Genomic DNA, 72,089 nt, shown 5'->3' with positions numbered 1-72,089 from the left:
GTTGAGAGCACTAAAGGCCTTTGCGTTAACTGTGGTTAAACCCGTTGATAGAGGTGCAGTTCAACCGGAAATTCTAGCAGATTCAAGATGGTATCCATTCTTCAAGGTATTCAAACAAACAAAATTTGGATTAGTTTTTCCTCATTTGTCTTTTTTGCTTTTTCATTTGTCTTTTATGCTTTTGGGGTCAACTTTAGTTCGCTTAATTTTGGTCATTACAGGTCTCATATGTTGGTCTGGCGGGTCTGGTGGTTTAGTGCACTTGGTGGGTCTGGTGGTTTACTTTGGTTTTGGTTAACAGGTCAGAATGGACCTACATGAATACCTGCTAAGTTATTTGATTTATATTCATAATTATACTTTGAAATGATTGACGGTTCTGTATCTTTGAAGTCAAAAGTTTTGATTTACTTTGGTTGTGGTTGATACACCTTGGGTACCAATAAATTCGAAGGCTTGTTGTTAGGAAACAGCCCAATTGTATTTGGTCCATAACCAAGTTCTCCACTTAAGATCCTATATTAGCTATGTATCCTACTTGCATTTTATATATATATCTGATTTGTATTTAAGTCTGAAGATATGATTTACCTCTTTGATAATGATATATCAAAGTTGCTGGTCATTTTTTTTATATCATTCACGTTTCATTCAATCTTAACCAGAATTGTATTGGCGCCATTGATGGTACTCATGTTGCAGCTTGGGCACCTGCATCAAAACAAAAGTCATTTCGAGGAAGAAAAGCGGTGCTTGTCACTCAAAATGTTATGGCGGTTTGCTCACATGACATGATGTTTACTTTTGTATATACCGGTTGGGAAGGAACGGCTAATGACTCTCGGGTTTTTTATGATGCTATTAATAGACCAGAAAACAAATTTCCTATGCCGAGTGGCGGTAAGATATAGTACATGCTCAAGTTTCATTTATTTAAGCTAACTTTTGATATGTTTATTGACTAATTAATTTTATAACTTCTTTGTGTAGATTATTTTTATGTTGTTCATAGTGGGTATCTAAATTTGAAAGGATTTTTAGTCCCATATCGTGGTGAGCAATATCATCGTTCTGATTGGCAAGGTGATGAGCGTGTAACAGGAAAAGAAGAAATGTTCAACTTCATACACTCATTTGTTCGCAATGTCATAGAACGTGCATTTGGTGTTCTTAAAGCAAGATTTCGTATATTAAAAGCTATACCAAATTACCCTTTGAGACGCCAAATGTTGATTCAACATGCATGTTGTGCGTTGCATAATTACATAAGAATGGAGGATAGGGCCGACAAATTATTCACCGAATATGGTCAAGATTATCTTGAAGTTCCTCGTGAAAGCTCAAACGTGATCCAAGAAGGTTTTTCTTTTGACATGACCGATAATAACGAAATGCTTCAAGTTAGAGCTTCAATCACTAATGCCTTGTGGGATAAGTACATGAGTCGTCGTCAATCTCGTAGGCAACATTGATAATATGTTTTAATGTTTTATGTTGGAGTATTCATTATAATGCTTTTCTTTTGTAATGTATTGTCTTTTGTTTATTATTGTCGTAATAGAGATGATTTGGGACTATTCTTCTATATCGTTTGTAAAAAAAAGTATGATTTTAATGAGAGAGTTTGCCATAAAATGTTTATAAATAATAAGATGGAGAAATAGAAAACAAAAAACAAAAACAAGTGAATTTGAACATGTTTTCTAGTTTTCTAAAATGGAAAATGAAAACTCCATAGTTTATTTTGAACGCGTTTTCAAAATTTTCAAGGGTTTTTATAAATGGAAAACCCTTTTCATTTTCTAGAAAATTGGAAATGGAAAACCAGAAACATTTTCTCGAACTAAACGCACCCTTAGGTATTCTAACTTTTCAGGAGTAACGAGTAAAGTTGCGTTCTAATTTACTTTGAGGTAAGATAATTACTTTTTGTCACACGAGGGGCACAATAAAATGTTGTTTTGGTAATAAACCTTGGTAACTATATCCCGTATGTATGTTGGGCTATGGGGACAACGGAAGGGTTAATTGGGATATATTTATGAATGCTTATATTGTTAATTATAATGATTGAAATATGTGATGTTTGATTGATGTTTGATTGTTGAATGGCCTGTACATGTAGTACACTTGACTCTAGTAGGATTGCCATGTCACGTTGCACGTTAAGGGCCCTAATGTTGAAATAATGTAGATGTTACTCGAGTATAATTGACGTTGGAAGTGTTAAACTTAACCCATGCTAGCTTTGGCTAGTATGTAGATGTTGTCGTTTGGGAATAATCTAGATATTTTTCATCTTCTTTTGATTCTTAAGAACCTTGAATGAAGACTAAGAGGATGGCTTTTTGGATTTTCCTTCTTGTATGAAGGAGTGGTCTGAGCTGCTTCAGATTTGCCCTCAGATTGTTCCTGGGCTACTTCAGTCACTGTTTTTTGTTTGCCAACTTCAGGAAAAATAATTTATGGTTTCATTCCTTTTGGAAAGGCATCTAAATCAGTGATTATAGATGCCAAATGAAGATCACCAGATTCATAAGTTGCCCTTTAGTTTGCAAAAGTATTTTTAATGGCAGCATCTGGGTTTCGTGCTTTCATCCAAGATTTAATTATTTTCTGTTCTTTTTCAAGGATGGTTTTCCATTCCTTCTTTTCCAGTTCTAAAGTGCAATCATAGACTGATAACATTTCAGGGCCAACTGAACATCCTTCAGTTCTTTTAATCTGGCCTAACCGACGTTCAGTGCAAAAGTATTAATTTCAAACATTTTTAAACTTTCTGAACGCATAGTCTCGACAAATGAAATGTCAGCCTCTAAAAGAACCAAACGTCCAGTTTGTGTTCCATTACTTTCAAAACCAAAATCACTAACCTTTTTCATTATTATTTCCACCCAACGACCGGATTCAACATCAGATTTGATCAAGTGACCTTGATCTTCTCGAGCCATGAAACACATGTCCCTTACTTCTTCTTCATCATCAGATGAGTCATCAAAATCTTCCCATTTTTCAATTTTGGCAATCATGCAGCTATTGTTGCTTAAATTCTCTTGTGCCATGAGAGCTATGTGGGCCTTCATCCTCTTGTACTTAGCCATATAACTCTCATTAGATTTTTGAAAAATAGAATTGTTAAGAACAGATTGTGATGAGGAGGGTTGACTAGATCTGCATTCCTTCATGAAATGTCCTTTCTTGCCACACTTAAAGCATTCAAGATTGGAGTTATCAATAGAAGCACTGAAAGCAATGGGTTTGCCAGATCGATTAGATTTAGCCTTAAAACGATTAAACGTTTTAGCCAGCATGGCAACTAGATCACCATTGTCATCCTCATCAAACTCATGTGTTGCATAATCAGAAATACTAGTTTTCATTAAATCAGCCACTATCTTCTTCACTGAGTCAGAATTATCATTTTCAGAAGATAGTAAAGTAGTTCCATGTGGCTCAGAATACTAAACCCCACCAGAACTGGTAGAGGCATGATTTTTGGCATCTTGCTCAGCCACAACTCTCTCAACTTTGTTCTCTTCAGTGTACCTAAAGACTCCATATAAGGAGGCAAGAGTATGACTGTGCAAGGTTTTGCCTTGTCACAAAACTAAGATCAGGTTTTCCCATTTAGAAGGTAAAATATCACAAAACTTTTCCAACAAGATTTCTTTATCCTATTCAACACCCAAAGCTTTTAATTGGTTATCCAAATTTGTAAATCTGATATAAGTCTGAGTTAAAGTTTCATTTGGAAATGCAAAGAAAGCTTCATATTTCTTGTTTAAAAGCAACTTTTCTTGTGACGGCTATCTCTTTTGTTCCTTCAAACTGTGTCATAAGTTCCTCCCACATTAATTTTGAATTTTCAAGTAAAACAAGTGTAGGCATAAGGGTTTCAAGAACTGTATACAAGATCATATTCTGAAGCTTGGTATCAAGATCTACCAGCCAATGATCTTCCTCAGACCAATGATCCTTCTCCTTAGGTGTCATCCTAGGAGTCACATCAGGGTTTCTGACAACAATAGAGGCATTCATAGGAACATGAGGTCCTTCTTTAAAAATGATGGTCAAATATCTTTCAACACCAGCAATATACTTAAGCATACATGCCTTCCATGTAATAAAAGTGTCACTGTTCCCATCAAATTTAGGAACAGGATTATTTGGAAAGTGTACATGGACATTATGCAAAGGTATATTGTTGTTGATTAATGGTGGTGGATTGTTAACATTAACATTAGGGTTAAGATTAGGGTTACTTTCTTCATTAACAGTGCCAGACATCTTGAGAGATCAAAAGGTAGTAAAAATTATGAATTTTAACCTTGAGTCTCTGATACCAAATGTGAGTCCCTACAACAAGATGTAAGTCAAATATAGCAAGTATATCAAGTAGACCAGACTGGCAAGTAATTCTGAACTAGAGAAGTGACTAGTTCAGAATACGATCCAGATTATGGATATGAACAAAGTAAAGTAACTAAAAGTAATTGCAAGAAACTAAATGCTGGAACTATATAAGTAATATATATATATATAATCAAGTATGTGACATTGACACACGATGTACTTTTCAATGTATTTGATTTATCGATATAAACAAATACAAAGGTTGTTGCGGAACAAAGATAATCATGAAGGTGAAAATATCTAAACAACCTTGAAATACAAGTGATCTAACATACTTGGAAATACTCGTAAGAATTACTTAGAGTATATCTCACAAGTTGTAATGTCAAAAGTTCCAACCAACTTGCAATTTGTGAGAAGCCTTGTATTTATAGTCAAAGTCCATGCTGATATGGACTTGGCCGTACAATACTAGATTGGGACACATTTTAAGGAATTTAAATTGATTCCTTAAAAGTATGTGTTAAGATCAAGTGTGAAAGTCATTTGATGTGACATTTAACAATTTATTCCTAACCTTTTACTCAATCTAATACTTTTCCAGGTGTTATGGAAATAACTGGATAAAGAGAGATAAAGTAAAAAGGCTTCTTCGTAATCAGTGTAAAGTGTTGTAGATGATTCTTTTTATTCAGTCTTCAGTCATTGACTTCTGAATAAATGTCTTCAGATTGGGCTGATCTTGATCTAAAGTGACGCTTTAGTGAACTTACTTTGAATGACTTCAGAATTCTGTACAAGTATTTTTCACTGAGCTTCAGCTTTTTCTGAACAAATCATACTTGGTCGAATTTCCAACCTAACATTCTATACAATTAATCTTAAAAAGTAAAGTTGTATACATACCCAAGCTAGTACCTTTATATATTAGAAGGAAAATCATCAATCATCCTACAAAAACTTCTTATAAATCCTCTTAACAATATGATTGTTACATTTGGCAAAGTCAATGAATGAGATTAGAAAAAAAGAATTATTTGAGTACACTTATCTTGTATTTGTGATATTAGGAGAATTATTAGGATGATTTTTGGAAAGATATATCCTTTGCCCTATTAAAAATTGAAAAAAAAAATAACATGGTTGGTTTATTTAGAAGCAATAATCCGCGAAACCTTTGTGTTAACATGTCATACTTATTGTCGCATACGGTCATACGATAACATACCAAACCCCATAATATATATATATATGACTTTATTTAAAAACGTGATAAGAAACCCTAAAAAAAGGGAAAATTGAATAAATCAAAGACACACCTAATATGCTTGGCCAAGATGCAAAGAGGTAGTTTCTTTCCTGCCTGCTTCTGTCACAACCCTTTTCACTTTTCTAAATTTTTTCTTTCTAATAGTACCCCCATCACTCTCTGATCATTCTCCACTATCATATTGATCAAAATCAATTCGCACAACTTCTTCAATAATCTCTAAATTGCCTACATCTCCTTCTACAGATTTCCTAAGCCACTCATCATCTCTTTGAAAATGCTCCTGAAATTTAGACATGTCCACCTCCACCTCATTTACCCTATCACTTGTGTCCATATGCTGGCTAAAATCCCCATCATCTTGCACAATATGGTTTTTATTCTCAATTGGGTCATTATTAACTTGCACAAAAGGGTTTTCATGGTTTGTTGGCTCATTATCTTGCATAACATGGTTTCCATGGTCAGTTGGATCATTCTAAATTGGCTCATTATCGTGGTCAGGATCATTAGGTTCCACAAAAGGTGTTGCATTATCAATTGGCTCAATAGCAGGAATATTTTTTTACAAATTTGAGATACTTCCTAGTCTCTACTGCATGGCTTTTTATCAGACTTTTAATTTGCCGTGGCCATAAAAATGCTTGGCCAAGATGCAAATAGGTAGTTTCTTCCCTGCCTGCTTCTGTCACAGCCCTTTTCACTTTTCTAAATTTCTTCTTTCTAATAGTACCTCCATCACTCCCTGATCCTTCTCCAATTGATCAAAATCAATTCCCACAACTTCTTCATTAATCTCTAAATTGCCCACACCTCCTTCCACAGATTTCCTAAGCCATTCATCATCTCTTTGAAAATGCTCCTAAAATTTAGACACGTCCACCTCCACCTCATTTACCCTATCACTTGTGTCCATATGCTGGCTAAAATCCCCATCAGCTTGCACATTATGGTTTTCATTCTCAATTGGGTTATGATTAACTTGCACAAAAGGGTTTGGATCATTAGGTTCCACCAAAGGTGTTGCATTATCAATTGGCTCAATAGCAGGATCATCATCTGTTATGTCTTCAATAACAATGCTAGGCTTAGGTTTAACTACATTTTGCTATAAATTATCAGTTTCTTGACTTGGGTTCTCAGTATTAAGATTGCCCAAAAATTCATTCTCACAACTTTCTTGACTTGGGCCTTCCAATAAAAGTCTTATAAAACTTTTCCTAGGCTTAAGTTTAATTTTAGGCTTAGGCTTTCGCTTAAATTGAACTACTTGTTTAGGCAAATTGTCATTTTCTTCTGTTAATCTTTAGTAACCACACTACTTTGCCTAGTAAACTCCTAATTTCATATTTTTGATATAGCATGCTCACTGTAAATGTCAATCATTTTATAATCTTAATGTAAGAAACCAATTTTAACATATTACTGTCACAAGCAAATGGTTTTAAACCAACATCTAAATCATTTCTATCTGGTTGTAAATAATGATAAAACATGCATCATAACCTAACTTCTTGAAAGAATAAGTAAAGTCATGGATTGAAAAATTATCACCGTCTTTGAAATCCACGACTGCTTCCTCCTTCCCATTATAATATATCATTCTTTATTATCAAAAATAATAATATTGAAAATAGATAATCATATTGCTCTGAAAGAAAAAACAATAATAAATATATACAAGCTATGGTTCAAGATGATCTAAAGTAACTTCATCCCCTTTTTTGGTTAAACCTTATTCCAAGTAGTGAAGGTTATATGTTATGAAACTAATAAGATTTATCTTGTTTTATGTCTAACAAGTAATGATTTGTATCAAAAGTTAGCCTTGATTGATAAATATCTTCATGGTTTCCACAATAAGTGAAACGTATCAAAATCAAGGATTTCTAAAATTCTTAGATTCAGTAGGAGCGATGTAGCTCTTGTAAAGTTGATATAAGTGATGATTGAAAGCTTGTAAAGTTGCAAAGCATTTGAAGTCAATGAAATTGATATCTGAATCCAACTTAAAGCTTATCTTGAAGTAACAAGATACTATTTGCTATAAACTCATAAGTTAGCTATGAGTTTTAAGCAATAAAAGGTCACCATAAGCGAGGACGATAAATGGTGCAACCTAAAGGTTAACATAAACCGTTATATAGTATCTTTAGATATGATCGGAAACCTTCAAATCATCAACAATCCGAATGTGCTCTTTAGAAGCATAATGGATTAACGCGTCTTTGTTGGTTAATATAAAAACAATTGAGGTATTGTGTAAAGACTTCGAATTTAATCTATGAATATTAGCTTAAATAAGATTACATGATCGTATCTAGAATTATCTCTAGATAAGTGTTCAGTTTAGATGAACCTCGTGACGTTATCTGAGTAGATATTCATAGTGAAACTTCAAATTTTTATGAGATAACTACTCACGAAAAGAAGTTTCTCGACTATGTCATAATTCATGTATATAATTCAAATAAATTGGTTAGCTTAGCTAAACTATATTCGAGATCCAAGAGTCTTGGATTGTCGATAAGCAATAAATTCCATATGGACGAAAGAGATGTATGGATTTTTCGTAATATCTCAATAGTTGTCCACTATTGGAATTATAAAATATATCGCCCCTCTAAAGGCATAGAGAAACATCTTGTGGGATATGTGATATTTTATCATATCATATTTACGAGATGCTTGCGACAGGCTTCAGAGAGAGATTGCATGGATATTCTAAAAGGTTTAATACAAGTGATAAATTAAGCAAGACCCCTAAGGGAAGGCATATTCTTGGTTAATGTAAATTGACTAAGAATTTGGAGTTAGATTTGCTAATTAATCACGTTGTGATAAAATTTTAGTAATTGTATATTGGAACTTATCAGAAGTGTTGGATGAGAATAATAGCATTCTTATTCATACGCTCCAAGCTCTATATATGCATGCTTAAAACCAATCTTTCGATTAGCACCTACTAATGGGCGTGTTGAAATTATGAGAATATTCCAATATATTTATACGGCATCATATTTATAAACCTTTAGGGTCGCATGCTAAAAATGGGAAGGGCTTAGTTGGACTTTATATTAATAACAAATATCCATTGTAAAACATAATAACTAGAAGTTTCTAAAAGAACTTTTAGAAAGTTTCCAAAGGGTTTTGATCATTTGAAAACTAAAATTTTCGTGAAAACCAAAAAACTGAATAAAACACACTGTGATCTTATTTAACACAACGTGTTTTTAATATGTTTTTCAAAAACACATTATGTTAAGTTTATATCACAGTGTGTTTGAACAATTTCTGATTTACAGCGCTATCAAAAACACACTGTGATTTAAAACTTAACATAACGTGTTTTAGATTACACAATAAAAACACATTGTGTTCTATAAAAACACAATTAAAACACATTGGGTTAAACTTAGATCATAGTGTGTTTTGGCAGTTTTCTAGTTTTCACAAAAAATTTAGTTTTCAAATGAACATTTCACAGTTTCCAAAACTAGATTTGAAAATGACGAGCGGGTCAAAATTGGATCGGGCATCTAAGCATCATGGGCCAATCCATTTGACCATGGGCCAAACAAGATTGACCCGTATAGCCCATCGGGTCGGCCACACACAAACAATGGAGAAAAGGAAAAAAGGTTGTTTCCTTGTCCCACATTAATTGGGATAAGAAAACCTAAAGGTTTTCTATTCTTTTAAATAGAGACCTAAAACCCTTTTTCAAATCAATTCTCTCTTCTCTCTTTTTGAGCTAGGGTCGAAATTCTCTAACTATTTTACTTAGGGATTTCGACTAAGCCATTCTAGTTATTTTTAAATATGGTGGATTTTGTTATAACGTAGAGCTATAGCTAGCACTTAGCTAAGTGCCGAAGATTCGTTTGTGTGTACGAGTCTTTAGAGGAGTTCTTACACTTGGGCTCTAGTACGTGACTGAGTTCTCGTCTATGGGTTTCTACAAAGAGGTTAGGTTTCTTTCTGTCTATATATTTATTAGTTGGTTATCTTGCATGCATGATAGATCGTTCTAGATAATTAGTTAGTTAATTGTTTTATTAACTTATTCCGCATATAATTAGTTAGGTTAGTTAATTATTGCATGTATATTAAACTAGATTAATATATTTTCTTAATTAATTAATCGTAACTAATTAGGATGTTCATGTTTTATTAAAAGGTTTTTGATTAAACATTTTTGGTTAAAATTAGGGTTCTTGAATTCGACCTTCCCTTCACAAGGGAGATCGATTTCGATTTCTTTTATTAGTTAGGGTTTCGAAATCAATAACCCTTTTCAAGGGAAGCTGAGTTCGATGAGGAGTAATTAAATTCAACTTTAATTATTTACACTATAAACCCTAAGTTTTGAATAATCTAATTTGGGGTCCTTTCAAATTGTGAACATCCATTTTAGATACAAAGACTAATATAGATAATAAAATCTCAACGTCATCTAGATCTCCTAATACGTGTTCCTCAGATTCTATATTTAGATTCAACTTTTCACGAGCACGTATTGTCCTTGAGGACCTACGAATTGGAATCGCATCAACTTGAGGTCCATCACGTTGAACATATTCCTCCCCAAGTTGATGATCGCTAGTGTTTTCCGAAGGTGAAACATCTTCCTCTTGAGTCTCATCAAGTTCTACAATCCTTCCACTGTTTTCTTGATTGATGAGATTCTTTTCAAAGAACTCAGCATATCTGGCAACTTTAACAGTGTTTTCGGTAGGAAAGTAGAAGTAGTAACCCATCGTTTCCTTAGGGTATCCTACAAATATGCACTTAACTGGTATGGGTTGAAGTTTGTCAGACATATCTCTCTTCACAAGTGGCTCACATCCCCAGACTCTTAACTAAGACAAATTACGAACACTTCCATGCCACAATTCATGCGGTGTCTTGTCAACCTTCTTGGTTGGAACCATATTGAGAATGTGTACAGTAGTCTCTAGAGCATAATCCCAAAAGGAAAATGGGAGAGCCGTAAGGTTCATCATCGATCTCACCATGTTCAACAAGGTTCGATTTCTCCTCTCAAATATACCATTTTGTTGTGGAGTATATGGAGGAGTAGGCTGTTGAATAATTGTGCAAGCTTTTAGATAATCCTTAAACTCTTGGCTTAAGTATTCTCCATCTCGGATCCGAACGGAGACTCTTGATGGTTTTACCGAGTTGATTTTCTACTTCATTTTTAAACTCTTTGAATGTTTCAAAGACTTTATGTTTATGTTTAAGCAAGTAAACATAACCATAACGACTGAAAATAATCCGTAAAAGTTATGAAGTAACAAGCACCTTTCCTTGACACATGTGTAAATGGGCCACAAACATCAGTATGTATGAGTCCAAGTATCTCTATAGCCCTATCCGGTTTATGCGGAAAAGGATTTCTTGTCATCTTGCCAAAAACACAAGACACACATTTTCAAATGATTCTTCATCATTTGATTGTAAGATCCCTTCATGTTGAAGTCTTTCATTGTGTTTCTTGCCAACGTGAGTAAGATGACAATGCCAAAGATAGGCAGAGTCCAAGTTAGGTTTGACTCTTTTGCTAACATTATACATTGAATTATCATTTGAATCACAACCACATATATCAATTTCAAAAATACTGTTACATGGAATAGTATTAAAATAATAACATAATTTCTAAAAACTGAAATACCATAATCATTAAAAACATTAATGAAAAACCTTTGTCTTTTAACAAAGAAACTGGAAGTAGACCTTTAGAAATAGAAGGTGCATAATGATAATTGTCTAACACAATAACTAATCTAGTACGTAAAACTAAATGAAAGTCTCTTATAGCTTCCACTACTGCCGGTAGAACATTATTCATGGACAGTTGCAAAGCTCCTGGCTTCAGTTTCTCCCTTCCTTTAATCCCCTGTAATGTATTATAGATATAAGTACCACATCTAGTATCATATACCCATGAATTATGCTTACAAAAGAAATATAATTCAATGGTGGAGATACTTGAAGAACTGGCTAAACCAGCTTGCTTTTTCTTCTCGTTCAACTCAGCTAGATACTTAGGGGTTGTTTGGTACATGAGAATGGAAAGAAGAGAAAAGGAAAGAGAATAATATCCTTTGTTTGTTTTACTAAGAGAATGGAAAGACATTGTCAGATTTTCATTCTCTTTCTTTACTTTTGATTCTTTATTAAATGTGGAGAAAACATTTCCATTCTATCATGGAAAAGGGACGGAGATTATAAAATTTGGGGATTATAAAAGTTAATACATGTGCCTTGCACATTTTATCACAATCAAATAATATCATCAACAATACTCTCTCTAGAGTAAAAAACCCTAGCCAGATCTTATCCTCTTCATCCTTAACCAAGGTATTTCTTCTCTATCTAATTCTTTCTTTTTATTATTATCAGTCAAAAATATGTGATTGATATATAACTGGATCTTGGGGAAAAAAAGTTTCACCCCTTTTTGTAACCTTATACGAATGATCTTATTTTCAAATCTTAAAAAAAATATTTTGTTTTATTCCAATAAAAAGATCGGCCAATTATATATTGATCTAAGTAGCTTTGTAAAAGATACATATGATTTGTTTCCAATAAACACCCACACTTTGATTTGTAGAAAGAAAAGTATTATTCTTATTAGTTGTAATATTTTGTCCATGATTTTTTGAGTTTTGTCAAAGTTGATTACTCAAATCGATAAAAATTTATTGAACATTTAAAAATTTATTGTATTTTTTGATTATTTTGTAATCTTTTAATTCATGATATTCTTTTTCGACGATATATGCATTTAAAGACGTTACCATAACATTAACTTAAAGCTAACTTAACATGACTTTTGCTAAATATATACTTCATAGATGACTAGAACAAGGTTGTCTCGACATAGCATCCAAACTAGACAAGCTTCAATGTTATCCGCGTTAGGAGTATCTCACACTATACATTTTGTGGCCTGATGGTTTTTATTGTGTGGTGCTGCAATGAATAACATAATCGAGTCTAGAGCATTGCGTCAAAATTATTTTGTAAGTTATTATGAAAGACGCCAAAATATGGTAAGAATGGTATATGCAAGTGATACTACAAGTATCGTAAATGTAAGAATGAATATATATGCTTTTGAAACACTTTGTGAGATTCTTGAGACTAGAGGGGGGTTATGTAGCACGAAAAACATGGAAATGGATGAACAAGTTGCAATGTTCTTACATATACTTGGACATAATCAGAATATTCGAATAATAGTCAACAGATTTCAAAGGTCCACTTAAACGATAAGTCGGTATTTCAAGCTAGTCTTAAATGCGATATGTCAACTACACAAAGATTTTTACAAGACACCAGTCCCTGTGCCAGATAATGAATTAGATGAGAGATGGAAGTGGTTTAAGGTTAGTTAAGGTAAAAATTGGTACCTACAGTGAATATATAATCATATATATTATTTGTCTAAGTTTATTTTTTTCTTTTTTTCAATCTATGAAGGGTTGCCTATGAGAATTAGATGGAACATATATTGTTGCTACTAGTTTTTGACTTTGTTACTTCTAATTTTGTTATAGCAGATTTATAGTTTGTAAAGTATTATTATCATTATTGTTAGTATACATTACAGGCGTGGCAGATTCAAGTCCAAGTGTAGCTCGAGGTGCTGGAAGAAACAAAAGATCATCGACAACACATGAAGATGCAAAGCTGATAGATGCCCTCATGGATTTGCATACATCTGGTAAGTACTCAAGTGCAGATAATGGCTTCAAACCTGGATACCTTTAGCATTGTGCATGATATGCTAGTCGGTACAAACACAAGTGGCTTTGGTTGGAATTCTCAAACATGTTGCATTAATGCAGAAGACCAAGTGTGGAATGAATACATCAAAGTATATCATTTTATATATTATTTGATGACCATTGCTACATCACTTACAAATACTAATGCACATAATCACTTTATATTGTAGTCTCAAAAAATTGTAGCTAGTTTTAGAGGCAAGCCATTGCCATTCAATGAAAAGCTCTGTACTATCTTTGGTAAAGACAGGGCTACAGGATCTCAAGTTGTTGATCTTGGAGATGAAGATACTTTAGAGGATTCACCGGCGACACCAGTAACTTCCCCACCAATTACTACCCCTGTTGACGTTGATATTGATGCTCCCATGTCCAATGGACCTCCAAGTAGTGTGATTAATAAAAGAAAAAGAAGCAAGAGTGCTGATGATTTCAATGATACTTTCCGCGGATGTTCCATAGACTTGACTAAAAGTATCCAAAGTTCCATCAACTCTTTGGGTGAAAAAATTGTTGAGAGTGCCAATCAAGGTTCTAACATTGCCGGTGGTATATTGGATCAAGATATTTTGGAGATACAAAATTTGCCTAACATCACTTGGAATCAACGTGTGAAAGGTATGCATATTATCTATCAAAATCAAAGTATGGCTAAGATATTTCTTCAGTTCCCAGAAGAAGGAAGAGTTTGCTACATTCAAATGCTTCGAGACGGTCCTTTAGACTAAATAGCACTTGGTTTGGCTTACTTGATGTGACCTTTTTTATTGTACCCGGAAGAAGGAAGAATGCTACATCAAATGCTTTGAGATCGTCATTTAAACTAGATGGTACCTAGTTGGGTTTACTTCACTTGACCTTTTTGTTGTACTCTAATGCATGTGATTACTCGAACATGTTTTATGATTGTAGCTTGCTGTTATATATATATCCTCTTTTGGAACACATATCATCTTTTGGAAATATATCTCGATGTACTAGTAAGGAATTTTATCTTAATGATATATCTTTTGTAGCTTTGATATCAATTTCCCTTTCATACAGATATGTTCCCTACATTTATTTTGGATGATTATTTGTTAGGTCCAGATTTATTGGACTTGTTCCAGACGTGCTTACTGGAGCTATCTGAAGATTTGTCCATAAATTATATGAAGACCAGTGAACAACTTACTTGTATAGAAATCTGGATTCCACCAGATTGGTTTACTGGACTTCACTCCAGTCAAGATCTTTCTACTAAAGAACATTCTCACTGAAGTCTGAAGAAAGAAGTCTGGCAAATAGCGGAGCTCACTGGAAGACTTACCAGATCTCCTGACTGGAGTTCCTGTCAGTGTTCTAGACCTTACAAGTCTGAACACTGATTTTGAGGAATTGACTTTATGCCTTTACATGCCTTTAACCAGACAATCCATTTGTCTTTTGTTAAAAGCCTTACACGCATGTAAAGGTGGTTGGTTAATTAGAAGACAAGTCACTATCATGTGACTTTATTCTTGTACTTTAATCGATGCTTTTAAGGAATTAAAGTAAGTTCCTTAAATGCATGTAACCACATTTGTACGGCAAAAAGAATATTATATTTATTCTTTTTGCCTATAAATACCAAGTCACTTCCTCGTCCAAATTACATACTTTTGCAATTTGGTGCCTTTGCTCAAATACTCTCGATCTAAACAGTCATACTTCACAACTTTAAGTATTTCGATCAAAGAGTTTATTTAGCAAAAATTAGATCACTTGTAATTCATAGGTTGTTTAGATACTTACTTTGTAATATCTTGTTCCGCAACAACCTTGTAGTTTATTTAACATCAATAAATAAAATACACTTGAAAAATTACATTATGTCTCACCATTTACTTACTTGCTTATCTTTATATTGCTTAAGTACGTATTACGTTATATATATTCTTGCATTTATATTTATCGTAATACTAGTCCATTCTAGTGCTTACTTGAAGTTTCATACTAGTCCTATCTAGTGATTACTTGACTTGTTATTCTACACTTGTGGGTTAAACCATCGAGTGAGGGACTTTACAATTGGTATCAGAGCAGAAGGCTAACATACTTGCCTAGATCTGCATTCTCTCGATGGCCAACCCAGAGAATACACAAGGAAACCCTTTAAACAATGGATCTCCACCCATAAATGAATTTGAACAAACCAATGACCATGCTAACAATAATCCACCACCACCACCTCCTATTCCTGCTTCTCCACACGTGCATGTGCACTACTCAAACACTCCTGTTCCCAAGTTTAGTGGGAATGGTGATGAATTTTTTACGTGGAAAGCTAGGATGTTATTACATGTTACTGATATTGAGAGGAATATGCTTAAAATTTTAAATGAAGGACCCTATATTCCTAGAAGTCCTCTCAATCCACTTCTTGATCCAACTGGAGCAAGATCTAGGAGGGAAAAGAGAGAGTAACACTGGTCTGAAGAGGAAAGGAGACTGGTCAATATTGACACTACCTTAAAAGTCATGATCCTTGGGGCCATTCCTGAAGCTCTTATTCCCACACTAGTGCTTTATCCTAGTGCCAAAAGCATGTGGGATGAACTAGAGAACCAGTATGAAGGTGGTGATGATACTATTGTTAACTGGAAAGTGGCTTTGAATAAGAAGTACGAGTCATTTTTTGCCCTACCCAATGAATCATTAACTGGTACCTACACCAGATTTATGTCCATCATAAACTAGTTGAGAGGGCTTGGGGTAAAAAAGGACAAGGACATACTTCTTGAAAAATTTTGTGATATCCTTCCTTCAAAATGGTCTCATATGATCGTGGTCTTGAGACAAGGTAAAACCTTGCACTCTCATACTCTGTCATCTTTGTATGGAGCCTTCAGATTCACTGAAGAGAATCAAGCCCAAAGAATTGAGGCAGAAAAAGATGCTATTAATCATGCTTCCAGTAGTTCCCTTGTGGTTAATCATACTGAACCACCATGTGCAACATTAATGTCTTCCGAGAATGTATTTTCGATGAAGAAGATGTTGTCTGAATTAATGGATTCTGGAGTCATGAATAATATCTCTCCAGATTATGATGAAACTGATAGTGATGATCTGATGGCTATGATGGCTAAAACGTTTAACCGTTTTAAAACCAGAGCTAACAGACCCACTGGACACAATGCACCTAGTTCTTCCACTGACAAGACCAATCTGACATGCTTCAAGTGTGGCAGAAAAGGTCATTTCATGAAAGAGTGCAAGTCCAATCAGTTTGTCTCACAATCTGGTCCATCAACGTCGTATAACAAGCCTGATGATAGCTACAGATTAAAATACAAAAAGCTTAAAGCTCAAATTGATCTCATGTCTGCAGAGAAAGATAATAATAAATGCATGGTGGCAAAAGAAGAATGGGTTCCCTCTGATGACTCATCAGTTGATGATGAAGAAGAAAGAGATTGTTGTTATATGGCTCTAGTTGATGAAGAGCATCTGGTGAAAGAAGATGTCACATCTGGAAGATGGGTGGACATTGTCATTAAAAAGGTAATAGATTATGACAAAGAAACTGATCCTGAATTAAAATTGGACATTGCTGAAGCTTTAAACTCTGATTTAATGTTTGTGGAAACTGTTCGTTTAGAAATGTCAAATAATTTTGAAATAGATTTTTCTGAAATGACAAACTTACAATCTAAGTTAAAAGAATTGCAAGATATTGAACTCGCTTTTAAAGCACAAGTTTTGGTTACTGAACAACTGGTCCAAGAAAAAGAAGAACTGAAAAATCTTTTATCAAAAGAAAAACATGTTATCCAGTCTTGGCTTGAGACCAAGAAACCATATGATGTTGCACGTAACCAATACCCATCCCAAAAACGTGCATATCTGGGGGTGATGTTAATGCTATTGCATTAATACCTGTTGTTGACCGACTGCCTGAAGTGCTAAAACCTAGCACTATCTACGATGAACCAACAACACCCAAAACTTGTATTATTCCTCTTGTTCAATTGTCTGAGGTTAAGACTGGAGCTCCATAGATGAATGCTCTAATCAATAAGGTTAAGCAGAATAAACCTTTGCCTCAATCATCTTCTAAAGAACCCCAGGTTCAGAAAAAGAAGAATGTTGTTCCTCCACCTAAGCTAAAAGTACAGTCAACTGGAAAGGCTATGGTGTCATCTGAAGAAAATTTTTAGTTAAGGCTGGAGAGTCAGTTTAAACTACTGGCTCGTCAAGTTCAAAGTTGTAATGCAAGAATTAACAATTTTGAGGGTACTTCATTTGGCCCTAAACAAAATACAAAACCTTTTTCCAAGAAAGAAAAATCGAGCACACATATTCACAAGAAAAAGGAAAAGGTTTCAAAACTGTCAGTTCCAGTGGTGTTTTCTGAGAAACCCACTATTTTTGAAAGTGAAATCAACTAGATACCAGCTGGGATCCAACCTTGTGGATCCAGAGAACCCATCAGTCGATGGGTTCGCAAACCTTAAACTAATAATCTGGTGGATGTGCAGGGCGATCGAAAGAAATATATTTGGTATCTTGATAGCGCTGCTGGCAGGACAATGACCGGATGTAAGACCCTGCTAGAGGAGTTCAAAGTTTCAGACAGACCCTCCATTACTTTTGGAAATGATGGTTCTAGAAAGACTGAGGGATACGATGTTCTGAATAATAGTCAAGTCAAATTCAGACGAGTGGCTTATGTAAATTGGTTGAAATATAATCTCATAAGTGTGAGCCAGTTGTGTGATGATGGCTACTAGGTGCTATTTAACATCTCTCAAGGCATCGTATTTAATAAGGATTGGAAGGTAGTATTGATTGCTCCCAGAAAAGGGAATGTGTACGTGATGGATATGGAAAGCTCTCCTTCAGAGCAGTGTTTCTATACCAAGGCTGATGAAGACACAAACTGGCTATGGCATAAAAGGTTGTCCCATTTAAATTTCAAAAATATCAACAAGTTGTCCAGAAAACAACTTGCAGATGGGATACCTTCTGTCTCTTTCAAAAAGGAAAAGCCATGTCAAGGATGTGAAATGGGGAAGCAGAGACGTACCAGTTTCAAAACAAAACAGAATTTTAGCATATCTGAACCTCTTCATATGCTTCATATGGACCTCTTTGGTCAAGTGAATGTTCAAACTCGTGCTGGTAAGAAATATACCCCGGTGGTTGTTGATGAATACTCCAGATTTTGTTGGGTAATATTTCTTAGGTCAAAGAATGAAACTGCTGCTGAAGTCATCGCTCTTATCAAGCAAATTGAACTCAAATACAAGCGAAAAGTGTGTCAGTTAAGAAGTGATAATGGAACAGAATTCCAGAATGCAACTCTAGAGAAATTCTGCACTGACACTGGCATCTCCCAGATTTTCTCATCAGCACACACTCCAGAGCAGAATGGAGTTGTAGAAAGAAAGAACAGAACGCTGATAGAAGCTGCCAGGAGTATGCTTGCTGAATCTGGTCTTCCTAAGATGTACTGGGCTGAAGCAATTGCAACTGCTTGTCACACTCAAAATCGCTCAGTATATGTGAAGAGACATAAGAAGACATCCTATGAAATATTAAGAAATAGAAAACCAAATATTGGTTATTTTCATGTTTTTGGATGTCCAGTATACATCCTGAACAACTCCAGTCAGTTAGGCAAATTTGATGCCAAAGCTGATGAGGGATATTTCTTAGGATATTCAGCCATTCGCAAAGCCTTCAGAGTCTACAACAAAAGACTGGAAAAGGTCCAGGAGTCAATTCATGTCATATTTGATGAGTCAAATGAAGCAATCAATAAAAAGCCAACCCTTAATTCTCCCCCAGAAAGTCCAATTATCTTTGGTGAATCTGATCCTATCAACTACAATAAAGATTCATCTTAATATGTTTCCAGTCATCCTGACTTGGAACCAGTGAAATTTGAAAAACCTTCCAGTAATACTTCATTCTATCCTTCAATAAGTTTCAAACTACTCTTTGAACTTGTTATTGGATCAGATGTTCGTACAACTCCTCCAGTATCAGATTCAATTGATTTTGAGCCAGTCATCCAAGAAGTGCCTTTAAATGAAGAATTTCATGATGCAAATCGTAATCTTACAGATTCTGATGAAGATGCTGAAGTTGTCTGGCAAGATCCTACTCCAGAAGATCAATTGAACTCTTGCACTGATATTGTTGTAAGAAACAATCCTGGTCAATACTCTAAGTGGACAAAAGCTCACCCAATGAACCAGATTATCGGTGACTCCACTAGAGGGGTTCAGACCAGAAGTGCCTCCAGTGAACAATGTTTATATGTCAGCTTCTTATCAATGATTGAACCGAAGAAGATTGACGAGGCAATGAATGACCCAAGCTGGGTGATAGCTATGCAAGAAGAGCTTCACCAGTTCGAACGAAATAAAGTTTAGGATCTGGTTCCTCCTCCAGTTGGCAAGAAAGAACCAATAGGAACCAGATGGGTCTTCAGGACTAAGGTTGATGAAGATGGTCATGTGATCAGAAATAAGGCCAGATTGGTGGCACAAGGGTACGTCCAGACAGACCTTGACTTTGAAGAATCATTTTCACGAGTAGCAAGGTTAGAAGTCATCAGAATGTTTTTAGCCTTTGCTGCTCATCATAAGTTCAAGGTCTACCAGATAGACGTAAAAAGTGCATTTTTAAACGGAGAATTAGATGAAGAAGTTTATGTCAAGCAACCTCCAGGCTTCATTGATGAAAAGCATCCACATTGGGTATATCGTCTGGACAAGGCACTGTATGGCCTCAGACAAGCCCCTCGAGCCTGGTATGATACTCTGACCAAACACTTATCAGAAAACGGTTTCAAAAGAGGTGCAATTGACAATACCTTATTTATTCTTCATGAAAGAGGTAATCTTCTGTTGGTACAAGTTTATGTTGATGATATTATTTTTGGTTCTACTGATGAATCTTTGTGCAAGAAATTTTCAAAAATCATGTCTTCAAAATTTGAAATGAGTTTAATGGGTGAATTAACATTTTTCCTTGGACTCCAGATTAAACAAACCAGTGATGGTATTTTTATTAATCAAGAAAAATATGTTAGAGATATTTTAAGAAAATTTGATATGAATTCTTCACCTTCAAAAACAACTCCAATTTCTACACCTTTAACAATAGATTCAGACCCTGATGGGAAGCCAGTGAACACCACTGCCTATAGAGGCATGATTGGTTCCTTAATGTATTTAACTGCCAGTAGACCAGATATAATGTTTGCAACATGTCTTTGTGCCAGATATCAGTCTAACCCAAAAGAATCTCATCTGGCGGCTGTAAAGCGCATTTTGAAGTACCTTAAGGGTACTCCCAGTTTGGGTCTTTGGTATCCCAAAGGCTCAGGCTTAGATCTAATGGGTTATTCAGATTCAGATCATGCAGGTTGTAAGATAGACAGGAAATCCACTACTGGTGGATGTCATTTCCTTGGTGGCAAACTGGTGAGCTGGACCAGTAAGAAGCAAACTTCAGTTTCTTTATCCACTGCCGTAGCAGAATATGTATCTCTAGCTAGTTGTTGTGCTCAGATACTCTGGATGAAGCACCAGTTGCTTGATTATGGTATTTAGTATTCAAAAACTCCTATCTTTTGTGACAATACCAATGCCATTGCTATCTCAAACAATCCAGTCATGCATTCCAAGACGAAACACATTGATGTCAGGTATCATTTTATTCGCGATCATGTAATGAAAAATGATGTTGAAATCCACTTTATTCCCACTGACAAACAACTTGCTGACATATTTACAAAACCTTTGGATGAGAAAACTTTTCAAAATCTTGTCAGTGAGTTGGGAATGTTGAACCCTTAATCTGGAACCTTGTTATGAACGCCTTTGTGACACTGGCAGGGTTCTTTGATTCCAGATTTATAAATTTATACCAGTAAAGCTATCGAACGCCTTTGTAATACTATCTTTGCACTGATAGATTTATGAATCACCATTCCAGGGGGAAAAACTCAGACCACATTTTTTTTCTTTCTATATATCTAAGTTTCAAAGGGAATTTATTAATTTATTTTCTCACTGGATAAATTTTTCTGAAAAATGTTTCTAGTACCTTGTAAATGTGTCTCTCTCATTAATGCATATTCTACTGGCCTAATCCACCAGTGAAACTGGAGTGTCCAGTCAACCTCCAGATGCATTAAAATGAGTCTTTATGTGTCAAATCATTTCTTTTTAATACTTAAGGATAGTGCATGCCAACCTTACAAATTTTTCATCTGGACAGTTACTGTTCATCTTACGTGGCATGACTTTTTCAACTTAAAATGATGGTTTTGTTACCTTGGGAAGACAAAAAGTGCAAGTTTGTAACTTTTGTGGGCTGTCAACCGTCATACATTTATGTGTGATGGGAAACATTAAATGCGGATGTCAAAACCGATTAAAACTGTTTTGAAATTTTTCAACCTTACCGTTTTGAATTTCATTTTCTCTTTCCTCTATAAGTACCCATATTTACCTTCACTTTCAGTTTTATCTCAAAAATCATTTACTCCCAAATCTTCAAATTCCTTCATCTATTTCTTTCACTCAATTCCAATCATAACTATCTTTCTTCTTAAATTTCCTTGTAAAACCCTAAATTCTTTCAATTTCATCTTTCAAATGGCACCCAGAACAACAAATTCTGACAAAAATCTTCTTACCAACAACTATACTCCTCCTGCTAATGTCACTAAAGCTCATGACATCATCATCGATTCTGACAAAATCAGGATCAACATGCACAACTGGATGGCAAAGCTTGCCGGAACCCATGGTCCTCAATCTATCATTGGACGACTAAATTCTTTCTTTCTTAGTTGTCCATTATATGGGGCTCTTACTATGAATTCAAGGAAAATGTACCATGATTATTTGTGTGAATTCTGGTATAGTGCTCACTTTCAGGCAGGTGATGATCACACCATTCATTACACTTTGAAAAAGGGGTCTCGTCCTTATACAATAACTGTTGATTCTCTACGAGGCTGCAAGAAAGGATCTCGAACGAATTTTTGGGTGCTTCAAGGTCGTTGGGCAATCCTTAAAAATGATGCCCCCACGCATTCGGTTAACAAAATAAAACGTATGATATATGCTTGTGTCATTCTACACAACATGATTGTTCAAAACAATGGTAACGCAATTTCCGACCTTGAGGAGTATTATTTGGCCGATCCAACTAATATGCCAAGACGTACGTGGGATGAAAGGGTTGCAACACAAATGCGAGTCGTCGCAGAGTTACGTGATAGAAGGATGCACCATCGACTTCGCAATGTCCTAGTGGAGCATGTTTGACACCTTTCGAAAAATTACCGTCAACGTTGATTTTTGTATATTATGTCTAGTTTCGTAATATTTATTTTCTATTATTAGGATCGTAACTTTTTTTTAATAAGTGTTGTAATGTTTTATTAATAATAAAAGTATTTATTTGAATTGTGTTTTGTTAATAAAAAAAATATAAAAGAATTTGATGATGTGATGAAGAAGTTATGAGGAAACTTATCCTATAGGCAGGGGGAGTCCTGAAGGAAGTCTCCTGTCCTGAGAGAAGTTCTGTGTAACAGTAAAGAAGTCCTGAGGACGAAGTCTTTATAAGAGCATCCACAATGACAATTAGTCATTAAAAGCTTTTTTATTTTGCCACTTCACAAACCCACTGACTTTAACCTATAAATTAGTCTTCCCTCAAAAGAAAAGGTTATTTAAACCTTTTTTTTTTATTTTAAAAATTAACATCTATTCTTATATAAGTAGAAAAAAGCTTTTAGTCAATAGATTTGAGATTTCTCAACCTATTGAATCTCAACCTATTGATTAAATAACCCTTTGTATCCAATGATATTAACGAAAAGCTTTTAAGGAAAAGGAAAAGCCTTATAACATTTTATCTTCCTTTGGAAATATAGGTGAAATGAGGTCAGCGTCAACGCTCATTCTAATAGTGGACGCGCTTCTATCACACACACAAACACATTTTAGAAAGAGAAAGCTAGAGAGGTTGAATGATGTCCCTTTTCAAAGGAGTCAAGTCTTCATATGATAAATCTGGTTTGTTAGTGCTTTTCGTCTTTGTTATCATCATCTCGTATTTATATTTATGTTCATATTCTTATACATATTCATTTTATGTTCAATGTTCAATGCTACCTGATCGGTTGATCCATTTCAAGTTCCTCTTGAGCTTTAGCTTATTGTATTATTTTTTTATTTTTTATTTTTACCTTTTGATATTCTTTACAATATCTATTCGCTGACTGTTAACAGATTCTGATTACTTACCAATATTAGAAACATAAAAAGAATATGCTCTAAATTCTTTTAATGACTAGTGTTGACTATCAAAATAATATTAAAATGGATGACAACAGGAGGTTAGTCCAGAGGGCACATGCTTTTTGACTAGAAGTAACTTTTTGCGATTGGTAAATTTAGAAATATTTTAGGAATAAAATGCATTTAGTCGATACAAAATTGTTGAAAGTTGTTACATGCATTTAGTCGTTAAAATTCATTAAGTTGTTACACACTGATCAGGTAATAAAGTCTAGAGGTAATAAAGTCTAGAGGCCCTGCTTGATTGCACACTTCGTACTCCCTCATCTTCGGCCTGATGAACAGGTTTTCAAAACTTAGACATAACATGAAGCTGATACGAAAATAACAAAAATTTTGGGTCATACATTAATATCTAAATACCAAGTCTCACTTTTTTTAAAATTTATGTATATCTACCGCATCTATTAACAAAGGGTCTACATGTATACTCTTTTGATACATGTGTCTCAGTTAGAATGACTAGTCCCTGTCAGCACCACATCAGCCCAAGGACTAACCAAGGATTAATCTCTCAAAACACCCACAATGTCAGAACTAGTCTGAAACCAACCATTTATTAAATTTTAAACATTTTAATATACAATATATATATATATATATAGGGTGAGGATCCTGGAAGAAGGTGTCTTAAGGAGAGAAGGGAGAGAAGGTCCTATTAGCTAATCAGAACACGACATGTGGCAAAATAAAAAAAAAAGCGCGGTGGCAACTTTGTAAATAAATGAAAGTTTTGTGAAGCTTGGTCAGCTTGGGATCTCAGTGGGTTGGGTCAGCTTGGGATGGGTCAACTTGAGTTGGATCAACTTGGTTTGGGTCAGTTTGGTCAGTCAGCTTGGGTCTGGGTCAGTTTGTCTAGGTCAGCTTGGGGTCTTGTCCGGTTTAGGACAGCTTGGGGTTGGGTCAGCTTGGGGTCTGGGTCATCTTTGGTCATGGTTGGGTCAGCTTGGGGCCTGGTTCGGTTCAGTTTGACACAATTTACACATAATCTACACATCTACACAAATGTAGATTATGGGTTATGGGTTCGGTCAGGTTTGGGTCAGCTTGGGGTCAAGTCAGGTTGGGTCAGCTTGGGGTTGGGTTAGCTTGACACAATTACACATAATCTACACAAATGTAGATTATGGGTTTTGGGTCAGCTTGGGTCAGGTTTGGGTCAACTTGGGGTCTGGTCAGGTTGGATCAGCTTGGGGTCTGGTCAGCTTGGGGTTGGGTTAGCTTGACACAATTTACACATAATCTACACAAATGTAGCTTATGGGTTTTGGGTCAGCTTGGGTTCTGGGTTGGGTCAGCTTGGTTCAGGTTTGGGTCAGCTTGGGTCAGCTTGGGGTTGGGTTAGCTTGACACAATTTACACACAATCTACACAAATGTAGATTACGGGTTTGGGTCAGCTTGGGGTTTGGTTGGGGCAGCTTGGGATGGGTCAGGTTGGGTTTGGGTCAGCTTGGGCTAGAACCCAGGCTGATCAGATCCCAAGCTGACCCAAAACCAAGCTGACCAACCAAGCTGACCTAGAACCCAGGCTGATCAAGCTGACCCAACCAAGCTGACAGACCAAGCTGATCATAACCCAAGCTGACCCAGACCCAAGCTGACCCAAAACCAGGCTGATAAAAGTTTGATTTATTTACAAAAATGCCACCGCGTTTTTTTTTTTAAATCCACATGTCGCGTTGTGATTGGTTCATAAGACCTTATCTCCCTTCTCTCCTTAAGACACCTTCTTATTTGATCTCTCTCCTATATATATATTATATATTTACATATAATTCTAATTATAGTAACCATAACAATAACAAAAAACATTCAATTAATTAAAAAAAACATACGTCATTAATAAAAATTACAAAAACTATAAAAAAAAACTTAGAAAAAAAATTACAACACATATTAAAAAAGAAAATTTAAAAACAACAAATATTAAAGTCCGAAAATTATAAAAACAACCAATTAAACACATTAAAAAACCAACTAAACATCGCTGGGACCTCGGATGATGCCACCATACTCTGCCATCAGCTTCTTCTTCTTCGCATCTTTGATGAACCTCTTCTCCCCCCGTCCAACTCGGTTGCCCCATGAAAGAAAGTGTCGTATACATCATCCGTTTCGTTTCTTCCTTATGAATGAAAGCCGTGTGACTCCATAATCTCCTGGCAGCGATGTCGGATGCTGATAACCGAGATGAACTCGCATCGGAAGACGCAGAAGTCCAGGGCGTCTTTGCTTTAGCCAGACGCGCATACGTGTCAGGCCCAAAGAGTTCATTTTTGTTGCCAAGATCGATGGGTTCATAGGCGGGAACATCCTCATCACTTTCAACATTAAGCGGCTCATCTCTTGGCCTGACCCCCAGTCTCCTATTTTGCATATTATGACCCATAACGTCCATAGCGGAAGGCGCGAGAATTAACCGCTTATCCTTCAAAAGTAACCAACATTTATACATGTCGAACGCGACACCGACTTCGGTTTTGTAGGCGGATCGCGCCTCTTCCATCACTTGGGAGTCGTTTTCTCCGCTAGTTTGGTTATGATTGTACTTGGACCGAATGCCATTGAACTTGGAAACCGAAGCTCGAATCTTCCTCCATTTGGACGTCAACTAGTTCGGTCGTCTATGAAGTTCCACTTGTGCATTGTAGTTATCCATCGCCGTCCCCCAGTAACTGTCACCCGTTCGATCTTTTCCAACAACTTGATCCCCAGACGCATCGAGCAAACACTCAGTCAAAATCTTCATCTCTTACTCGCTCCAAGGTTTCTTCGACTCAAACGATGGCTTGACTATAGGTCCCTTTTTGTGATTCGCCATTCTTCTGACTCTACTTTTTGGTTGGGATGGCTCGGGTGCATCGACTGGTGGCTGTGGTGCGGCTGGGGGTGGCTTGGGGTGGCAATTGGGTTGATGGGTGTTGTTGGGATAGCCATTGTTGGTATTGTAGGTGTTGTTAGAATTGGTAATCGTTTTGGTACTTGAGATGGATATTGTGGTGTGGGTGGTGACGCGTGTGATACTTGAGATTGTGCCGACGAGTTAATGAGCGAGTAGTTAAGCGTCGCGTCAAAAAAATCGTCACCATTGAGAGCTAAAGTTCCTAGACATTTTCGATGGAGAAGAAGGGTGTTGTTTTGTTTAATTTTCTGGAAAATGACTATGTGTATATGGATAAGATGATATATATATGAGAAAAGGGAATATAAGGCTCTCAGGCACCTAAGCTTAGGTGTGGAACCCCTCACATACTAATATTTTATTATTTCTTGTTTAATGAATAAATGCATGGGCCCCCATGATTTTTATGGATTAAAAAAACAATATGTGTGTGTTCCACACCTAAACTTAGATACCCGACAACCTTATATTCCCATCCCCCTATGTGTGTGTGTGTATGTATATGCATGCATGTGAGTGTAGTGGGCAATGGTCATAATGACCGTTTAACGACTGATATATTCAAATTTTAATATTTCTGTATTGAATTAAAAAGAAAAAAATTCTTTCGTCTCTGTGGGGACGGACGAAACTAAACTGGACGAAGGACGAGTCACACCTAAAAGTGTGCACTCGTCCTCCAAGCAAGATTGAGCAGACCAACGAGTTCAAACGAGTACATTGTGATTGCTCTAAGGGCTCAACTTCTTGACAAAATTAGCTTAAAAGTTGCTAATGGTTGGATATATCAAGCTTTCAACATGAAAATGACAAGAATTGTATGTTATTGGTGGGTAAAATATGTTTATGGGAAGTATGTTGATGTGACATGTTGATGAGGTGACATGTTAATGAGGCTGTTTGTAGATAGGACAATCCGAACTGATGAGGACAGTATCTCCTCGAGGATACAATTTGGGAGCAAAATAATACTCCATAATAAAGATTTATTCTTTGCTACGCTAATTTTATGTGAATGTTCTTACCGGCTCACTACACCACTTACTATTGAAAACGAGAATGATTTAGAGAAAATTACTTTCTATTGATAATGTGATGATTTACAACTTAATCAAGGCCCCTATTTATACATGAAATCAATGAGCTAAAAAAAGGAAACAAAATCATAGTAATGAACCGGCTTGATCTTTGGAGTGTTGGCTAAGTCGAAATCTTTTATGTAGGGAAATGATGATTTCTTCTGATCCTGTATTTAATCTTTATTTAGTGGGATCACCAAAATTCAACTTGTTTTAACATTCGTGAAACATGGTTGTTCCTACAACTTTTGTTAGGATATCTGCAAACTGATCTTCTGATTTGATGAATGGTAACTTGATAACCTCGTCTTCAAGTTTTTCTTTGATGAAATGACCATCAACCTCCACATGCTTGGTTCTATCATGTTGCACTAGATTTTCTGAGATTTGAATAGCAGCTTCGTTGTCACTCATGATTTGAATACTCTTTTTTGGAGCAAATCCCAACTCTGTCACAAGCTTCTTTAACCACAATGCTTCTGCTAAGCCTTTAGCTATACCTCGAAATTCAGCCTCAGTACTGATAAGGAGACAACTTTTGCTTTTTACTCTTCCATATAATAAGGTTACCTCCTACCATTGAGAAATACCCAGATGTTGACCTTCTGTTTCCTTTGTCTCCAGCCCAATCAGCATTTGTATATATCTAAACATTAAGGTGTCCATTTGCTTTATATAAAACTCCATGACCAGTAGTTCCTTTAAGGTATATGATAATTCTTAGAACTGCATCCATATGTTCTTCTTGGGGTTGATGCATAAACTGACTCACTACTCCAACAACATATACAATATCAGAACAAGTATGAGCAAGGTAAACCAACTTTCCCACCATTCATTGGTACCTGTTTTTATTAGCAAGTTTTCCATCTAACTTCATAAACAATTTTTGATTGATAACCATGGGTGTATCTGCCGGTTTATAATCAATCATCCTTGTTTCTGCCAAAAAATCCAGTATATATTTCTTCTGACAGATGAATATTCCTTGTTATGACCTTAATACTTCAATACCAAGGAAATATCTCAGATTTCCCAAGTCTTTCATTTCAAACTCTGCACTCAAACTTTCTTTTAACTTCTTGATTTCAATTTCATCATTCCTAGTGATGATGTCATCCACATAGATTATCAAACACATTATGCGATCTTCTTTATGACTAAGAAACAAAGTATGATCAGAATTACTTTGTTTATATCCATACTTTTTCATTGCAACTGTGAACCTGCCAAACCATGCCCTGGGAGATTGCTTCAAGCCATACAAAGATCTTTTCGATTTACAGACTTCTCCATCTTTGAAATTCTGAGAGAACCTTGGCGGTGGATCCATATATACTTCCTCTTCAACTCTCCATGTAAGAAAGCATTTTTTACATCAAACTGAGAAGTGGCCATCCTTCATTTGCTGCCACTGTGAATAAAACCCTCATTGTATCTAACATTGCAACTGGAGAGAAGGTTTCAGAGTAATCAATCCCATATGTTTGAGTATACCCTTTGGCAACTAATCGAGCTTTATACCTTTCTACTTCCCCATCTGGTCTGTATTTAATTGTATAGATCCAAACATATCCTACTGGTTTCTTTCCTTGAGGTAGTGTGCATTTGTCCCATGTTTCATTCCTCTCCAATGCTTCCATCTCAACCTTCATAGCATCCGTCCATTTAGTTATTTTCAATGCTTGGTCTGTATTTGATGGAATTTCTTCTAAATACAGTTTTGCTGTGAATGCTTTTGCTTCTTCGGAAAGGTAGCCTTCTACTATGTTAGCCATAGGGTACTTGGAGCTTCTAGAGAATTTTTCTGGAGAGTACCGTTTTGCAGGTATTCCTCGTGTTGACCTAGGTAGCAAGACATACTTTTCGGGAGTTTCTGTAGTATTTAGTTCAACTTCTGCATCATTCTATTCAATTTGTTCTGTACTTTCCTACACACTTTCATTCGTGGAATATGGTACACTTTCATTTGAAACATCAAGAGAACTACTCAGTGGAGAATTGCTTACCTCAGACATCAGGTTTGGGACAATATTTTCGGTGGCACTGTAATTCGGAGGCTGGGAGGACTGTTCTCGAGTCTGAGAGGGTTGTTCTTAAGAGTCAACCACGGTATCTTTAGAATCAAATTTGGTATTTTTACTAACTTCAAAGTTATAACTAAGCCAACTCAATGTGTCACATTGTTCCTCCCCCGGACCATTTTGTTGTGAAGAGTAACAATAGCTGGTTTCGAGAAAATCACAATTCATTGTGGTAAACATGTGCTGAGTTTTCGGATTATAACATCTATACCCCTTTTGAGTGACTCCATATCCCACAAAAACACATTTCTCAGCACATGGATCTAGTTTATTTCGATATGATTTTGGAATATGAACAAACACTGTACATCCAAAAATTTTGGGTTGAAGAGTAAGAGCTTGTGCAGGAGTATGGTATTCAGTGAAGGTTTCTAATGGGGTTTTCATGTTCAGGATTTTTGTAGGAAGCCGATTAATTAGGTAAGTGGCAGTGGCTAGAGCTTCAGGCCAGAACAGTTTGGGAACACAAGACTCGATTATTAAAGCTCTAGTCATTTCTAATAAAAGTCTATTTTTTCGTTCAACAACACCGTTTTGTTCCGGGGTATGAGGGCATGTGGTTTGATGAATTATACCCTTGGATTGGAAAAACAGGTTCATTTGTGAGTTTATATATTCTCCACCATTGTCGGACCTCACAATTTTGATAGATTCTTGAAATTGGTTTTGAACCATGCGGGTGCAATCATCAACAAATATCACATAATACCAGAAATTTTGACCTCCTATACAGGAGCCGGGCCCCATACATCTAAGTGAATTAATGAAAAAGGTGTTTTGACTCTAGTATTACTAGGTTTAAAGGTTTGTCTATGGCTTTTAGCTAAAATGCAAGTTTTACAAGAAATTGGTTTATTGGAAGGAAAAAGATCAGGAAACGAAGATGTGTAAATAACTACGAGAAGGATGTCCAAGTCATCTATGTCACAACCATGCTTCTCTTTCACTTGTTCCATGAACCTGTATCACGTTTCCACTTTGAGTTACTTCATCAATATAATACAGTCCTACTCTTTCAGTGCCACGCCCAATGATATGTCTTGTCCTGTCCTGTCCTGATATCCTGTAAGATACAAAAGGTTGGATGCATGAGTACGGAGCAATTGAGTTCTTTTGTCACATGGCTTATTAACAAAAGTTTATGTGACAAAGATGGAACATAGAGACAATTAGAAAGTTTAATATTAAGAGAAATTTTTATTGTTCCTCCAGTTTTGACATCCATTTTCCCTTTATTTACTGCTTTGATGTAGGTTTTTCTGGGTTTGGATATTTTAGAAAAATCATCAAAATCATACGTTATTGGGTCGGTAGCTACCACAATCAAATATCCAAGACCGATTAATGTTAAATTGGTTTTCGGCTACATTTGCAACTCCACCTGATAAATTTGTACACTCTGGCTCCTTTAATAATTAAAGACCATGTGGCCTCTGCATATCACTACGCAGTCTTTTAAAAACCAAACAATTCATATCATGTAGTTCATTATTAAAAGAACTAAGACTATCCGGAGTGGGGCATATTTAGCCATATCCGCCATGTGGCGCCATGTCATCATCAAGAATATGTTAAAAAAAGAGGGAGGTGGTGTAGTGGGCGAAATGGGGGCAAATTTAGCCTTTTGATTGGCCACAGGAAAAACAAGGCACACCCATAAAGAAATTTTTGGGCGAAATATATTCCCCGCCTGGAGGGGGCAAGGGGCGCAATTGGATGAGGGGGGTGGTGTTCCAGGCAAGTTTTTGGGCGAAATGGGGGAGATCCGCCCCACTCCGTATAGCCTAACAACATATCCCCTTTTTTCATTCGACCATTCTTTTGCAATATACCTACCACTAGTGACAACCATCTTATTCGCCATACCTGATCGAGAAAATATAATTGCTTTTTCACCTTGATTTCCAGCCGCCACAAGCCTTTCGGATCTATTGCCTTGCTTGTTTGGTTCGTGCTTGTTTGGTTCGTGCTTGTTTGGCCGGTAAGAGATCCTTTCTTCTCCTTCTCCGAATTTGGATTTTTTATACCCTTTTTGTGAACATCCGTCCACCACTCGGGATTGCCATCGAGATGGATGCACTGTTTATGCGTGCGTCCTTCCATCTCACATTCATCACACTTTAGGTGAGATTTTTCATCTGCGGTCATAATTTTTTCTCTGTTATACTCGTCAGGAGTTCCAGCGGTAAGTTTAATGGTTTTGTTTGATCGATTTGACTGTTGTGGTTGTTTACCCCAGTCGCCGGAATAATATTCCATGGTGGCTTGGGTTTTGATGCTGTTAAGAAATGACTCGGAACCCGAGCATTGGTCGCCGGCTTCGGCCATGGTGACTGCTCGATGGTTTGTGAGTTGAATGGTTGTTTATTGGGTAAATGATGAGAATCGAATTAACGGCTCTGATGCCATGAAAACGAGAATGAATTAGAGAAAATTACTTTTTATTGATAATGTGATGATGATCAAGGCCCCTATTTATACATGAAATCAATGAGCTAAAAAAAGGAAACAAAATCATAGTAATGAACCGGCTTGATCTTTGGAGTGTTGGCTAAGTCGAAATCTTTTATGTAGGGAAATGATGATTTCTTGTATTTAATCTTTATTTCTAACAACTATTGCAGGTCAATGCTAAATTGAATTTTCAAGAAGTTCAGTGATAATGATCAGAATATAAATAGTTATTTATAGTACGTCAGGTATCTAAAATGGCTGATGCGGTGGTTGAATTTCTCTTGGACAATCTCAAGCAACTACTTCTCTACAACTCTGATTTAGTTTTCGGGGTAAAGGACCAAGTCGAATCACTTTACAAAGAGCTCAGTTTGATGAAAGCATTTCTTAAAGATTCAAAAGAGAAACGATCTGAATATGAATATGTACGCGAGTTAGTCAGACAAATAAGAGATGTAGCGTACGAAGCAGAAGACACTATCGACACATTTGTAGTTAATGCAACATTGCAAAGAGAAAGAAGCACTTTAAAGAAAATCGCCCATGTATTTGAGTATCCAGCAAAACTTCGATCTGTAGCTAAAGATATCGAATCCATCAAGACAAAAGTGAAGGAGATTTATGATAACAAGAGGTTTGGTATTGAAGCTCTTTATACTGGTGAATCGTCAAATAGACCTTCATCAAAAAGAAGAAAACCTGTGGTTGAAGAAGATAATGTTGTTGGCTTTGATGAAGAAGCAAAAGAAATAGTGAGTCGGCTCACTAATATCTTCAAGTCACTAGAAGTTGTCTCTGTTGTTGGTATGGGTGGACTTGGCAAAACAACTCTTGCTAAAAAGGTTTACTGTGATCCAACCATCGAATTCCACTTCTTTGTTCGTGCATGGGTGTATGTTTCTCAAGAATACAACCGAAAGGAGGTACTTTTAACCATTTTGAGTTCGTTAATCCTGCCATCTGATCAAACTTATAAACTAAATGAAGACATGCTTATTGAAGAAATATGCAAACAATTAAATGGTCGAAGATATTTAATTGTACTGGATGACGTATGGACGCGTGATGCATGGAATGATCTGCAGATGGCTTTTCCAAAGCAAGATTGTGGAAGTAGAATACTACTAACTACCCGTCATGCTGATGTGGCTAGTCTCGCGAACCCTGATAGTGAGGCTCATAGATTGAAGTTTTTAACAGAAGATGAAAGCTGGAAGCTACTTTCTTTGAAGGTTTTCAGGAGAAACTGTTGTCCATCTGAGCTGGTTGAATTTGGTGAAACAATCGCTAGAAAATGTGGTGGATTGCCGCTTGCTATAGTAGTTATTGCTGGAATTCTTTTGAAGAAAGATAAAACGCGTGATTTGTGGAAGAGAGTTGCAGAAAGTGTCGGTTCGTATGTTGCAAAAGATCCAAAGCAATGCATGGATGTTTTGGCACTAAGTTACAATCATTTGCCTGATCATTTGAAAGTTTGTTTCATTTATTTTGGTGCTTTTCCTGAAGACTTTCCAATACCTGTTTGGAAATTGATTATGTTATGGGTGGCAGAAGGGTTCATACAGCAGAAAGGTCAAGATTGCTTAGAAGATTTAGCAGAGGAGTACTTGGAAGATCTGGTTGAACGGAATCTGATATTAGTCGACAAAAAGAGATCAAATGGAAGGATTAAAACATGTCGTGTACATGATATGCTGCGCGATCTGTGCTTACGAGAAGCAGCAGAAGAGAAGTTTTTACAAGTGATTAAAGGGAACATGCAAATACAAGATCCAAATTCTTCCATCTCATCTGGAAATTATAATTATCACCGTCGTCTTTGTGTTCATTCACATGTCATGAACTTCATCCACTCTAAACCGTATGGTCCACATGTTCGTTCTTTCTTGTGTTTTCCCGTGGAAGAAAGGGAATTATCTCGAGAACACACTTCTTTCATTCATGAATCTTTTAAGTTAGTTCGGGTTTTAGATATGAGATCCATCAATATCTCCCGTTTCCCGGTTGAAATCACACAGTTGGTCCATTTAAGATACATTGCTCTCTTTGGAAACTTTAAGGTTCTTCCACCATCGATTTCCAAGTTATGGAGTCTACAATCATTAATTGTGGAAACAACATCGCGTGACCTTGATATTCAAGTAGATATATGGAAAATGTCGCAATTTAGACATCTACATACCAACGGGTCAAGTCAATTACACGGGCCACGAGCCAAAACACGAATGGATAATGAAGATCCGTTTGTACAAAGAAACATACAAACCATATCTACCATTTCGCCCGATAGTTGCACAGAGAATATCCTAGCTAGAACTCCTAATCTTAAAAAGCTTGGGATTCGTGGCAAACTTGCGATTCTTATGGAAGAAAGAAAAGGTTCCAGTTTGTTTGACAATCTTGCTAAGCTTGATAACCTCGAGAAATTGAAGTTACTAAATGACACATTCCCACAGCCGCCATCTGAAGGTAAGTTACGTAGTCTTCCCCCATCATATAAGTTTCCACCCCATTTGAACAAGTTGACTTTATCAGATACCTTATTGGATTGGCAACATATGTCTACAATAGGCATGTTGCCAAATCTGGAAGTGCTAAAGTTAAAAGTGTTTGCATTTAAAGGACCTGAATGGGAGTCCCTTGATGGGGGGTTTCGTTTGCTTAAAGTTTTGCAAATTGGCAAAACGGATTTGGTGCATTGGAAGGCCTCGGGTCACCACTTTCCTAGACTAGAACGTGTCGTAATCGAGCAATGCGATAAATTGTTGGCTATTCCTCATGGTTTGGCAGAGGTATCTGCTTTGCAGACTATGGAGCTGTATCACACACCTTCTGCTATTGATTCTGCTCGGTTAATTAAACAACAAAAGCATCGACAACCACCACCACAACCACACATGAAAAGTAATGGCTTTAAGCTGCTAATATATCCTCAAGAATAGGCACACCAGCCCAAAAGCAGCCTCTCTGTGCTAGAAGTAAGGCGTTGTTGCAGTAGTAATAACACCAATTCCAGTTTCACATGAAGGCGATCCAATTACTCTTTATCTTCAATTCTGTTTTCTTGCAGGACTTCATTTCTACATTATATGTATTTGAGTATGTTTTGCTGTGTATTTTGAAACCATTGTGCTACCTAGATACAATTCTCCATCGTGCTACCTAGACACAATTCTCTATTTTTGGGACGTGCATCTAGCACACAATTAACTGTTATGCTTTGAGAACGGAGGGAAAGTGTCCGCGTATTGCGGCCGTGAGATGACAAGGGTGATAAGTCATAGAGTTTGATAGCCAAATGTTTTATCCGTACGGGCTCCGCCCTCGCATTTAAAAATTCGTCGAAAGTATATCGAATGACATATCTAACGAAAGAACATAAAATTTTATGAACACCCATAAAATTTTTATAATTTATCGATATATGGTTTTTGAGATAAAAGATTTTGAATTTATTAGATAAATAAAATGATTTATGGAGGAAAGAAAAAAAAATAAGTCGTTGAAATTAGAGAGAAGAAAAATAAGCGGTTGGGATTTAAGGTTATTATAAGTATATTAGCTAAGGATGTTTAAATTACTCGTAGTAAATAAAGAAGAAGGATATTTTAGGTATTTCAAATTATGAATTGAAATTTTCAAAAAGAGCAAATTATATAAGATAGTATAGATATAGAAATTATTTATACATTACCATAACCAAAAAATTATATGTTGCTTTGTTTACTTAGCTGGGTCAGAAGGCAAATGATGTTCCCTTTGTTAACAGAACACATTATTTCCCTAACGAGTCCCAGCGCGATCTACGTAGTTGGGTCATGGTAAAATCAGATGCTTAGTTTATCACCTTAATTCAATCCACAAATATACCATGCAATGCAAAAAGGCAGAGCAAGCACTATATTTTATATATCGAATCATTTCAACATTACAACAAGAAAGGAACAAGTTACAAATACAAATTTTGGAGGAAGGTGACCTGCGACCATGACCTTATTTAAACATGAAACAAAGAAATAACATGACCTTAAATTTACCGGTCTTACATTGTTTAGCCAGTCAAACAAGCTTATTGATGGGTAAATATATGGGGGCATTGCACACCAATTTTTATAACCCACCGAAATGTTGGTTCAAACAAAGAACTTATTGGGTCTTGGTGGGTTGCCAAGACTGATACCTGGTCCAATCTCTCTGGCCAGGGTGCAGTGTGTGTCCCTTGGAATGGTAGATGTATTCGTCACCTTCTCCTGAGAAGTTCTCCTTGTGATCCAATCCATACCTCTTGGGTTTAAGCATTAGAAGCTACCTCAAACAAAAACTTCAAATGTCATTCAGCGCTAAGCATTAAAAGGAGACAAAATGGGCTGGTACCTTTCTAGATGTTGAAACTGGCCATAACCTTTTTGACCTTTTTGTATTGTATTTAAGGTATCAGATAGCGATTACAAAAACCAAAATACCCTTGTCATTAAAACTTTACTTTTTTTTATCTTACCAAATTTATCCATTGCCCCATTGGAGTTATCAAAGTACCTATAGGTTTGTGCATCAATGACAATCACGTTAAAGATATAGTAATTTCCAGTATCACAAAATTTTCTTCATAGATAGAAAAATTAGTATTCTTATCGAACACAGTATTTAATTGCTAGAATTAGTGTAGAGAAAAAAAAAACGCTAACAGTACAAAATGAACCTAAAATGACCTACATGCTGACATGAAGGGAGAAAATAAGGGTCTTGTGGTTTGAATAACGTACCTCATCTCCTGTGTGATCAGTAATGAAATGCAGCCAGCCATGCCATTCGGGTGGGACCTGAGAAGCATTGTAACGGTCCTTGGAAGCATATTCCACCCATCTGTGTCTTCCTATGAGTCAAAGAACACCAACAAGGTTATACAATTAATACTAATGTGAATTATTTTGTATAAGCCAAGGTTGCCAAAACTGCTATTTGGAGTTGGATTGGCCGAGGACCTTGGAAATAGTACTCGAACTAATAGAGTACTTGGGGAGTACCCGGATTGAGATTTTTTATACAAAGATACTAAATTCTGAAATTTTAAGTATAGAACAACCAAAATTAATAAAAATATGCAGCTGAACCGCAAGGTATAACATACGGTGGTCACAATAAAGAAAAGAGATGATTAACATAAACGAAGATCAGGAATCACCATATTGTGTATTCTCAAGTTTCTGATAGTATTTATTTCCAAACTTGTCGACACCCACCAGTGTGGCACCTATGCTGTGAATCTTGGTTTGCCTAAAAGAATAAGAAATCAAAAACAATACCACAATTATTGACAGTAAGAGCTGATATTGATACAAAGGAAAACAATGACTCAACTTCGATTGCCAAAATAAGATTATATTTTCTCGACACACCAGTGCATCCTATTTTTTTTCTTTTTTTGTTTGTGAAGTGTGCTGCATAGGTGCTTTATAAGTTTAGATTTGTCACCATTCAGCCCAGCGACTTGATACACATTACATAAATGATAATATTTGAAACTTTAAGTTATATATAAGTTCTAGCTAAAATAAAAAAAAGGGTTCTGCAAAGAAGGTGAGGCTCCTTCCAACTATTGCCTTCCATCTCCTAATGAGAAAGGTAGTGCATATCTTTTACGGATTATAATATTTGTTATAACCTTGATTTAAAAAAGCAGTGCCTAGGAAGCAGTCTAGGTCTAGTTCATGAGCATTAGATGCATCGCCTTTTGCTACTCGGGTAGCGTGTTATGTTTTCACTGATAAAGGTATCGGGTTTATGGAGACTTGATAATACAGACTAGTTTAGAAGGCTGTACAGCAGGCCTTAATTGGTTAAGGCAGAAGCAGCCTCTTAGTTTACTTGGCTCAGTTCAGTTTTTCTTGGGCATCAAGTCTTTAACCCTAATCTATCTATTATATATACATATATTCCTGTACTTGTAATTCCTCATCAGGGGAGAGAGAGAGAGAGAGAGACAGAAAGCTTTAACAAAATATTCTAGTAGCAGCCCGTGGATTAGTTCACACAGTTTAGCGTGAGATACCACGTTAAATCTCTCGTGTCCTTTCTTTGTTATTTTCTGGTTCTTGTGTTTGTGTGTGTGTGCAGTTTATTCCTACAATTGGTATGAGAGCTAGGTTGCATACGGATCACACATTCACCCAACTGTCACCCAGATTAGAGTTGCAGCCAAGTCCAACCACCACAGCCGTCACCCAGATTAGGGTTCCGGCCAAAACCAGCAAATACAGCCACCAGCCAGAACAGCCAAAATTAGGTATGATTTGGGAAAACTTGGGAAAACTTAGGCAGAATTAGTCTGATTTGGCAGAATCAAGTCTGATTTTGGGCAGATTAGGGTTTTCAGTTTGTGAATTAGCGGCAGATTTACTATTTTCTCGTTAGTTGTTAGACGCTATTTTTTCATGATTAGTTTTTCGTTTAGTAAGTGTAATGGCAGAAGACGGGAAGATTACGATTGAAAAGTTTAATGGGAAAGATTTGAGTTGGTGGAAGATGCAAGTAGAGGATTTGCTAGTTCAGAAGGAATTAGATATGGTATTGTCGGGTGAAAGACCGGAGACTATAAAAACCAGACGAATGGGCAACTTTGGATAAGAAAGCTAAGGCAGTTATTCGGCTAACATTATCTAAGGATGTTGCGTTCAACATTCTAAAAGAGAAGACAGCAAAGGAAATCATGGATGTGTTGTCTAATATGTTGGAATATGATCACGTTAAATAAACGCATGTCCGGAAAGTATTTGAGCGTACGGGGTCACACATAATGAACACTTAGATATTCGGTTAATATGTACATATTGTATCTATATATTTATAATCACCATAATCGAGAGAAATGATATTGGACATTATTAACTAGATATTTTATTTATAAATATCTATTAATTAATAAATATGAATTATTAATTATTAAATATTAATTAATAATTAATGTAATTAATAAATAATGTAATTATTAATTAAACCCTAGTCCAAGTCAAAATATGATAGCTTGGAGGTTAAGTTACTAAGGATATATTTATACCCTATATATATCCTAATAATTAACCCTAACAACTATATTAATACTCATTGTTTTTCTCTGGGTCGAATCAATCGACAACAATGAATCCCAAATAGTTAAATTATTCTAGCCGCCAATAGTGAATAATATAATAACTACTTTGGTCGTGTGTGCGATCGTAGAGGGGTTTTACTTTAAACCCTAACTAATAATAATCATATTATTATTAATATTATTGGAAGCTTATGCTAAAAGGTACATATTCGATTCCTACTTTGTTAATTAATAGTATTGCTTATACGTTTCTTTCCACTGCGTACTCGTGATTGTTTATATGATTTATGTACACGAATCCTAACATAATATGTACGAAAAGCCTTCGGCAGCAAATAAATTTTTCTTGATTCGAGATTTGGTGAATACAAGGATGAAGGAAGGAAGTTCAGTGCACATCAATAATATGAATTCGATTTTGTCTAGACTTGAGTCAGTGAAGATAACATTTGCAGATAACATTCGATTATGATGAGGTCCTGACAGTTGGTCCGGAACTGTTACAGCGGTTACAAGTTCAACATGATCCAAAAAGCTCACTTTTGAAGGGATTCGAGATTTAATTCTAGCCGAAGCTGTCAGACGAAAGAATTTCGTCAAATCATCGAGTGACTTGTTGAATGTAGGTGGAGGAACAAGTTATAACAGAGGTAGTAGAAGCGGAAACAGTGGCAATGATGTGACGTGTTGGAAATGTAAAAAGGTCGGTCATTTTAGGAATCAATGTCCAAATGAAAAGAAAGAGGTGAACACTACTTTTGCTTCAGATGATGAAGTAGATGCAGTGTAGAGAGTAGTGTGGATTCTTGGGTAATGGATTTTGGTGCTACATTTCATGCTACCCACGACAGTGAGGCGTTGAAAAATCTTAAAGTAGGGGACTTCGGAAAGGTTAAGCTGGCAAATGATGATACACTTATGTTACGGGCATAGAAGATGTTGATTTGATAACTTGAGCTGGTACTACTTGGACTTTGAGAGACGTGAGGGTTATTCCAAGCTTGAAGAAGAGTTTAATTTCAGTTGGGCAGTTGGATGACTCAGGGCACGAGGTTAAGTTCAGGAATGGGCAGTGGAAAGTTGTAAAAGGTAGTCTTGTGATAGCTCATGGACACAAGAGAGGTTCATTATACTTTGTTAGCTTATCAGAAGATCAGAATAAATCAGTTCTGAAGAAAAAGGAAGTTTGGTTCACATAATCTCGTGGGCAAAAGAGGGTTTGCTTTGCAAGAGATAAACCTAGAGCCAATGTGAAGATTCAGGATGAACGAGTTCAAAAGGTTAGACCAGTCAAGGAACATCGTGATAGTGGGAGCATTGGCAGTAAGATAGTCAAAGTTTCCGTTGCAACTTCCAAACGACAATGGGTTGTGAAAACCATAATTTTGACTAATAATGTCTCCCCAGATGATTTCTTGCTTATAAAGGAGAGTATTTGTTCTCAGGATTTCTCAGGGTCTGGCAGTTTGTTTCGGTGGGAGCCGGCAGAAACAGAGGACGAGTCAGGGCAGAGATAGTACCTTCAGGTTAACTGATAAGAAGGTAGTTGCAACTAGGATGGGACGATGGAGTTACTAGATGTACAAGTAAAGTATACACAGCGGAAGGCAGTTTGAAGATTATCAAGCCTCCAAAGTGGGAGATTGTTGGGTTTATGGAGACTTGATAATACAGCCCAGTTTATAAGATTGTACAGCTGGCCTTAATTGGTTATGGCAGAAGCAGCCTCTTAGTTTACTTAGGCGCAGTTCAGTTTATCTTGGGCAAAGTCATTAACCCTAATCTATCTATTTTCTTGTACTTGTAACTCCTCATGAGGGGAGTAAGAGGTGGAAAGCTTTAATAAAATATTCCAGTTGCAACCCATGGAATAGTTCACAAAGTTTAGTGTGAGATACCACGTTAAATCTCTCGTGTCCTTCTTTCTTTGTTATTTTCTGGTTCTTGTGTTTATGTGTGTGTGCAGTTTATTCCTAACAAAAGGGGCTGCTCCTTTTTCCCTAGCATACCATTACTCGCTAGTAACTAAAGTTTATGTGAAAACTTTTGGTATATAACTGAAGCATAGTATAATATTCTTATGTAGCATTGATTTTTAAAGATGTTAAAAAATGAGTTGGTTGGTAGAAAAAAACTGAAACAAGTGTTTGGTGAAAAAAGGAGTCTTATATGTGAGCCGTGTGCCTAGTACTAAGTGCATAACACCTTAGCATCTTGACCCTTATCGCCTCAGAGTGCCTATTGCCTTTTAAAACCAAGCATGTCATACTATTGTGACACTAAGTTGAGTAATTTGATTTTTATTGTCAAATAAGCATTAGAACTGGGATTGGGGCCAGCATCGTTATGTGTGTGAGAGGAGATGGAGCGAACGTGTGTTATAGTGAAGAAGAAGGCAGTAGCAATTTAATAAATAAAAGAAGGTACTGGTGCATAAGTAGGCTGAATTCATTTGATAGCCACTACAATTAGAGTTATCATTCTTGTACAATTAACAAATTAGCAACCCATTAGCTATTTTCCATTTTTCCTATAGTCGGTTGCTAATTTGCTATCAAAGCAATAAAAGCATGGTCTAAACCAGTTGGGAAATGCAGATCTAATGACCACATTCAAGTGTGAGGAAATCTTTGATAATTATGACATCATTAAAAGAAGGGAGCTTATTTAAGCTTTGCAATCTCACGCAGTAAAAAATTGCAGTAGAAATATTTTGGCAATATATAAATTGGGTAGCATCCACTAGAAAGGTAGTTTGCAGCATGAACTCACGTCACAGAAGTACCGTTAATCTACTATAAGTATGCAAACCATTTGAGGTTTATGAAAATCATAAAGGAACATATCAAACTATTTTGTCACGACTTACAATATATGTGCACTGTTTATTATTTCACCTATATGTATATGATCAGGTTATTTAGGAATTGTAAGAATAGAAAAATCAGTTCATTTTTCACAAATGCAACAAATGTGAAAAATCCTAGTATGTTCAAGAGTAGAATACAAAACATAGATCACCTACCTAAACATCAAACTCCCAATTTCTTTATGAAATTTAGTTAGCTATCTTGTATGACGTTCTGCGGTTAATTGGGTCATAGAACAACAATACATTACAGTAGGGATGAGTAAAAGACCCGTTAACCCGCCCGTAACCGACCCAAACCGACCCGCCCGGACACCAAACGGGCCAGTTCTTGGTTCGTGATTTCAATGGTTTCCCGGGTTCGGTTCGGGCCGGGTCTAAACCCGCAGTTTAACGGTTTGACCCGTTAGACCCGTGAGCTTACATTATTCACTATATATATATATATGTGAAAGAAGAAGGTAAGATTATGTATTTTCAAGAAGGAGGAGGTAACCCAGAGATATCTTTACCAAGAAGAAGATTGAATAATAAAGCAAAGGGAAATTTAGATCTTGCAAAAAACGGGTATGTGGTTATATATCATCTTGCATATTATTGTTGACAGAAATTTCACACTCTGCTTCTCAACTTTTAATGACAGCATATACACCTTACCTCAAGTGTTAGACCAAAAGTTGCTTCTCTATGAACTTTTCTGAGAGTGACAAAGAAATATTACCCAAATATATATTTGAAGTGAATACATTTTCAATTATTTAGGCAGAATATAAATAATACTTAAGCAATAAGGTACAAATATATATCATGTATACTATTATTATAATAATTATTGTACATATTTTAGCTTTTTAATACTAGTACAAATCTTACCTGTACTCCATGTACCATAATATATAATATTATCTTTATGTTATGGAGATGTAAAAGGTAAATGAACATACGTGTCCCATTTCAATCCATTTGTTTTAAATTTACATAACTATTGAACTTCACAAACATATGTCATATATAGATTATGTATGCGATATGCATTTCTTTCTCTCTCTCTCTCATTTGTCTGAGTAAATTTTGAGCACACAGAAGAAAAAAGCGAAGCATAGAAGAGGTACACGGGCATGCCTCATCAAAAATACATGTAGTTTACAAAATACCAGCAAGAAGAATCCATTTCGGTTCAACCCTTAAAAACCCGAGCCCGACACGTTAAAACCCGAGCCCGAACCGACCCGCCCGGGAGGTTAACGGTCCGGGTCACGGTTCCACTTTTCAAGCACTTACGGGTCACGGGTCAACCCGGGTCGGGTCGGGCCGGGTTTTGACCCGTGCACATCCCTACATTACAGTTGCAACTTGTACACCAAAATAAGAGTAAACTGATAAAATGGTGCTTATTCACAGAAGCATAAATTTATTTTAAGAGGAGGAGCTTTACTTACAAAAGATTTCCATCCGTAAGACAATTCCTGAAACAAACACAATAGGAAATTTAATTATGCGTTTATACAAGACTAAAAAAATAATAACCTTAAATATAAGCACAACTAAACTATGTAACTGATAAAATTCTCCATTCTTCTATCAAATGCCTACTAATCAAAAGTCAAGGAGAATTTTTTTGTGTGTTAAATATGAGATATACAAAAAAGAAGCATACCAAGCCACATCAGGAACACTCAACATGAGTTAAGGTGTATTAGATTAAGTATCATTTAAGAGAAAAGTAAGATAACTTCTCCTTTTTCTATTCCAAATGTCACGATTACACTTATTTTGTGTGTCTCTTCGGAAAAATTGCAGCATTTCAAATTTATGACTATAAAATGACACATAAACAAAATTTTCGTTTTACTCAAATATCATTATCGGCACCTGAACATTACAAAATTTGCACTCATCTCCCATTAAAATATTAGAAATCCAAAATAGTCCGACAAAGATCTGTATATTCTACCAACGGCTAATATTAGCACCGGCAACGACCATCACCATCCTTATACCAAGACAAACATAGGCACCCGCACAAATCCCAACAACGTTTCTAAAAACGGAAGTTAATGACTCATTATAATTTATAAACAGCTAGTGTAACTTATCCTTGGAAATATTGTAAAAGGCGCTCCTTTTAGTATTTTCCGAATCTCAATAATATGAAAGTAAACAAGATCAGAATTAGTGTATTCGGATTAGCTTATCGAACAATCAAAAGCCAGATAAGGTGATTAATTTCGGCTTATGAAGTTATAGACTTGAGTTATAAACTCATAAGCGCGAAGAAAAAACGCAAAGTAGCTATGTGAAATCTCAAAAATCCGATAAGCTAATAGAATAAGCTAATGAAAACACCCACTTAATCAACACTAAAAAACATTATCAAATTTAATTGCAATTTCATAACTGAAGATAAAAAGCATGAATAAATAAATCCCATAACCTAACTTCAAACTACACTTTTTCTTTAATTAATTAATCTTTAAATATACATCTAGACAGAATGAAATGAACAAATTGACGAGAAATCCAACAGGGTTTGTTCATTTAGTGAGATATAGAGATAGAGATAGGGGAGGGGGGACTTACAGAAAGCCTTGTTGACGAAGCTCCTTAGCAAAATTAACAAGACCCATTTCTCTAATGGAGTTGACAACGTTTTTCACCACAGATGATGCCATTTCTTCCTCCACATATATGAGATCCCCCACCCTCTCGCTTCTGTATTTATTTTTTCTGACCTCCTGTAATGCTGATTGACGCAGGGGTTAAGATGGTACAGAGCTAAAAGGTAAAGGATACATTTTTATTTTTTATTTTTTATTTTTTTTTTGGTAAATAAAGGATTGATTTATAGGTAAAAATTGATCAATTTTAACCATCATATTTAATTTAATGGTCAACATTGAATTTAATCTAATGATTAAAGTTGATCCAACTGACATGTGAAGATTACTCTGGTGAGGAGACGTTGTAGCAACACATTGAGTGATGGACGTGGTTTCCCATTTCCAAACGGTTTTCATGTTAAGATCACAATCACAGAGAATCAAATAAATTAATATAAAATGATATAAATATAAAATAAAGTATACAATATATATTTTTGGTTCGGTTCAGTTTTTATGGTTCGGTTTTTCATTAGAAACCAAAACCGAACCATAACTTTCGGTTTTTAAAAAACCAAAACCAATGGTTTTTGGTTTTTTTGGTTTTCGGTTTTTTCGGTTCGGTTTTTCGGTTTTCATGGTTTTTCGGTTTTCGGTTCGGTTTTTGCTCACCCCTAGTACAAAGCTAAAAGGTAAAGGATACATTTTTTTTTCTTTTTTTTTTGGTAAATAACGGATTGATGTATAGGTAAAAATTGATCGACTTTAACCATTGTATTAAATTTAATGGTCAACATTGAATTTAATCTAATGACTAAAGTTGATCCAACTGACATGTGAAGATTACTCTGATGAGGAGACGTTGTAGCAACACATTGAGTGATGGACGTGGTTTCCAATTTCCAAACAGTTTTCATGTTAAGATCACAATCACAGAGAATCAAATAATGATCAAACATTAAGAAGAAATGTTAATATTTTGTAAAAAGATTTGTTTTGCTATTGCATACTTGTGATTTTCATGTTTTTAGCATTCATTGTAGCCTTTGTATCTTACCTATAAAGTTGAATCAACTTTATAAGATTCTAATCTGAAATTAAATAACCTTAAGTACCCAAATGTTTCGAAAAACATATCAATTTGCCCAACTTTTTTTGAATTCTTACAAAATACCCAACAAAATCGTAATAAAAATCGCATAAACACTTTCTAAATCGGATAAAGATTATCAAATCGCAATGAGATTGTAAGAATCGCAATGAGATTCTTAAGTTCTTTATAAGATTTATAAGTTCTTTATGCGATTTATAAGCTCTTTATGAGATTTATAAGTTCTTTATGCGATTTATAGGTTCTTCATGTGATTTATAGGTTCTTCATGCGATTTATATGTTCTTTATGATCATCAAAATGTACAACAAGATATTAATCGCATAAATAACCTATAAATCGCATAAATGACATAAAAACCGCATAAAGTTATAAATCCCATAAAGAACTTATAAATCGTATAAAGAACCATTAAATCATATAAAGAACTTAGAAATCCCATAAAGATTTTATAAATCTCATAAAGAATTTATAAATCTTATAAAGAACTCAAGAATCTCATTGCGATTTTACATTATCTCATTGTGATTCTTAAAAACTCATTGCGCTTTTAATAATCTTTATGCGTTTTTTTGTATTTTATTGCGATTTTATTTGGTTTTTTTGTGAAATTTCAAGAAAAATTGAGTAAATTTGATATACTTTTAGAAACAATGGGGTATTAAGGTTATTTTCTCTCAAAAATATCCCCATGATGGTAAGGAGGAATTGAGGACTAAAAAATAGAAATCATTTCATTTCATCCGTTTGGTAGGACGTAAAAAAGAATAACACATAGAATTCCTGGGATAAACTATAAACATTAATTTATTTTCTTGATTATTTTTTTTTATGTGATTGTTATTTATTTAAAACTAAAATGATTACATTATTATTAGTTAGTTTTCGAGATTTGGTGTTCATTTCTGAAGTAAGTTACCAAACATGGAAATTTACTGATTTTCTCACTCAATTTTATTTATTTTTATTTCATTTCACTCTTTTATTTCATTTCTTTACATTTCTCTCTACTAAACATGCCCAAGATATAACGGTGTTTTTTTGCCTAGTGCATTGAGCAATTCTGTAAATTCATTTCTATATAATTTAAAGATAGTATTAATTTTTTCATTTTTTGAATGGCAAAAAGTTATATTACTAAATCGGACAAACTAGCAAGTCGCTAGTTGCCAGCCAAAAGGTACAATTACAAATATAATCTAGAAATGAAACGAAAAAAACTATCTCTAGACTCTACCCGAAACGTTAACTGCAAGGATCTCAAAAGGAGTGGAAAAAACTCATGTCATTTACCAAAAGAAAACATGAGAAAAACTCCCAATTAACCAAGCAAGGGTCGAGCCACCGGTTTCACCTTGTGGTGTTTTTTATGAAGTCCCAACCATGCCGGGGGGAAGGCTCAACTAAACACCATTAAAAACAAATACATAGTGAGAGCTTGAAGTGTGAACCAAGAGCAAGCAAAAGGAACTTGGCTCACGCCAAAAATAAAAGAAAATATAATGTTTGCTTAGACAATATAATGTTTTTCCCTTGATTGTTTGTGGTTGATTGGTTGATAAACATTTATTTGCGGGTTTTGACTTTCGAGGGTCAAACTTTGATTAGTTGATAAATTTGGTTAACATGACATGTGTTAGTGCTTTGCAAATGACCGTTTGATTGAACTCGTATATGTTGGTGATTTTTCACCATGGTGTTTATGAACGTAAAATCATATGTTACCTTCGGAGTTAATTGGTCAAATAAGATTCATAAATTAATAAGTTGTATTTGCATCAAAAGATGACCGTCTAAATGTTTTTATAACTTGTTAGCTTGGATTGGGTACATAAAGGGACACCACTTGTATCTTGATTTAAGCCTCTTGAGTCGTTTTTAATGCCAAACGGTGGGAGTGGGGAATACTTGTGACTGCAATACTCATGTCCATCGTTTCTAGTGATTTCAACGTTTGAGTCTTTTGTCGTAGATGATCGTCTAGGCAATTGTTTTAGATGTTTGTGTCACGCCGTTGCTCAAGCACAAGTCAAATCCCATAAACAAGTGTTTGTCAACCCGGTTTTATTGTCTATTTAAATCAACCATGAACATTGCACGATAGGGGAAAACATGTCTAAGTGAACATATATGTTGATATTTGATTGCTTGTTATTTTGTTTATTTGCTTTCTTTATTTAGTTGTTATTTGCTTTTATGTTTTTCTTAGTTAAAATCAACTTCCAGAACTTTCGTATTAACAAAGTTCATTTCAAAATCCAAATAGTTTACGTAAGTTTTCAATTCACCACCTCCTTGTTCGACACTCAAGTCATACTTACTTTATACTTGTATATCTAGTTAAGTTTTGACTTTCCATCATTCCATCCTTCTTCCACCTCCATTATTATTGATCGTGGCCCGTTGATTTCCGACGACGTCATTCGGGCCCGCGTCAATTGGAGCCGCTGCCGGGGAGGTTGGTGTCCGATCATTTTGTGTGAATTATTTGTTTTTTGTGTGTATTTTGTGATCCTTCATTAGAGACTCGTGTCTTTTGAAGTTACTTGCTTTATTTGCTTCTTATTTGTTTTTCGTGCTTTTTTTGGCGGTGCATCTCTATGGTGTATGATTCATGACCCAATGTTTCATTATCAGAACACGGTGGATTAGTACCAATCTTCATATGAAGATTGGTCTAATGGTCCTTACTATCACGAGTTGTCACCTCCTTCTCCTACCTATTATGTACCACCCCCTCAAATGTCCATAGATGACAAATTGAGGCAACTCTTGGCTGACCATATATCCTTCAATCAAAGATTTTCTGAAGGCAAGATCAACTTGACATTACTCTTGCAGAACATGCCAATTCTATCAATAAGATTCAAGAAGGTCTTGACTTAATTGTGAAATATCTTGAAAATGAGGATCGACTTGGTCCATTGCCAAGTAATGCCCCAATCGTCACTGAACCACCACTTGGTCCTATGCCACCTCCTCCTGCACCATGGAGTGAGGAAGAACCGGAGACAATAATGGACGAGGCACATGATTCATGTGCACAAAGTACCGTGCATGTCCCACCTCCGGTTAGACCTTGTGATTTCTTATTTGAGCATGTTATCACTCATGATGAGTGTTTCATTAATCCATCATGGTGAAGTCCGAGTGGTCATGTGGTGGAGTGCATTGATGGCCCCCTTGACCATGCTAAAGGCTTGAGCGGTTCGGTGCCTCTTTTGGACCATCTTCTTAACCACCCATATGTTTATATCGACCCATTTGATGATCCACGTGATCATGTTGGATTGAAACACTTTTTGGAGCATCCCATGGATGACTTCCATCATTTTCACGTGTCTTCTGCTTCAACCCGACCCATGGATCGTATTTACCCATTTCCAACTTTTGGGATTGATCCCTTAAGTTATGGTTGCCTTTGGCCAGGATATAAATAATTCCACGAGTCAAGCTAGTGACTCGTTAATAAACTAGCGCTCCCGGGAGGCAACCCGTGTGTTTATTTTCTGTCTTTTATGCTTTTAAGTAGTTTAATTTGAATAAGTTTGTGTTATTTGGGTCACTAGTGAGTCGGTGAACTTACTTAGTGACCTCTTATTTCACGCCTTTCTTTTTGTTTGTTTTGTTTAGGTTTATCTTTTGAATAAAGTGGATGTGCTGGAGTGTTGTGGTGTTTGGAGCATGATGCGGTTCTCAAAGATTGCTTGCACTTTGAATGAGCTCACTATACTTTTGAGCATCTTTTGGGATTGCTATGCATCATTTGGGAGTTTTCTTAACCTTTCTCTCTTTTACTTTTATGTCAAATTACCATGCTTAGTTCTACATTACTTAGGTTATTTTGCATGCTTAGTGTGAAGTCCCTCACTTGATGGTTTAACCCACAAGTGTATAATACAACAAGTCAAGTAAGCACTAGATTGGACTAGTATAAATGCGACAAGTCAAGTAAGCATTAGATTGGACTAGTATTACAATAAATATAAATGCAAGAATATATATAAAGTAATACGTACTTAAGCAATATAAAGATACGCAAATAAAGTAAATGGTGAGACACAATGTAATTTTCAAGTGTGTTTTATTTATTGATGTTAAATAAAATACAAGGTTATTGCGGAACTAAGATATTACAAAGTAAGTATCTAAACAACCTTATGAATTACAAGTGATCTAAAATTTGCTAAATAAACTCTTTTGATCGAAATACTTAAAGTTGTGAAGTATAACTGTTTAGATCGAGAGTATTTGAGCAAAGACACCAAATTGCAAAAGTGTAATTTGGACGAGGGAAGTGACTTGGTATTTATAGGCAAAAAGAATAAATATAATATTCTTTTTGCCGTACAAATATGGTTACATGCATTTAAGGAAATTACTTTAATTCCTTAAATGCATTGATTAAAGTACAAGAATAAAGTCACTTGATAGTGACTTGTCTTCTAATTAACCAACCACCTTTACATGCGTGTAAGGCTTTTAACAAAGGACAAATGGATTGTCTGGGTAAAGGCATAAAGTCAATTCCTCATAATCAATGTTCAGACTTGTAAGGTCTAGAACACTGTCAAGGATTCCAGTCAGGAGATCTGGTAAGTCTGTCAATGAGCTCCGCTATTTGTCAGACTTCTTTCTTCAGACTTCAGTCTTCGACTTCAGTGAGAATGTTCTTCAGTGGAAAGATCTTGATTGGAGTGAAGTCCATTGAACCAATCTGATGGAATCCAGATTCCTGTACAAGTAAATGGTTCACTGGTCTTCACATAAATTATGTAAGGATTTTCAAGGTTTTATCTATACAGGTTTGTGCTTGAAAAAATCCTTGAAAAATCGACTAAGTCTAATTTTGAATTACTGGAAAGCCACTTTATAGATCATCAGTGTTCCCTGTTTGTACATTTTAATTTCTAGACTTAATCTGTTCAAGTACTTGTGAAAAATAAAGCTTGCAACTTATATATACACACATCAACTGGTTGAAAGTTACAACTTTAAATCAAAAAATAAACAAAATACAAGTACAAAACATAGATTCAGGCCCTTCTCTTTTCAGCATGCCCAGATGGCTCTTCTGTGGCCTTCCTCTTTGAACCTGGAGATAGTGGTGTAGTTAGTGTAGTCCTTAAGCCCAACTCCATCTCCATCAGTTCCTTCCTCATCCATTCCTTGCCAATCCTCTTCATAAAGTATTTAACATCTTGGGAAACACCTTTACCTCTGTAGGAAAGACCAATCTCTCTAAGTTCTAACCATCCAAATGCCCTGATTAACGTATCTTTTCTTTCATCAGTAAAGTTCCCTTCTCTGAAAAGTTTGACATGGAACTTTGAGAAATTATCATGATTTTCTGCTAGATGGATCTCAGCACCTAGTATTGGTCGGACATCAGGTCTGAATTTTGACAAATGCTCGTACTTTTCTTTTGTCTGAGCCTTTTTTTTACCATATCATCAACTTCCCTGGACACCTTTCTTTGCTCAGCAGCTTGTTGAATTTTTGCTTTGTTAATTCTTTCTGAAGTGTTCAAGGGAATGAAGGTGCTAAGATCTGCATCTCTGGCAGCTTTTGTTTTTCTGGCTGGTGCCTTGGGCAAACCTTTGATCTTCGTTCTATATTCATTCTCCAGAGCAGTAGCATTACTCCTTACTTGATTCTGGATGTGACAACCCTCAATTTCCAATTAGGACTACTTACTTATATTTATCTAGGTATCGATCCCTAGAGGTTGTTAAGAGAATTTACCTTCTAGATATTCAAAGCATACTGATAATTGTCCTTTAGTACAGTGAAATGCCTTAGAAATACCATAGATTACTAGCTATATTAGAAATGGCATAACCAATAACTATAATCAATCAAGCCAATCTCAAGCTACAGATATTAGTTCTAATTGAACTTGACAAAATGCCAATGAACCAAAAATTTTATCTTGAGAAGTTAAGTTATATAAATAATAAGGTAAGACTCACAAGTTGTGATAACAATCATAAATCTTCACAAAGGACCAACAATTCAAACACCAAACTAATTGACGTACATTTGAACATAAAAATATAATGACCATCTAAAAATATTTTTGTAAAACTATGGTGTCCATAAAAGTGCTTGAATAATAATAAATATCTGTATGTAGCTAAAATGAATACAAGTGGTGAATAATACGTAAATAACCAATTTGAAAGATAAAATGTACATGCATACATACATATACATACGGTTTTATGTATATATAAAAATGGGAATACATCTTGTACCATAAGGTCCTAATAACTAGTACTTAAATAGTACATGCACCTGACATTCAACATATATATTCAAGTACTTAAAGCAACTAACAAAACTAAAATACACTTTCAAAATTTGAAAGAAAATTCTGCACATATACATATATATTTACAAAACATACAACTACACATGCTTAGTGTACAAGAGTAGGAGTACAATTTAAAGGCCACACACCCTCCACCCGTACCTCACACTCTCTTTGTCCCATTCTCACACAAAAATTCTGCACATTTCTCTTCTCTCTCTCACACGTGAATATACCCCAACCCACTCCACTCTTTCACTTCATTTCCCAAAACACAAACACACCCACATGCAACACTTTCTCTCTTGTTTCTCCCTCACTCTCATTCTCCAAGAAAAGCTTCATTGTCTTCCTTTCTTCTTCAAAATTTCGAGACATGCATCACAAATTGGAGTTCAAATCTTAACTAATCAACTAAATAATAAGTGGGTTAGCTAGTAATCATCAAGGTTCAAGCAACAATGGAGGTTTAATCTTAAGTAAACAACTAAAACAATAAAGGGTTTCAATCTTGGATCATCAAGGATCATTGAAGCAAGCTTGGGGTTCATCTTGGTGTCACTTTTGGTCACGAAAATTCTGCTCAGAACAGCCCCTCTTCACAGCCCTAAACCTCGAATCAAAAGGTTGACAACACACTCTCTTTGACTAACAAATCTCATCTTTAATCTTGTTTTTCCAAGAACCGATTTCTATTAAACTTTTCTCCATGTTTTCTTTCAATTTCTTCTTCATTTAAACTCAATGAGGGCGAGGTTGATAGATCCTTATCTCACATGTTCATGCATGTAAAGATCTAGAGAAAGGATTCAATGATTCAACAAGGACAAGACCCAAGAGTTAGTAGTTGAATGATTTGTTATAAAATGGTTAAATGGGTCTCTTTAAAATGATTTTGTACCAAAGAAAAGATGCTTATACTTCTGGGATTTTTCATAAAAATGATGTTTTCAAAAAGAAGGTTAAAGGTTATAGCTTGATTATGTTCAAAAAGGGTAAATCTTAACATGCATGTACATAAGTTGTGTTAAATTAGTTGTTAAGAGCTTGGATTGAGATGGATTTTTGAATGATGAGTGATGATTTTGAAATTGATAATAATCTGTAAATCTGAAGTTAAGAGATACAAATTAAAGTGAAAATCTTGTTAGTGGTAATTTAGAGGCTAACACAAGCAATCAACATAAACTGAATTAAACTGAAAATCTTGTATTAACCAATAAACTTTCTGACAGAATCAATCTTCTGTCTTGTAACAAATAAACTGAATATGTGAGGGCATTTTCAAGCAAAACTATCAAAATAAAAGTTGTATACAAATGAGTTAAGATTAACCTCCAACTGGAGTTACTCAAAAATACTGAACCAAACGAAAGATATGATTTTTCTACTGAAACTGGTTAAAACTGTAATTTGGTATGAATATTTTATAAACTTTAACAATTTTTATCTCCTAATCCATAAAGTTACAGGAGGTCATACTTGGTGGAAAGTAATTTCAATGTGTTGTGAACTTAAAATAAAATCATGGGGTTTTTCTAACAATCAGAACATCAAGAACTTTTATAAAACTTCTGATGTCGCAAGCAGTGCCCATTCGGGACAGTTTGTGTTTGGATAATTTTTAAGGACACCAAACATTATCTAAAAATTCACCAAAAATTCACAAAAATACTAGATACATATAAATCGCTATGTAAAAATCATGAAGTTCCAAATAATTCGTCTTGACCCCAAAATAGCAGCCAACATTTCATAAATTGTGAAGTAAAAACATAAAATTTTGAAAGAAGCTAATCATTAGTGTAATGGGCTAAAAGATGCACCAAGGAGTTAATGGGCTAGCCCGGCCCAACTAATGAACCCACAATGAATATAAATCAGTAGGCCCACTTGGCCCCATAACCACTATGATCCATTAATCACATAACCCAATTAAGGTTAAACCCAATAACTAAATTAAGCCCAAGTCACTTAAAAACCCATCACATTTTGGCCCAATATAATGGCCCATAACATTTAAATGAATTTCATGAGATAAGTGTAGTCAAAATAAAACAAAAATAATTAAGTGAGATAGGCATAAGTAATTATGTTAACCAAGCTATATATTGATATCACAAATGCTAATTCGCGCTAAAATCGGTTACACAACAATGATGAATAAGGATAACATAACTTAATATGGCATTTCTATATGATAACCTAATATATCAAGTGAAACCACAAATAAAGCCAAGTTACCGAAAATCTAACAACTTATAACTACGCATGTAATGAAAGTAACCTTTCTCACCATAAATTTCTACAACCAAAACGATGCGAATGTTAGCAATATACTTGGATACCACAATTTATAGCAACATAATGAAAGTGACATTTCTAGGTAATGGCTTAAGATAGGAACTTATGTATATTAGTCCTCTCGTAGGGATAGTCTTGGCTTTGAAATGTGGATGAGGATCATGATGAAATATATGATCAAGGAAGCAATAGATGGGAAGTGCCCATTTTGGATAAATAGATATAATGCTCGGCATATCAAGGTGAGTCATAGCCCCCTTTCAAACTCTTTTATGTGTTTTACTTTCGGGGTGAAAAACATGATAAATAAAATTGTTTTCTTATATGAAATGATTCTTTGAAAGATTGTTTATGATATGGGATATTTGTATGTTCAATGTGATATATGTTATATGATGAGTTTGAGTACTGTCAAACGGTAGTCCCCTGTACACTACTATTAACTCATTAAGGCCTGTAGTCAGAGAGTTGCGAAACTAGGATTCGTCCCCTCACTCACATCAGCGGCTACAGGTTGTTTGACCGCCTACGTGGCCGCCTTCAACGGTGTCGGTCGTGGGGTGCTCTAATCTACTTTATTATTTAGTCGTCTCCATGACACGACTCCTTTATTATTAATTATTGCACATGATTGACAGCATGTGCCTGTATATCATAATTTATCGGGGCAAGTTATTATTATCATTATTTGGACGTGAAAGGGTCTTAGTAGTGGTTCAAGCATTTACTCATCAAATTATGCCTTTGGCTAAATGGGAAATTTATGTTATTCATGGATGGATATTATGTTTTGAACATACGGTTTGGGTATTGGACCCTATATGGAATTTTGAAAGTTGTTGAAATTGGTGACATTGAAATATTGATAACCGAATGATTTTGGGTATGATATACGATAAATCGATTGATATATTTTCTCTCATAATGATAAATGAGAACTTTATAAGTTACCATGGATTTTTTTCAAGTCTTGAAATGACATTATAGTATTGGGAAAGCTTGATGGTTTGATATGAGAAATTTGTCGGTCTTATGGTTTGGAAATTTCGAAATGTAACAATAATATACTTTCTAAGTGTTAAAATGGGCATGTACCAAGATTTATATAAAAACCTATGCACTCACCAACTACGTTTTCGTAGTTGACACTTTTTCTTCATGCTTTTCAGGAAATAAGCTTAAGCATTAAGGATTTATATGCTTCATGATTATTTGCATTGCACTTTGGAGTCAAAGATCAAACCTTGTGATAGGCAATGGAATCCGCCTTGATCATTGTAGTTTACTATTGCATGTGCTTGATATTTGTTTCGTGAACTTAATATTCAAGTACGGTGGACGCATTTGTACTTGGAAATTGGTTCACATGCTTGTACATTTGTAAATTCTTTTATTAAATAAAACTATGGTAAATGTTATTTATAATCCTTTGTTTTGAATACTCAACTTTCTGTACATCTCATCGTTCCGCCTTAGTTGGGGTGTTACACTGTGTAACAACCGCCTTACGAATATTCTAATTAAGTTCTTAGATCATACTTTCGCCATCTGAACGGCTAGACAGTCCAATCTACTTAAGTTCTTGACGCACTTTAGACTCAAAATATGTGCTTATTTGAAGGTCAATTAGATCTTAAATCTTGATTTATGTGACGGATTATGAATTAATTCGATAAATTATGAAGGTTCGGTTCATAATGTTTGTGTCCATAAGTGTTCTAGTGCAAAATGTTCACAAATAGTCCCTTGGAAATACCTAGTGCATTCATTTGGAAAAGGTATAAATAGAATGTTGTAGTGTGAGAAAAATCACTATTCATTCATCCCCTCCATTTCTCACTCTCTCTCTAAAAACACATAGTCAGGAACATCTCCACCACCATTTTCACACACTAAAATCACCATCTTGATTTTGGGTTGGTTAAGTGAAATCATTTGTACTTTCGGGTTCCTTGTGACGATCAAAACACGTTTCCAACAACAAATCACAGGTAATAACAACATCTTTTGAGAATTTGATCAAAACAAAAGTGTACTTTTTTTATGTTCTTGTTCTTGATGATTTGGTCCGATTTTTGTTAAGAAATCATGTTTATAAGCAATGGGTTTGTGTCTAAATGTGTTTAACATCATTTTGGTGAACAAATTTGGGTCATAACGTGATTAAATTGCAAAACCCATTTTTTTTTTCAAATATGAGCATAACTTGTTCTTGAAACCACCAAGTGTTCATGTATTAATTTGATTCTGAAATCTGAAAATGTGATAAGAAAATGGTGTTAATATGTCAACATGTACTAATATTACGTCCTAACTCGTTCCAAGATCGACTTAGACCGCTTAGACTTGATTTCTTGGTTGATTTGGGTTCGTGTTCATGTTCTTGAGCTGCTACTGCTGCAGCACATTGTTGTGTTGCTATAGTGTGGTTCGGTCTTGGTTCACAGTCTGGGTAACTGATCATATGATCGGTTTCGCTCAATCTAATGATGAATTGAATCAGTCGAATTGGTGGTAGTGTTTGGAACTCTGAAACGATCTCTTCCTGCTTGTTGATGGAACGATCTCTTCCTGCTTGTTGATGGAACGATCTCTTTCTGCTTGTTGATGGAATGATCTCTTTCTGCTTGTTGATGGAACGATCTCTTTCTGCTTCATAACGAAACGATCTCTTATGACAAATGTAAAGGGACGATCGCTTTTAGCGAGCAATGTAAAACGACCTAAATGGAGAAGCAGTAAAACGATCTAAATGGAGAAGCAGTAAAACGATCTAAATAGGGAAGCAGCAAAACGACCTAAACTGATCAACACCTTGAAACGATCTAAAGCTCAGAACCTTAGAACGACCTTGAGCGACCATGAATGTGAAACGATCTAAATAATGAACCAGAGGGACGATTTAAATGATGTGACACTAGAATGATTAGTTTGAATAATTAACTCTTGAACGATTTGTTTAGGTCACACATTAACCAGGGACGATCTTGAGCCTATATGTATAACTAGAACGATTGGAATCTAATACTCTAAAACGATCTAAACAGGAGAGGATAGAACGATCTAATTGACTAGAACTCTGAAACGATTTGTTTGGCTAGAACCTTGAGACGACCTATTTTGACTAAAACTCTGGGACGATCTGTTTTGCCAAATAAGACGATCTGGTTGCAATAAAACTTAAGACGAATTGTGCATTAAAGCATTAGTACGATCCTGAGAGTCACCTAGGACGATCTTGAAGGGAACCTAAAACGATCTTGTCATTTAAAAACCCTAGAAGATCTTGTGTTCATCATTTACCAACTTATACTTGTTCTTTAACGCACCACACGTAATCCTTAATCATCTAATCAGTTCATAACAACATCACTACTTGATTAAACACATTAAAGGCTATTCATTAACCTCTAGGCTAGATCATGGTTCGATCTAAGACAAAGTACAAAGCGCAAACCCTAATTAAGTACAAATAAAACATGTTCTATCTTGATTATCAAAGTATGAGTTCTATGATCGATTAAATTGAGTTCTAAAGACTAAAGGTTCATCATTAAAGACATGGTCAACTCATTAATACGATAAGTACTTATGAATGAGTTCAAAGACGATCAGTTCGGGCCCAGTTCATGTACTTAAGGTTCATTCAAAATTGTTTTAAGAGCCAAAACGTTCTAAAGGACCAAATCATCGGATCATCAAGAACATTTTCGTGATTAATTAATCACCGAGTCTAATATATGTACATATCATGTGTACGACAATGTGTACTTAGGCTTCTGTCAAGACGCGCTTGGATTTCTATAGATATAACATATCTATCTCTGTGCTTGTTCTCTGGGCTCAATAACCGTACTATACCGGATCACTGTGAGTTCACTTATCCCCTTTTCGTACATTTTGTTCAAAGTTCTTTATCGGGGACTGAAAAGCATGAAAACTATTTTGTACTTATATATATGTGTAAATATATCTATGTTCTTGAACTGTTCTACGTACTATTTTATGATCGCACGAAACACTTATAAAATGAATCTGAATTATCTTCTAATGTGTATTTAGATCTTGAATGGGCAGGATCTTGAATACATAAATACTGTTATACATATTCTCTGATGTGTATTTAAATCTTGAATGGGCAGGATCTTGAATGCATGAATACTGTTATACATACTCTGATGTATATTTAGGTCTTGAATGGGCAGGACCTGAATATACTTATATTGATATACTGTTCTCTATTATGTACTTATCGTTCTATATATGAGTTCTATCTTTACTGCTATCAATTCATATCCCACAGTTCAGGGAATGAACCGTAAGTAATTATGGACAGCGCTGTTAGGGTAGGCCCACCCTCATTCTCTACAGTTCAGGAGGATGCATATTATCTGTACTTGTTTTGATCTAGATCATATATATAGCTTACTTGATTAGGTGAGCTTACTGGTTCGTTATTGTTCATCTTTGGCCAACCGGGTTAGCAGTAATTATATACATACATATTAAGTGCATACTTGTTCTTAAAACTGTTCTTACTATTACAAAGTACTTGTAATAAACGTATTGATCTTATGACTTGTTCTTATTATACATATTATTATTATGTATAACTAATAAGTACTTTATGTGAATCTCACCAACTACTTGCGTAGTTGACCCCTTTGAACTTACATGCTTTTCAGGCTAGGCTAGTAGATCCTTTAGCATAGGAGTCTTCATCCTTTGAGCTCATTCCTTTGGCGATGGTTCGTGCGTACAAGATCAGTAGCTGTGAAGACTTCCTTTTGCTCAAATCAGTTCAACACTTGTTTCTGTAAAGACAATTAATCTGTCTTTCTTGATTTTGACTATTCTGGGTATATCCCATGTTCTGTAATAACTTAGGAACTTTTTCTCTTTTAATGTTATTGGCTGTGTTCGAAATTGTACTGTGCGTGCTTGTGCTTATCTGTGCATCCCGTATATTCCGCTTTAGCGGGGTGTTACACACTGGAGATCTTTCAATTCTTCTTTTCTCTGGGCAATGAGATCCAGTATGCTTACACCATAAATTTCAGAATCATAAACTTGTTCATCTTGAGCATACATGGATTGAATATAGACATCATCCAAGGCATCCAGACATTTCTTGAGCCTGGGATCATCCTTCATCTTTTTATAAACTTCAATTTGAACGCCCAACCTGCCAGCGTTATAAGAATCCAGAGTCCCATGCCTGGCCATATCTAACTGGTGAGAAATTAAGTCATCCTTCATATTTTTCTTAAAAATTTCAATCATGATGCACCCTTGCTCCAGTCTTTTTGCCTTGGCCTCATCAGCAGATACATATTCTTCTTCTGCTTCTCCAGTTACTTCACCAGACACCACATGCTTTCTCTTGATCTTTTTCATTGTGGTTGGGATGTCTGGGAATTCTTCAAACACTGGCTCACTAGCATCAGTACCAGCAGCCTCTTCTTCAACCTGACCACTGGCGTCAGTACCAGTAACATTTGTCCCAATCACCTTCTTCCAGACTTCAATTTTCTTCTAAAGATCACCAGCTTTTTCTTTGGAAGAAATTTCCCCCTTGGAAGCATCTCCAGACTGAAGATGATTCCACACTTGGTCTAATTTATGTCTATTAGCAGAATCAAAGGTTCTACCAGACACTGGAGAAATGTTGTTCACAGTCTTCCTCAACTGCATCACTTCCTTTTTGATAGTCTCTAGATCCTGAGGAAAGTGGCGAGGCAACTGGTTGTCAATCATCTTTATTACTTCAGGTAGCAACCCATCACGAAGATTTCTGATGATTGTTTCAGAAACTTCTTCTGTTATTTCCTTCAGCATATCCCCCCTAAATTTTCTGACAACTTCATCACTTAGGGTGCTGACAACAGAATTCTTCTCAAGAGTTGGCCTGCTTTCCAGACAGCTTATTCTGGTGGTCAAATTTTGAACCTCACCAGTCAAACTCGCCAAAGGTTGAACAATTTCGGCTTTGAGGGCAGTCTGAGCTGATGTCACCATATCCTCCTTTAATCCCTGGACTTCAAATTGTATAAATTCAGAATTTTTATTTGTTGCCACAACAAGTTCATCTAGTTTCTCAAAGACCATCTTCTCATTACCAGCAAATATGTTCATTTCTGACTTAAGATTATTGGAAATTAAAGATTTAAAGTCAGAAATAACTTGAGAAGAAGACTGGAGTGATCTCTCCAGGTCCGCCACCTTATCAAAAAGGCCTTGAACCTCGGTTGAAGAAGAAGAGGAGAGACCACTGGAAGGATTGGTGATTCTGGTGATAGAAGATACTGGCAACACCCTTGTGATATTTTCGGTTGATTGGGTGACTACCAGTGGTTCAGAAGTTTGAAGTGGTTGATTTTCTGGTGCACAAGGTGATTCAGAAGTTGTTGGTGTTGTTGTTGTTTGTTCTGGAGGAGGTGTTGGTGTATTTTCTGGAGGTAGAGGAGGCATTTCTGAAAGAATTGACTGGGAGACAGAATTAATAGTACGATCAACTTCTTCTTCTCCCAGAAAACTCATGTTCACATCAAAATCATTGTCTTTAGACAGTGGAGAATCAACCATATCCCAATCTGGGCCGGTTCCACCTGCCTGGTCCTCTACTTGGACATTCTCCTCCACTCTATTTAAATCAATCTGAGCACCCTGCTCCAGATTCTCTCTGACAACCTGCTCAGTTTGTTCCCCCTCAACTCCTTCAACAATTAATGATCCATCTGCAGTCATGATGTCCCCACTAGCAGAAGTTGAGACTGGTATTATTAAAGGCGAGCCTGACCCTCTTTCTTCTTCACCACTTCCTTCTACAAGAACTGTGGAAGTGGTTGCTTGTGGATTTGCCTGATTAATATCTCCAGAATCCTGTTGAGAAGATTCTGGAAGAGATGAGACCAAAACTCCGTATCTCCTAAGACGACGAGTTTTATTCCTTGGTCTGGTGGGATTAGGAGCTACTTGAGAGATGGGCAACACCCTTTCAAGAGTGGGAACCTCAACGGGTTCTTCAGTATTTTGAGGCTCACCTGCAGCCTCTTCTATTTCATCTGGTGATGCTGCATTGGCTTCTTCTTGTATTCTAAATTGGTACAGCATCACCGATGGAATATCAACCTCAGTAGGAGATGAGGTCAACTGGTTAAGGTCCCTCAGATATTCACATAATGAAAAATGAGTTGTATTTACAGTATACTCATTTTTTAAAGCCCTTTTGAAAATAATAGACAAAAATCGAATAAAAGGAATGAAGGCTTTCCTGCTCTTGACCTTCAATCTGTCCACCAGATCATTAAAGAATATCTGGGCAAAATCCACCCTATGCCCATGCCACAAACAATAGGCAATCTGAAGCTGCGTTTGATTTATCTGGTCTAAGCCTCCAGAACTGCCATCCAAACATTCAACAAGATGTGTGAAAAAGTATCTCCATGAATCAGTTAGCCTGCTCATATAAATAGTGCCCTTCCTGAGCAGCTGGCCATTCTCATCCATAATCTCAGTGTGTCCCATCAACCTGCACACTTCCCTGGTATTGATGCCAGAAGGAATTTCAATAGGCATCTCATTCTCATCAAAATAATTCATTCTCAGAGCATCTTTGAAAGAATCAACAGTAATGGTGAAATTCTTGGTGCCTTGTTTAAGTGTGTAGTGGATGGATTCATCACTTTCCACATACACGACAGTGTACCAAAACTCACATAGATAGTGATGGTACATTTTGCCCGGATTCAAGGTCAGAGCACCATACAAGGGGCTGCTTAAGAAGAAGGTGTTTAGCCTTCCAATGATGGATGTTGCCGAGTGATTAGTTGTGGGTTTTTGCCATCCAGTTGTTCATGTTGATTCTGATGGCGTCGACAGTGAGAGAGATGTGATTGGCCTTTTTTATGGCGGCTACCAGAGCATAATTGGCAGCTAGAAGATTTTTAGGAGATGGTTTGGGAGCCATTGAAATTTATGAGGATGAAACTGAAAGAATTTAGGATTGATAAGGAAAATTTAAGAAGAGAGATGATGATGATTGGAGAGTAAATGAAGAAAGAAATAAATGAAGGAATTTGAAGATTTGGGAGTAAATGATTTTCAAGATAAAACTGAAAGGTGAGATAAATATGGGTATTTATAGAGGAAAGAGAAAATGGAATTCAAAATGGTAAGTTTGAAATATTTCAAAACAATTTTGATCAGTTTTGACATCCGCATTTAATGTTTCCCATCACACATAAATGTATGACGGTTGACAGCCCACAAAATTACCAACTTGCTCTTTTTGTCTTCCCAAGGTAACAAAAACATCATTTTAAGTTGAAAAAGTCATGCCACGTCAGGTGAACAGTAACTGTCCAGATAAAAAGTTTGTATGTATGGCACGCACTAGCATCAAGTATTAAAATATTATGACTTAATACACCATGACTCATTTCAATGCATCTGGAGTTTGACTGGACACTCCAGCATCACTGGTGGATTAGGCCAGTAGAATATGCACTGATGGTACACTAGAGGGACACTCCAGTACTTACCCAGATTAGACCATTCTGGTAATCCCCAAACACGCACATCAACTAATATAGACAAATGAGAGGGACATATTTACAAAGCGACTGAAGTCACTTCAAACATGCACGTCAACTTATCCAGTATTAATGAGAGGGACACATCTACAAGGTACCAGAAACATTTTCCAGAAAAATTTGTCCAGTGAGAAAATAAATTAATAAGTTCCCCCGGAAACTTAGATAAAAAAAAATGTGGTCTGAGTCTCTTCCCTGGAATGGTGATCCATAAATCTATCAGTGTAAAGATAGTATCACAAAGGCGTTCGATAGCTTTAATGGTATAGATTTATAAATCTGGAATCAAAGAACCCTGCCAGTGTCACAAAGGCGTTCATAACAAGGTTCCAGATTAAGGGTTCAACATTCCTAACTCACTGACAAGATATTGAAAAGTTTTCTCATCCAAAGGTTTTGTAAATATGTCAGCGAGTTGTTTGTCAGTGGGGATGAAGTGGATTTCAACATCATTTTTTATAACATGATCACGAATGAAATGATACCTGACATCAATGTGTTTCATCTTGGAGTACATGATTGGATTGTTTGAGATAGCAATGGCACTGGCATTATCACAGAAAATAGGAGTCTTTGAATACTTAATACCATAATCAAGCAACTGGTTTTTCATCCAGAGTATTTGAGCACAACAACTGGCTGCAGACACATATTCTGCTTCAGCAGTGGATAAAGAGACTGAAGTTTGCTTCTTACGGGTCCAGCTCACCAGTTTGCCACCAAGGAAATGACATCCACCAGTAGTGGATTTCCTGTCTATCTTACAACCTACATGATCTGAATCTAAATAACCCATTAGATCTAAGCCTGAGCCTTTGGGATACCAAAGACCCAAACTGGGAGCACCCTTAAGGTACTTCAGAATGCGCTTTATAGCCGCCAGATGAGATTCTTTTGGGTTAGACTGATATCTGGCACAAAGACATGTTGTAAACATTATATCTAGTTACTAGCTGTTAAATATATTTGCGAACCAATCATGCCTCTATAGGCAGTGGTGTTCACTGGCTTCCCATCAGGGTCTGAATCTATTGTTAAAGGTGCAGAAATTGGAGTTGATTTTGAAGGTGAAGAATTCATATCGAATTTTCTTAAAATATCTCTAACATATTTTTCTTGATTAATAAAAATACCATCACTGGTTTGTTTAATCTGGAGCCCAAGAAAAAATGTTAATTCACCCATCAAACTCATTTCAAATTTTGAAGACATAATTTTCGAAAATTTCTTGCACAAAGATTCATCAGTAGAACCAAAAATAATATCATCAACATAAACTTGTACAGAAGATTACCTCTTTCACGAAGAATAAATAAGGTATTGTCAATTGCACCTCTTTTGAAACCGTTTTCAGATAAGTGTTTAGTCCGAGTATCATACCAGGCTCGAGGGGCTTGTCTGAGACCATACAGTGCCTTGTCCAGACGATATACCTAATGTGGATGCTTTTCATCAATGAAGCCTGAAGGTTGCTTGACGTAAACTTCTTCTTCTAATTCTCCATTCAAAAATGCACTCTTGACGTCCATCTGGTAGACCTTGAACTTATGATCGACAACAAAGGCTAAAAACATTCTGATGGCTTCTAACCTTGCTACAGGAGCAAATGATTCTTCACAGTCAAGATCTGTCTGGACGTACCCTTGTGCCACTAATCTGGCCTTATTTTTTATCACGTGTCTATCTTCATCAACCTTATTCCTGAAGACCCATCTGGTTCCAATTGGTTCTTTCTTGCCAACTGGAGGAGGAACCAGATACCAAACTTTGTTTCGTTCGAACTGGTGAAGCTCTTCTTGCATAGATATCACCAGACAACATCAATGTCTTTATCACAATCTGTAAGATCACGATTTGCATCATGAAATTCTTCATTTAAAGGCATTTCTTGAATTACTGGCTCAAAATCAATTGGAGCTGATATTGGAGGAGTAGTACGAACATCTGATCCAATAACAAGTTCAGAGGGTAGTCTGAAACTTATTGATGGATAAAATGAAGTATTACTAGGGGGTTTCTCAAATTGCACTGGTTCCAAGTCCGGATGACTGGAAACATCTTCAGATGAATCTTTGATAGGATCAGATTCACCAAAGATAATTGGATTTTCTAGGAGAGAATTAAGGGTTGGGTTTTTATTGATTGCTTCATTGGATTCATCAAATGTGACATGTATTGACTCTTGAACCTTTTCCAGTCTCTTGTTGTAAACTCTGAAGGCTTTGCGAATGGCTGAATATCCTTAGAAATATCCCTCATCAGCTTTGGCATCAAATTTGCCTAACTGACTAGAGTCGTTCAGGATGTATATTGGACATCCAAAAACGTGAAAATAACCAATATTTGGTTTTCTATTTCTTAATATTTTATAGGATGTCTTCTTGTGTGGCTTCATGTACACTGAACGATTCTGGGTGTGACAAGCAGTTGCAATTGCTTCAGCCCAGTACATTTTAGGAATACCAGATTTAGCAAGCATACTTCTGGCAGCTTCTATCAACGTTCTGTTCTTTCTTTCTACAACTCCATTATGCTCTAGAGTGCTTGCTGAAGAGAAGTTCTGAGAGATGTCAGTGTCAGTACAGAATTTCTCCGGAGTTGCATTCTGAAATTTTGTTCCATTATCACTTCTTAACTGACACACTTTTTCGCTTATACTTGAGTTCAATTTGCTTGATAAGAGCGATGACTTCAGCAGCAGTTTCATTCTTTGATTTAAGAAATATTACCCAACAAAATCTGGAGTATCTATCAACAACTACCAGGGTATGTTTCTTACCAGCACGAGTCTGAACATTCGCTGGACCAAAAAGGTCCATATGAAGCATGTGAAGTGGTTCAGATATGCTAAAATTCTGCTTTGTCTTGAAACTGGTGTGTTTCTGCCTACCCATCTCACATCCTAGACATGGCCTTTTCATTTTGAAAGAAACTGAAGGTATCCCATCTGCAAGTTGTTTCCTGGACAACTTATTAATATTTTTGAAATTTAAATGGGATAACCTTTTATGCCATAACCAGTTTGTATCTTCATCAGCCTTGGTATAGAACACTGCTCTGAAGGAGAGCTTTCCATATCCATCACATACACATTCCCTTTCCTGGGGGCAATCAATACTACCTTCCAATTCTTATTAAATACAATGCCTTGGGAGATGTTAAACAACACTTGGTAACCATCATCACACAGTTGGCTCACACTTATTAGGTTATATTTCAAACCATTAACATAAGCCACCCGTCTGAATTTGACTTGACCATTATTCAGGACACCATATCCCTCAGTCTTTCCAGAACCATCATTTCCAAAAGTAATAGAGGGTCCGTCTGAAGCCACGAACTCCTCCAGCAGGGTCTTACATCCGATCATAGTCCTGCCAGCAGCGCTGTCAAGATACCAAATATATTTCTTTCGATCGCCCTGCACATCCACCAAATTGATTAGTTAGTTTTGGGAACCCATCGACTGATGGGTTCTCTGGATCCTGCCAAATGGATCCCTGGGGGTATCTGGTTGAGTTCACTTTCTTCAACACTAGTCTTAGTTGAAAAGACCACTGGGTTTGACAGTTTTGAAACCTTTTTATTTTTCTCAACAGGAGTAACAATTTTAACTTTCTTGGAAAAAGGTTTTGCATTTTGTTTTGGGCTAGATGAAGTACCCTCAAAATTGTTTAATCTTCCATTACAACTTTGAACTTGACGAGCCAGTATTTGAAACTGGCTTTCCAATCATAACAAAATGGTTTCTTCAGATGACACCTGAGCCTTTCCAGATGACTGGACTTTTGGCTTAGGTGGAACAAAATTTTTCTTCTTCTGAACCTGGGGTTCTTTAGAAGATGATTGAGGTAAAGATTTATTCTGCTTGACCTTTTTGACTAGAGCATTCATCTGGTGTGCTCCAGTCTTGACCTCAGGCAATTGAATAGGAGGAATAATACAAGTTTTGGGTGTTGTTGGTTCATCATAAATAGTGCTTGGTTTTAACACTTCTGGTAGTCGGTCAACAACAGGTATTAATGCTGCAGCGGTCACATCACCCCCAGATATGCTCATTTTTGGGAGGGATACTGGTTTCTTGCAGCATCATATGGTTTTCTGGTCTCAAGCCATGACTGAATGACATGTTTTTCTTTAGTTAAAACATTTTCAAGTTCTTCCTTTTCTTGGACCAGTTGTTCAGTGACAAAAACTTGTGCTTTAAAAACCAATTCAATGTCTTGAAGATCTTTTAACTTTGATTGTAAATTTGTCATTTCAGGAAAATATGTTTCAAAACTATTTGACATTTCTGATCGAACAGTTTCCACAAAAATTAAATCAGAGTTTAGAGCTTCCGCAATGTCCAATTTTAATTCAGGATCAGTTTCCTTGTCATAGTCAATTACTTTTTTAATAACAATGTCCACCCATCTTCTAGATGTGACATCTTCCTTCACCAGATGCTCTTGATCAGCCAGAGCGATATAACAACAATCTCTTTCCTCTTCATCATCAATTGATGAGTCATCAGAGGGAACCCATTCTTCTTCAGCAACCATACATTGATTATTATCTTTTTCTGCAGACATGAGAGCAATTTGAGCCTTAAGCTTTTTGTATTTTGATCTGTAGTTATCATCAGGCTTGTTATAAGAAGTTGATGGACCAGATTGAGAAACAAACTGATTGGACTTGCACTCCTTCATGAAATGACCTTTTCTGCCACACTTAAAGCATGTCAGATTGGTCTTGTCAGTAGAGGAATTGGGTGCATGTTGTCCAGTGGGTCTGTTGGCTCTTGCTTTAAAACGGTTAAACGTTTTAACAATCATAGCCATCAGATCATCACTATCAGTTTCATCACAATCTGAAGAGATATTATTCATGGCTCTAGAATCCATTAATTCAGACATCATCTTCTTCATAGAAAATACATTCTCAGAAGACATTAATGCCGCACAGGGTGGTTCAATATGACTAACCACAGGAGAACTACTAGAAGCATGATTAATAGCATCTTTTTCTGCCTCAATTCTCTGGGCTTGATTTCTTCAGTGAATCTGAAGGCTCCATACAATGTTGACAAAGTATGGGAATGCAAGGTTTTACTTTGTCTTAAGACCACGATCATGTGAGACCATTTAGATGGAAGAATATCACAAAATTTTTCAAGAAGTATGTCCTTGTCCTTTTCTACTCCAAGCCCTCTCAACTGGTTTATGATACTCATAAATCTGGTGTAAGTACCAGGTAATGATTCATTGGGCAGAGCAAAAAATGACTTGTACTTCTTATTCAAAGACACTTTCCTGGTAACAATAGTGTCATAGTTTACTAGTTCATCCCACATGCTTTTAGCACTAGGATAAAGAACTAGTATGGGAATAAGAGATTCAGGAACAGCCCCGAGGATCATATTTTTTAAAATAGTATCTATATTAACAAGTCTTTTATGCTCTTCAGACCAGTGTTCCTCTCTCTTTTCCCTTCCAGATCTTGCTCCAAGAGGATCAAGAAGTGGATTGAGAGGACTTCTAGGAATGTAAGGTCCTTAATTTAAATTTTTTATCATGTTCCTCTCAATTCCAGTAATATGTAATATCATTCTTGATTTCCACGTGCCAAATTCATCACCATTCCCACTAAATTTGGGAACAGGAGTGTTTGAGTAGTGCACATGCACGTGTGGAGAAGCAGGAATAGGAGGTGGTGGTGGAGGATTATTGTTAACATGGTCAGTAGTCTGTTCAGTTTTAATAATGGGGGGAGGTCCTGCATTTAAAGGGTTTCCTTGTGTATTCTCTGGGTTGGCCAACAAGAAAATACAGATCTAGGCAAGTATATTAGCCTTCTGCTCTGATACCAATTATGAAGTCCCTCACTTGATGGTTTAACCCACAAGTGTAGAATACAACAAGTCAAGTAAACACTAGATTGGACTAGTATAAATGCGACAAGTCAAGTAAGCACTAGATTAGACTAGTATTACGATAAATATAAATGCAAGAATATATATAAAGTAATACGTACTTAAGCAATATAAAGATAAGCAAGTAAAGTAAATGGTGAGACACAATGTAATTTTCAAGTGTGTTTTATTTATTGATGTTAAACAAAATACAAGGTTGTTGCGGAACTAAGATATTACAAAGTAAGTATCTAAACAACCTTATGAATTACAAGTGATCTAAAATTTGCTAAATAAACTGTTTAGATCGAGAGTATTTGAGCAAAGGCACCAAATTGCAAAAGTGTAATTTGGACGAGGGAAGTGACTTGGTATTTATAGGCAAAAAGAATAAATATAATATTCTTTTTGCCGTATAAATATGGTTACATGCATTTAAGGAAATTACTTTAATTCCTTAAATGCATTGATTAAAGTACAAGAATAAAGTCACTTGATAGTGACTTGTCTTCTAATTAACCAACCACCTTTACATGCATGTAAGGCTTTTAACAAAGGACAAATGGATTGTCCGGGTAAAGGCATGTAAAGGCATAAAGTCAATTCCTCGTAATCAGTGTTCAAACTTGTAAGGTCTAGAACATTGTCAAGGACTCCAGTCAGGAGATCTGGTAAGTCTGTCAGTGAGCTCCGCTATTTGTCAGACTTGTTTCTTCAGACTTCAGTCTTCGACTTTAGTGGAATGATCTTGACTGGAGTGAAGTCCAGTAAACCAATCTGGTGGAATCCAGATTCATGTACAAGTAAATGGTTCACTGGTCTTCACATAATTTCTAGACAAATCTTCAGAGGGATCCAGTAGTCTCGTCTGGAGCGAGTCCAGTAAATCTGGACCTAACACTTAGAATCTTGGATATTGAGATAGATTGATATTGATGATTGTGGCATTGAGCATTAGAAACTAAGTAGAACTTAAGTGTGGGATCTCATTGCCTTTAACACACCCATTGGTCGAACACCCATTATGGTTTTTTTTACCATAAGTGTGGGATTCTCACCTTTTGGCTTTTCACCTTTTGGGATATGTTTGACTATAAGTGTGGGATTGGTCCTTTTTGGTTAAATATGAGATTCCATTTAGCATTGTGATTTGCCTGACTAGGTTGTGGGGCTTTGTTACCATATGCACATACTCGGGTTTGGACACCCTCTTTGTCATTCATAAGTGTGGGATTTCCCACCTTGTGGCTTTGGAACATTGAGGACACTGTTCGAACTTAAGTGTGGGATGTGGTGTTCATGCTAAGAATGAAGTCTCATTTAGCTAGCTCTTGATTAGAAGTAAGACAGTTGGATTGAATGTGTTGTTGAAATTTGAAAGTGGTTGTGATTGGCATTCGCTTGACTTTGTAGTAGACTCTCGTGACCCTTAAGCCCCGCTCATCCATTTTTTCCATTAAATTTTTTTGAAATTCTCTACCATTTGCACACATTTATGATAAGCTTGGATTTTTGTGAAATTTTGAAAGTTTGATGCTAATTTTTATGTATATAGTTATATATAAAAATAAAAAAATAAAATAGAAAGATTATTGTTTTTATAAGCTTTTAGAGTTTGGTTTGGGGGTGTTCATTGGATATACAATCTTGGTTTGTCTTGATCTTGGGAGAAGACCTTGACCAAGAAAGTCAACATTGTTTATTAGATGGATATTCCCCATTTTTAAACTTGACATTCCTTTGACATTAGTCGTGTGGTCAATGGTCCTATATTAGATATTAAACGTCATCGTAGGTGATAATCGACTTTGAAAGCCCATATTCTATGATTTGTGGCTTTTCACTCCATAGAATGCATGACCCATAGGACATAATGAACGTCCTGCGGGTTTGGTTATCCATAATTATTAATCTTTAAACGAAAGATTTTAAAATGTATACTCTTCTTAGTAAATATAGTTGAGAGAATGATATCCAAAATTACGTCTATGTTACTTAATTGATGGCAAGTAAAGAATGAGAGGACCTTGTGGTAACCCTACATTATTATATATCATTAATCTCAAGGTTGTCACAAGGAGCGGTTTTGATCTTGCAACGCCCTACATTATATGCGTATCTTTATATCAAAGGCGTTGTGAGATCTTCAAACACTTCAAAATTTACAAATGTGACTCAAATGGTGGCATTGAATTCTTGATTTTAGCCTCAAAAAGTCTTTACTTGATTTTCAAATAAATAAGATATGATTAAGTTTGAATAAGTTTCTCAATAAACTTGAGCTAATAAGGGGGTTTTCATTTAAAGCTTAGTAACTATTGATAGGCAAACCTAAGGGGCAAGTAGCTATGTGTCTCGGCTAGAAAACGCTTTATATATTGGAGTGGAAAGTGTTTTCTAAAACCCGCCAATGGCAAAACACAAATGTAGGTATGGGTGGTTTAATATCTTTTAGTTGGACCATTGTTAAAATATCGCTACATTCGGAATGTTTAATTTGTATTTATATGTAAATATATAGTTTTCTTTTGTTTAAATTTGATGGTGCATCTAAGAAATGCACCATCTTCCATTAGCATCTTAATTTTCATTAAAAAACCACAATTATCCTCGTTTAGTGCCTTCACTAGAATAGGTCTTGATTGTGTGTGGGAATTCAAGACCCGTATGGTAGAGATTTCGTCATTTTTCCATAACCCATTTCGTTATAAGGGTCACTTTTATTCAAATCATTTTGAGAGTTTGCTTGGGGTGGGATGTTGATATTAGTCAAATTATACATATTTAGTATATCTTATTGTTGGCTAATATTCTTTATTTATGTGCATTTATGTTCAGTTATTAGAATTTTAGTTACTTATTGTTTTGCATAAGTATTATATAGGGTTACTTATTTTATGGAGCTAAAAGGAAACTAAAAAAGACAAATGGTGACATAAAATGTGATCAAGTGAAGAAGTCATGTGCTAGCAGTATCTATGGACATATTTTGAGATGAATGAGTAAAT

The 72,089-nt window shown here is 35.9% G+C and overlaps 3 protein-coding genes across 4 annotated transcripts in view; 2 read left to right on the top strand and 1 right to left on the bottom strand.

Annotated features, from left to right (window-relative positions):
* The window catches only part of LOC122610334 (protein ALP1-like), a 2,019-nt gene extending 547 nt beyond the window's left edge, over positions 1-1,472 (top strand). Inside the window, exons 2-4 of the mRNA XM_043783329.1 lie at positions 1-106; positions 666-900; positions 991-1,472. The exon at positions 1-106 is cut by the window's left edge and continues 390 nt beyond it. Coding sequence (XP_043639264.1) covers positions 1-106; positions 666-900; positions 991-1,472 — 823 coding nt within the window. The remainder of the gene's footprint in view (positions 107-665; positions 901-990) is intronic.
* A 21,922-nt stretch (positions 1,473-23,394) lies between these two features.
* On the top strand, positions 23,395-35,489 carry LOC122611374 (putative late blight resistance protein homolog R1A-10). 2 transcript variants are annotated; one of them, XM_043784397.1, is made up of 2 exons: positions 23,395-23,504; positions 32,481-35,489. In XM_043784397.1, the coding sequence occupies exon 2, from the start codon at positions 32,565-32,567 to the stop codon at positions 35,250-35,252; it is 2,688 nt and encodes an 895-aa protein (XP_043640332.1). In that variant the 5' UTR covers positions 23,395-23,504; positions 32,481-32,564; the 3' UTR covers positions 35,253-35,489. The 2 variants fall into 2 exon arrangements, with proteins under 2 accessions (XP_043640332.1, XP_043640333.1); XM_043784398.1 differs by having other exon boundaries at positions 23,395-23,508.
* Positions 35,490-36,187: 698 nt separating this feature from the next.
* LOC122578379 (probable NADH dehydrogenase [ubiquinone] 1 alpha subcomplex subunit 12) lies at positions 36,188-45,020 on the bottom strand. The gene is made up of 5 exons (XM_043750327.1): positions 44,847-45,020; positions 43,706-43,732; positions 37,493-37,584; positions 37,074-37,183; positions 36,188-36,615 (listed from the first exon to the last, which is right to left on the bottom strand). The coding sequence occupies exons 1-5, from the start codon at positions 44,936-44,938 to the stop codon at positions 36,457-36,459; spliced, it is 480 nt and encodes a 159-aa protein (XP_043606262.1). The 5' UTR covers positions 44,939-45,020; the 3' UTR covers positions 36,188-36,456.
* Between the last annotated feature and the right edge of the window lie 27,069 nt (positions 45,021-72,089).

The sequence above is a fragment of the Erigeron canadensis genome, chromosome 8 (assembly GCF_010389155.1).
Source record: "Erigeron canadensis isolate Cc75 chromosome 8, C_canadensis_v1, whole genome shotgun sequence".
In the NCBI taxonomy this organism is placed as follows: Eukaryota; Viridiplantae; Streptophyta; class Magnoliopsida; order Asterales; family Asteraceae; genus Erigeron; species Erigeron canadensis.
Note: the sequence above shows the minus strand (reverse complement) of the source record. Positions and strands in the feature narration are given on the sequence as shown.

Bases quoted from the DNA above. Each gene is read 5' to 3' on its own strand.
- LOC122611374 (XM_043784397.1), top strand. From the start codon at position 32,565: ATGGCTGATGCGGTGGTTGAATTTCTCTTGGACAATCTCAAGCAACTA.
- LOC122578379 (XM_043750327.1), bottom strand. From the start codon at position 44,938: ATGGCATCATCTGTGGTGAAAAACGTTGTCAACTCCATTAGAGAAATG. The intron at 43,733-44,846 runs GTAAGTCCCCCC...TGTTTGTTTCAG, and splicing joins CTTCGTCAACAAGGCTTTCT to GAATTGTCTTACGGATGGAA. The intron at 36,616-37,073 runs GTACGTTATTCA...TGTTTGAGGTAG, and splicing joins CTGATCACACAGGAGATGAG to CTTCTAATGCTTAAACCCAA.